At 46.7% G+C, this 72,089-nt stretch overlaps 1 long non-coding RNA gene across 1 annotated transcript; it reads left to right on the top strand.

The window, feature by feature from the left end:
* The first annotated feature begins 40,260 nt into the window (after positions 1-40,260).
* Positions 40,261-65,629, top strand: LOC115460683. Its single transcript, XR_003940539.1, has 3 exons — positions 40,261-40,289; positions 65,361-65,367; positions 65,533-65,629. It is a non-coding gene; the product is annotated as an uncharacterized LOC115460683 (long non-coding RNA).
* Positions 65,630-72,089: the final 6,460 nt, after the last annotated feature.

Below are 72,089 nucleotides of genomic sequence, written 5' to 3'. Positions count from 1 at the left end.
CTAGAAAGCTTAATAATATATACAGAGCCACAGAATGACATACATATTAAGATTGTTGGTCAATGATACAATATATATAAGCATATATAATCTAATGTCAACGATATAAAAAAGGAGTAAATAAACCAAGGGATATGTGGAAGCCATGGATGGAAAAGATGTTGCTATGCAGTGGGATGCAAAACTGACAAGTAAAAGTTATATGTAAAAAATGGCAAATTGAGATCTGCAGGACGAGGATAATGTCAGACAGTAAAAGCCAAAATAAAAAATACAATCAAAACAAGGAACTTCAATATTGTGTGTAAGGATAACACTAACCTGCTTTACACAGTGCTGTGGAGCAAAAATAATGACAAACCTTTGAAGATCCTACAGCAAGTTCCACCCCACTGCTTTGAATGCAAACATAACAGAAAAAAAATCCAGAAGCGTCCGCCCAAATCACGTAGCTTTATATTCCATTCATTGTCCTTCTCTGGGTGGCGCTTCACTTTTGGTAACCCCACAGGGAGCCCCCGTTTCGCGAATACTGCGTCAGGGGTAATTTCCAAATTTTGGTTCAAAGAATGCATCCACTGTCACTTCTCGCCGTTAGCTACCAACTTATCTTGCTAAACGGACCGTTTGGTAGCTAAATATATATTTTCTCATATATTTCCACTATTCATGATGTATTGTAAGCCTGCAAAGAGGTGGGAAAATGTGGGATACAAATGCAACAAACAAATAAATAAATAAATAAATAAATAAATAAATAAATAAATAAATATATGCCTATGAAAATTATTCAGTTATATTAAAAGGTGTCTCAATAGGCAGCATCCTATACCTTAATTTAAATTTAAAGAGATGCATTTCTAGTATAAGGGCATCAATAGAAATCAAACAAAATAAAACATGGAAAAGAAAATAAGATGATACCTTTTTTATTGGACATAACTTAATACATTTCTTGATTAGCTTTCGAAGGTTGCCCTTCTTCGTCAGATCGGAAATAAGCAAATGTGCTAGCTGACAGTGTATATAAGTGAAAACATTCAAGCATTACTATGACAGTCTGACAGGGTGGGAGGATGGGGGTGGGTCGGAGGTATCCTAAAGAATGACAAGATTCCATGCAGAATCTCAGAGTAGCAACATTCCATGTAGAACCCCAAAGAACAGCAAGATTCTGGAATCCTAAAGTTATCAATAGAAATCAAACAAAATAAAACATGGAAAAGAAAATAAGATGATACCTTTTTTATTGGACATAACTTAATACATTTCTTGATTAGCTTTCGAAGGTTGCCCTTCTTCGTCAGATCGGAAATAAGCAAATGTGCTAGCTGACAGTGTATATAAGTGAAAACATTCAAGCATTACTATGACAGTAAAATAGATACCATTGGAGATTCTACATGGAATGTTGCTACTATTGGAGATTCTACATGGAATGTTGCTATTCCACTAGCAACATTCCATGTAGAAGGCTGCGCAGGCTTCTGTTTCTGTGAGTCTGACGTCCTGCACGTACGTGCAGGATGTCAGACTCACAGAAGCAGAAGCCTGCGCGGCCACATTGGTGATCCGCAAGGGCCGACTTCTACATGGAATGTTGCTAGTGGAATAGCAACATTCCATGTAGAATCTATAGAAATCAAACAAAATAAAACATGGAAAAGAAAATAAGATGATCCCTTTTTTATTGGACATAACTTAATACATTTCTTGATTACCACACTCCTCTACTTTAGTATAAGGGCAAAACATGAACACACATCAGATTATCTGCAGCGTTCTAAATCACCACCTGATGCTACAGCAAAATAATGACGTTCTTTAATGTGTTGCATATCCTTTGTCTTTGTTTTATGATGAATAGCTTATTGGTTTGTATTAATAAACAAGTAAATGCCTCAATTCTTTTTTATTTTTATATCTATTGCAGCGCTATAGATATGATAAGTAAACGCTCTGAAGTAACACGAATCCCTGCAAAAAAATAAAAAAAGACATTCAGATCTTTACCGTACCATAACAGCACTAACTTCCAAAACTCCTAGGAAAAGGCAGCATTGTAAAAATGCCGCAGAACACCAACATCCGTAATTGGAAATAAGAGGACTGCTACAGATCCTCACACAGAAACTATATACTCGTAGAAGAAAATCATAAGTAATGCCACACTGGGAAAAGACCAAGGGTCCATCGAGCCCAGCATCCTGTCCACCACAGCGGCCAATCCAGGCCAAGGGCACCTGGCGAGCTTCCCAAACGTACAAACATTCTATACAATCAAGCCATTGTGACATCACTAATGAGGTTGGCTCTTATTGGTGGAATGAGCCACTATGACATCACAATAGGTTAAATCACTGCTCTATGTAATAAAAGTGAGCCAAGTAGAGGACATAAGTACATAAGTAATGCCACACTGGGAAAAGACCAAGGGTCCATCGAGCCCAGCATCCTGTCCACGACAGCGGCCAATCCAGGCCAAGGGCATCTGGCAAGCTTCCCAAACGTACAAACATTCTATACATGTTATTCCTGGAATTGTGGATTTTTCCCAATTCCATTTAGTAGCGGTTTGTGGACTTGTTCTTTAGGAAACCGTCTAACCCCTTTTTAAACTCTGCTAAGCTAACCGCCTTCACCACGTTCTCCGGCAACGAATTCCAGAGTTTAATTACGCGTTGGGTAAAGAAAAATTTCTCCGATTTGTTTTAAATTTACTACACTGTAGTTTCATCGCATGCCCCCTAGTCCTAGTATTTTTGGAAAGCGTGAACAGACGCTTCACATCCACCTGTTCCACTCCACTCATTATTTTATTTACCTCTATCATGTCTCCCCTCAGCCGTCTCTTCTCCAAGCTGAAAATCCTTAGCCTCCTTAGTCAGACTTTCACCAAATACAGAATAAAGCACTACATATTAGAAACAGAAGCACACATTCAAAAACTGAAGTGAAAGGCAGTCTTTTGGCTGTGGAACATGAATGAAAGAGAAAGCGAAATGCATATCATCCTGTACTCAGCAAAATAGTAAGATATCAGAAATCACATTCCCAAGGCTGATAAAACTTGAAATAAAATGCTTTTTGGGACTTTTGTTGTCCGATATTTTCATTTTCTGTTCCTTTCCCCTCCGTCTTATTTCCTTCCTCCCCACTATTTCAGTCTGATAATGATCTTTCATCTTTTCCTCCATTTATTGAGGGGCCCTTTTATTAAAAGGTTGGAACTACCACCGGCCCAACATGGACGCCGGCAGTAGTTCTGCTTCGAGTATGCACCGTTTCCAATGCTACCGAATTTTTTTCTGGAATTATTAGTGTGGCGCTAACCTGGAAGGAATGGTGCTGCCTGGTTACCGCTGGGTTAACATGGGAGCCCTTACTGCTACTTCAGTGGATGGCAGTAAGTGTTCCCTCCACATGGCAGGGGCGTAGCTACAGGGGGGCCATGGGGGCCTGGGCACCCACAAATTATGTCCGGGCCCCTGGTTTGGCTGGCGGGGTCCCCAACCCCCGCTAGCCGAAGCCTTCTTGAGAGCCGTCTCCGGCGCAGCCGCGTTCCTGCCCTGCTCTTCTTGCTCCTCCTGTCCTGGCGGAGCAGGTGGGGGGAAGAGGGGTTGGTGGTTGGGAGGCTAGGATAGGGGAGGGCAGACTTATACGGGGTCTGTGCCGGAGCCGGTGATGGGAGGCGGGACTGGTGGTTGGGAGGCGGGAAATACTGCTGGACAGACTTATACGGTCTGTGCCCTGAAAAAGACAGGTACAAATCAAGGTAAGGTATACACATATGAGTTTATCGTGGGCAGACTAGATGGACCATGCAGGTCTTTTTCTGCCGTCATCTACTATGTTACTATGTCCTGTGCACGCTGACGCTCCTTTACGTGAAACTGAGAAGGAGCTTCAGTATGCACAGGACAGGAGGAGCAAGAAGAGCAGGGCAGGAACGCGGCTGCGCCAGAGACGGCGCTGAAAGAAGGCTCTGGTTGGGGACCCCCGCCAGCAAAGGTATTTGTGAGGCGATGGGAGGTGCAAAAAGGCACGAGGTGGCGGAAGTGGGGGGAGGTGAGGCGAAGCAAAGCGAGGCATGGCGGTGGGGGGGGGGGGTGGCAGTGGGGTGGCACTCAAAATGTACCCCCAACCTTGAGCTCTGGCCCCCTCCCAGTGTAAGGTCTGGCTATGCCCCTGCCGCACGGCCAAACGATAAATGCAATTTTACTGCATGGCCAGGTTGATTTTTGTCCTTTTTTATCCGCTGTGGTGAAAAGGACCCCGGCACGTGGCAAAAACATCCTTCCGCCACTACTGCAGGGCCCTTTTTTCTGCAGCTTGGTAAAAGGACCCCTCAGTCTCTTCTCTATTCACCCAAAGCTAGATTTTACTCCTCTTTCCCCCCTTCCGTTTACCCTGCAGTCTTCAGTCTCCCTTATTTTACTTCTACCATTTATTTCACCTCTTTTCCCAGTCTTCAATTTCACCCATTTTTCATCCCTCTTGTCCATCATTTTCTTGTCAAGAAAAATGTCAGGAAGTATTTTTTCAGGGAGAGACTAGTGGATGCTTGGAATGCCCTCCCGCGGGAGGTGGTGGAAATGAAAACGGTAACGGAATTCAAACATGCGTGGGATAAGCATAAAGGAATCCTGTGCCGAAGGAATGGATCCTCAGGAGCTTAGTCAAGATCGGGAGGCGGGGCTGGTGGTTGGGAGGCGGGGATAGTGCTGGGCAGACTTGTACGGTCTGTGCCAGAGCCGGTGGTTGGGAGGCAGGGCTGGTGGTGGGGAGGTGAGGATAGTGCTGGGCAGACTTATACGGTCTGTGCCAGAGCCGGTGGTTGGGAGGCGGGGCTGGTGGTTGGGAGGCGGGGATAGTGCTGGGCAGACTTTTACGGTCTGTGCCCTGAAGAACACAGGTACAAATCAAAGTGGGGTATACACAAGAAGTAGCACATATGAGTTATCTTGTTGGGCAGACTGAATGGACCGTGCAGGTCTTTTTCTGCCATCATCTACTATGTTACTATGTTACTATCCAGCTTATAATCGAATGAGAAAAACGCCCAAGTTCCGACCTAAATCGGGAGATGGGCGTTTATCTCACAAAAACGAATAAAGCGGTATAATCGAAAGCCGATTTTGGACGTTTTCAACTGCACTCCGTCGCGGATGCGGACAAAGTTGATGGGGGCGTGTCAGAGGTGTGGCGAAGGCGGAACTGGGGCGTGGTTATCTGCCGAACAGAGATGGGCGCATTTCACAGATAATGGGACAAAAGTATGCGTTTTAAGCTAGAATTTAGGGCACTTTTCCTGGACCCTGTTTTTTCACGAATAAGGCCCCAAAAAGTGCCCTAAATGACCAGATGACCACTGGAGGGAATCGGGGATGACCTCCCCTGACTCCCCCAGTGGTCATAAACCCCCTCCCACCACAAAAAATGATGTTTCACAACTTTTTATTTTGACCCTCAAATGTCATACCCACCTCCCTGGCAGCAGTATGCAGGTCCCTGGAGCAGTTGTTAGGGGGTGCAGTGGACTTCAGGCAGGTGGACCCAGGCCCATCCCCCCCCTACCTGTTACAATTGTGCTGCTTAATGCTTAGTCGTCCAACCCCCCCCGAACCCACTGTACCCACATGTAGGTGCCCCCCTTCACTCCTTAGGGCTATAGTAATGGTGTAGACTTGTGGGCAGTGGGTTTTGAGGGGGATTTGGGGGGCTCTACACACAAGGGAAGGGTGCTATGCACCTGGGAGCTCTTTTACCTTTTGTTCTGTTTTTGTAAAAGTGCCCCCTAGGGTGCCTGGTTGGTGTCCTGGCATGTTAGGGGGACCAGTGCACTACGACTCCTGGCCCCTCCCATGAACAAATGCCTTGGATTTATTCGTTTTTGAGCTGGGCGATTTCATTGTCCATTATCGCTGAAAAGCAAAAACGCCCAGCTCACAACTTGGCGAATAAAACATGGACGTCTAATTTTTTCGAAAATACGCTTGGGTCCGCCCCTTCACGGACCCGTTCTCGGAGATAAACGCCCATGGAGATAGGCGTTTCTGTTCGATTATGCCCCTCCACGTCTTTAGCAGCAAACTGGCTAACAGACTGAAAAGGGGTTTAAACTAGAATCGTTGGGGCTGAGCGATCAAGGCTCCCAGTTAAGTACAAGATCTCAGGACACTTAATCTTCGCTTGCTGAATTTTCTGGTGTATCTCGCTATGGCACCCTCCGATGTGTTTATTAAGAATCTTTTGAAAGTATTGAAGTTTTCCTCAACAGTCTGTTCCACCAGTGAATAAGTTGTATTATTTAACTGTTTCTTCAAAACCTTCCCAAGGAGAGGGGGGTAGAGCAAGGAACTCAGAATATGCAGGTGGATTTAAATAATACTTCTGAAATATTGGAAGAATTAGTGACTGATACATCTCAAAGAGCCGAGCTTTGTATTTGAACAAGATCTCAATGCAGTAATGAGACTCTAGTTTTGCAATGCACAAGCTGTATTTTTTGGCCAGAAGCTGTGGATATATCCTGATGCTACTAAAACAATGTAGGAAAGGAGGAAGGACTTCCTACCAAGAGACTAAAAACCTTTGGAGCTACTTTTCTTCTGGCTTATCCTTGTAAGTGTTTGGTTAGACTTGGTGGAACTAAATATATATATATTTGTTACATTTGTACCCTGCGCTTTCCTACTCATGGCAGGCTCAATGTGGCTTACATGGGGCAATGGAGGGTTAAGTGACTTGCCCAGAGTCACAAGGAGCTGCCTGTGCCTGAAGTGGGAATCAAACTCTGTTCCTCAGTTCCCCAGGACCAAAGTCCACCACCCTAACCACTAGGCCACTCCTCCACTGTTGCTACTATTTGAGATTCTACATGGAATGTTGCTGTTCCACTAGCAACATTCCATGTAGAAGTCAGCCCTTGCAGATCACCAATGTGGCCACGCAGGCTTCTGCGAGTCTGAAGTCCTGCACATACGTGCAGGACGTCAGACTCACAGAAACAGAAGCCTGCGCAGCCTTCTACATGGAATGTTGCTAGTGGAATAGCAACATTCCATGTAGAATCTCCCATAGTAGCAACATTCCATGTAGAATCTCCAATAGTATCTATTTTATTTTTGTTACATTTGTACCCTGTGCTTTCCCACTCATGGCAGGCTCAATGTGGCTTACATGGGGCAATGGAGGGTTAAGTGACTTGCCCAGAGTCACAAGGAGCTGCCTGTGCCTGAAGTGGGAATCAAACTCAGTTCCTCAGGACCAAAGTCCACCACCCTAACCACTAGGCCACTCCTCCTTCTTTGGTCCTGAACAAGGCTTTCATTGAGATGAAGACGATCATTAAGATTGGGTATTAAGGTTAAAACTCAACGCAGAAGAAACCCAATGTCTAGTTCCCACTTCCCAATATAACACAAACAACTACCTCACTATAACCACACCCTACCACACACTTCAGAAAATCTGAAAATTCTTGGAGTTACTATTGACCGAAACCTCACACTTGATACCCACGTGAAGAATACAACGAAAAAAATGTTCCAATCGATGTGGAAACTCAAAAGAATAAAACCTTTTTCCCCAAGAAACATCTTCCGCACCCTAGTACAGTCACTAGTGATAAGCTACCTGGACTATTGTAACGCTCTGTACGCAGGCTGCAAAGAACAGACCATTAAAAAACTCCAAACAGCCCAGAACACCGCAGCCAGACTCATTTTTGGAACACCTAAATATGAAAGTGCAAAGCCCCTAAGAGAGCAACTGCACTGGCTTCCGCTCAAGGAACGAATTGAGTTCAAGATCTGCACGACTGTACACAAAATCATCCACGCAGATGCCCCACTCTATATGTTAAACCTAGTGGACTTACCGCCCAAAAACGCCAAAAGATCGGCCCGCAAATTCCTCAATCTGAACTTCCCCAGCTGTAAAGGAATGAAATACAAACAGGCTTATGCTACTACCTTTGCATATAAAAGCACACAGTTTTGGAACGCTTTACCCATGGCCTTGAAAACCATGAATAATCTAACCAGCTTTCGCAAAGCTTTGAAGACACATCTCTTCAACAAAGCCTATAAAAGACATCCTTAATGAAACAAATCATTCCTTAAACCACCCAAAGTACATTAAAAAACACCTCTCACAAGACATTACCTAACACCTTCCATCTAAACCCTCCTTACCTTCAGCTTACTATCGACTGTATTTAAAATCATGTAACGACTATATCATTACAACACTCTGTAAGCCACATTGAGCCTGCAAATAGGTGGGATAATGTGGGGTACAAATGCAATAAATAAAATAAAATAAAATAAGGGAACTTTGTGGGGTTAAACACATTAGGCTGTATAGTTTATTTATTCCTTTCAGCTTTCCTTATCCTGTTGTAGGATTCACTTCTAAGACAGTGGTAAAAGCACCAATCTTGATATCCAGAGGTGGCTGGTTTGAATCCCCTTGATGCACCTTGTGATCTTAGACAAGTTACTTAACCCTTCATTTATTTATTATTACATTTGTATCCCACATTTTCCCACCTATTTGCGGGTTCAGTGTGGCTTACAATACATTGTGAATGATGGAAATACAATTTGTTACAACTCGATTATGGATTACATTGTGAGGAGTTATGCGAAGACAAAGTCAAAGTATCGTTAAGGGAATAGAACAATGGAGAAGAACAATGGAACAATGGAAAGAAACAACGGGAAACTGATAGGGCAACAAAACAGTAGTAGGAGAACATTCGGTATAACATTTTTCTGTGAGTAAAGGTATAAATGTGGTAAAATTACGGGGGATAAGAATTCAGAAGAGAGTGTATTGATGCATTACTAGCAGTGTGTATGGACTTCATGTGTTTTGATCCTTTCAATAAATTTTATCAAAGAGATGCGTCTTCAATAATTTGCGGAAGTTGGTTAGTTCATAGATCATTTTCATTACCTTTAGGTACAAAATTAGATTGTGAACCCTCCAGGGACAGAAAAATATCCACTATACCTGAACGTAACTTACCTTGAGCTACTACTGAGAAAGGTGTGAGCAAAATGTAAAACAAATATGATTATTCCTTGTGATTTATTTTCTTTTTCTTTAATGCTTTTTTGTTTGTTTTTTGCTAATTCTGTGTTACTAAAGCAAGTGGATACTTGTGATATGCACATTAAAATTTGCTAAATAAAAAATGTATGTATTTATTTATTTATTAGGATTTATTTACCGCCTTTTTGAAGGAGTTCACTCAAGGTGGTGTACAGTAGGAATAGATCAAACATGAAAAAGCTGTGGAATCTGTTACTAGAGGATGAGGTCAAGGCAAACTCAAAAGAGTGTTGGACAAGTTACTGGAGGAAAACCTATAAAAGAAAATTTTAGCCAGATAGACTTGAGAAAACCATCGCTCATCCCTACTACTACTACTTATCATTTCTATAGCGCTACAAGGCATATGCAGCGCTGTACAACATACACAAAAAGATATTCCCTGTTCAAAAAGCTTACAATCTAGATAAGACAGGCAGACAGTCAGAACAATTAAGGGTAAAGGAATAAAGAGGTGAGGATAATAGGACAGGGCAAGTGAGGGTTAGGAGTCAAAAGCAGTGGTAAAAAGAGGTGGGCTTTAAGATTGGACTTGAAAATGGCCAAAGAGGGGCCTAGATGTACAGGCTCGGGAAGTCTATTCCAGGCGTGAGGTGCAGCAAGATAAAAGGAACGGAGTCTGGAATTAGCAGTAGAGGAGATAAGAGAGATTTCTCAACAGAACGGAGTACCCGAGGGGGGGCGTAGGGAAAGACAAGAGTGGAGAGGTACTGGGGAGCGGCAGAGTGAATGCACTTGTAGGTCAATAAGAGAAGTTTGAATTGAATGCGGAAACGGATAGGGAGCCAGTGAAGTGACTTAAGGAGAGGGCTTCTCACAGAAACATCCACACCCCGGACGTCCCCAACCGCCGCCACAGGGAAGGACGTCCCCAACTGCTGTCGAAGGGATGAAGGCATAGCAAAGGACATACTCTAAAAAAAAAAAGACAAAAGTTTTTGAAGTTGTTTTTTTTGGGAGTGGGAGGTGGTTAGTGACCACTGGAGAAGTCAGGGGAGGTCATCCCCGATTCCCTCCGGTGGTCATCTGGTCAGTTCGGGCACCTTTTTGATGCTTGGTCGTGAAAAAAAAAATGGACCAAGTAAAGTCGGCCAAATGCTCGTGAGGGACGCCTTTCTTTTTTCCATTATCGACCAAGGACGTCCAATTGTTAACCACGCCCCATCCCGCCTTCAGTACACTGCCGACACGCCCCCTTGAACTTTGGTTGTCCCCGCAATGGAAAGCAGTTGAGGACACCCAAAATCGGCTTTCGATTATGCCGATTTGGGCGACCTTAGGACAAGGACACCCATCTCCCGATTGGTGTCGGAAGATGGGCGCCCTTCTCCTTCGAAAATAAGGATAGGCGCCTATGCGCGCTCAACGTGCATCAATTTTGAGTTACCGCACAGCTACCATGTGGCCCTTGTGGTAATTTCATTTTTGACGTGTGTCCACTATGCAAACCGGAAAATATATTTTTTTCCGGTGCATGGGCGGTAATTGGCATTTTACATGCTTAGACCATTACTGCCCAGTCACTGCGCGAGACCCTACTGCTAGGTCAATGGCTGGCGGTAAGGTCTCAGACCCTAAATGGACTTGAATGATGAGAAATAGATCATCATTTGGAAGCCTACATGTGATCTGGATGGCCACTGTCGGAGACAGGATGGTCTGCTCAATGATCCTTGGCCAAAGACAGCATAGCTTTTCTTATGTTCATAAAGGTCAACCAACCAGTAGTAGAAGAAACCTTTATTGGACTAAATCAGCTGATTTGTAACTAGCTTCCTTTAGCATTTCAGTACAGATTGACCTGATGAAGGGAGAATAACTCGCAGAACCTGGTCACAAATGTATTTCAATAGTCCAACAGAAAGGTATCATCTACAACTTGCACGTTGCCCTTTGTGCCATTATTTAAAAAGATGAATTGACAAAATGGTCTACTCTAATACCCTTTCTGCAACAGCTCCACCAAATAAATAACATGCTATTGATTTTCTGCAGCATTTGCTTTTGTAGTGACACCATCATTCTGCACAAGTACATGAGCAACTTACCACCGTGATTAAACTGCAGTGATTTATGACATGTTCCAGGGAGAAACTGCAAATGACATTCCGAGAAAATCTAACTCCCTTCAAAATTGGGGGATATAAAATCTGCATACTCTGAAATCGAAGTATGTGTTCTAGGATGGTGGACTTTTTGAGGGTATAGATTATATCTGCTTCATTGAGTCTGTTGCTTCAAGAGAAGACTCATATTGACACTGTGGGGTAGATTCAAGGAAGAGCTCCAAAATTTAGGTATCAGGTTGATGAGCTCTAAATGCAAGTTCTATAATTTATTTATTTATTTGTTACATTTGTATCCCACATTTTCCCACCCATTTGTAGGCTCAATGTGGCTTACATAGTACTGGAGAGGCCTTTGCAGGCTCCGGTGTGAACAAATACAGGGTGATGTTGTGGTTAGATAAAGTTCATGTGGCACAGCCACACTAGGGCATCGTACAGCGGAAGAGTTGTGTTTTGTCCATTACGTTCTTTAGTTTTGTTGTGTTGCAGAGATCAGGCATTTATGTTGGATCGGTAGGGTATGCCTTTTTAAACAGGTTAGTTTTTAGTGTTTTCCGGAAGTTTAGGTGATTGTACGTAGTTTTCAAGGCTTTTGGTAATGCGTTCCACAGTTGTGTGCTAATGTAGGAAAAACTGGATGCGTAGGTTGATTTGTACTTGAGTCCTTTGCAGCTTGGGTAGTGCAGATTTAGGTACGTTCGTGTTGATTGGGATGTGTTTCTAGTTGGTAGGTCGATCAAGTCTGTCATGCATCCCAGGGCTTCACTGTAGATAATTTTGTGAACCAGAGTGCAGATTTTGAAAGCAATGCGTTCTTTGATTGGGAGTCAGTGTAGTTTTTCGTGGAGGGGATTTTGCGCTTTCAAATCGCGTTTTTCCGAAGATAAGCCTAGCTGCTGTGTTTTGAGCGGTCTGAAGTTTCTTTAAGGTTTGTTCTTTACATCCTGCATAGATCCCATTGCAGTAGTATACATGGCTTTGTACCATCGATTGTACTAGGTTGCGAAATGTTTCCCTCGGGAAGAATTGCTTCAGGCCTTTGAGCTTCCACATTGAGTGGAACATTTTCTTTGTCGTGGATGTCACTTGGCTCTCTATCGTTAAGTAGCAGTCCATTGTAACACCGAGGATTTTCAGGCTGTCTGAGATAGGGAGGGTGTAATAATGCAGATCCTGCACAGAATTGCCATTACAGAATACTAGCATGAGTCCGCAACTTCACGCCTAATTTAAGGCGCAAGCACTTATGTTATGTCAAATGCTGGTGTAAGCGTTCACACTTAACTGTTGACAGTTAGACTTGTAATTCCTAGTACAGTAGATTCTGGATAATTGAGACACCGGTTAATTGGGGTAGCTGTTTATTTGGTCCAAACTTGGGAGAACAAAAACAAATTATAAGGGGGAAAGTTTAGCTTATTTAGCACACTGCACTGTTTAATTGGGCAAGTAGCGTCCGCAGAATGTCATTGATGTATTATATATAAATGGGCAGCTGCATTTGCGTACAAGTGCTACTGCGGGGTGTGTTACGTTTCATCTGTGGTGTGTGCATTTGAAGGTAAGGATCCAGATGTTGAAGAGGCCCTCAAACAATGGTTCCCAATTGTAACTGATGAGGTCTTCTTGTGGGTGGACCAGTGTTAAAAAGCAAGTCAGAGGAATTAGCAAGAAAACTCAGTCACATGTTAAAGCAACGACTGGTTGTCACAGTGGAAATACAGGTTTGAAATAAAATTCATGAAAGCGCACGGTAAGAAAGACTACTAATGATGTAAGTGCCAATCAATGGGAAGTCACAAAACTTCCAAGTTTGCTTTGTAATTTTTGCGCAGATGACACCTACAATGCCGATGAAACGGTTATTCTACCCTGCCACACTGGATGGTTCCCTGACCTATAAACATACAATACTGTCAAGGTCCAAGAAATTGATGGATCGTGTCAGAGTGCTATGCTGTTCCAACACGTCAGTAACTGATAAAAGTAAGCTACGGACCTGTGCCGATTTTGTTCAGCTGCAGGCAATGAAGAGAGCTCGTCAAGGTACGCTCAATTGATACCTCCAATATTAATACTGTTTTCAAGGAGTATTTATCAGTGCTTTGCAACTTTTGTTTTTTTTAATCGTTTGGGTTGTGTTCAACTTTTGTGTTTGCTGGGTTGTGTTCCAGAATGAATGACATTTTACTTTTATCTTGTGTTTGTACCGTACTGATTTTTTCACAATACCATGATGAATTCATTTATTTGGGGCAAAGTGTAGGAGTCCCAATGTGTCCTAATTAACTGTAATCTACTGTATTTTGTAAGCTGCACACCTAACTCCTTGGCCCACTCATGCCCCTGCCACATCCACATCCCTTAGAAGTTGCATGTGATGGAATTAGTGCGTACAACTTCTAGAATGATGTCCGAGGGCAGTTGCATGCTGAAATGCTAATTAGTGCTAAGTAGCACTAATTAATACCAATTTAAGCCAATAATTTTCTGTTATCCCCATTTAACAGCCAGCTATTATATTGGGGATAGTGCTGGGCAGACTTATACGGTCTGTGCCCTGAAGAGCACAGGTACAAATCAAAGTAGGGTATACACAAAAAGTAGCACATATGAGTTATCTTGTTGGGCAGACTGGATGGACCGTGCAGGTCTTTTTCTGCCGTCATCTACTATGTTACTATGTTATGTTACTTGGCACACAACTGCCCTTATTTTATAACTTGCACGTGCAAATTCGCGCACTGCGCATACATTTGGGTGTGCAAATTTATAGAATTCAGGGTTATGGACTTTACTCAAAAATGACTCTCCCCTATCCTGAGTTTATTCACTGAATAAGGATCCAGTCAGGGTTGTGGAAGGAGCTGGCAGCAGAGGGAGAGGTGGAGAGAAAGATGGAGGTAGTTTTCAGTAGCAGGTAGGATGTTGGAAGGACATGGGGGTCTGTTGGGTACAGCAGAGAGAAGAAGCATCCTGGAACTCAATGGAGAGAAAGAAGAGGGACACTTGGAAGGGTGAAAAGGAGGCTGTTGGCTGGATTGTAAGCTCTTTGAGCAGGGACTGTCTTTCTTCTATGTTTGTGCAGCGCTGCGTATGCTTTGTAGCGCTATATAAATGCTAAATAGTAGTCGTAGTAGTAGTAGGATGGTAGGCATTAGGAGAGAGAGGAAGAGGATGGCAGGTGGCTAGGAGGTGAGGCAAGTGTAAGGTAAGTGTAGGGTACAGAAACAGCTTGGGTGTAAAGACCGGTGGAAGGAAGAGAGAGACTGAGAAAGATGGGGTGGACGACAGAAAGAAGTGAGGAAAGAATGGAAACCCTGGAGAAGGAGGACAGGAAAGACTGGAGGGTAGGTAGAATCAAATGTGGAACCTAAGGAATCAGAAAAGCAGGTCACAGTGAGAGAGAGAGAGAGAGTGGGGTAAGAGTAAAAAGTAAAGCAAAAGAAAGAAAATAAATAGAGGAAGGAGAAAATTATTCTGACATTTAACAAAGGTTAGAAAACGATTTAATTTCAAAAAATATGTAGGATACATTTTTAAAGGCTTCATTGTGATCTTTGCATGTGTCATAAAGAGTAACATGGGTACATCGGCTGAGTCTGCATAAATGGATATTTACCAGCCTGAAAATGAGTGCGTAACTTTTAGTCATATTATGAATGAAAGAAGTATTCTGACAGGGGGAGGGGGAGGAGACGTTTCAGGAGAAGGTTGTAACCTTGGAATGTAGACTTGTGATTTAAAAAAAATGGGTGACTGAGACCCTTCCCACTGCAGAAGCCATTTACCTTGCTGCTGATCACTGCTTATGCATGCACGTATTTTCAGCTGCTTGAGGCAGGGTATTCAGCCAGGGTATGAAGACACTTTCAGGACAATTTTTAATGGGCTGATGCAGTTAAGTCTGTCTTGCACACATAAGTGGTGTCTTAATTGGGCTAAGGGATAGTGTGGTTTAGAAATGTTTCAAATACATAAAGGGTGCTTTTACTAAGGTGCACCAAAAAATGGCCTTCACTAGTGTAGGCGTGTGTTTTGGATGCGCATAGGTCCATTTTTCAGTGCGCTTGTAAAAAAAGGCCTTTTTTTGGCGGAAAATGGACATGCGGCAAAATAAAAATTGGTACCTGTCCATTTTGGACCTGAGACCTTCCTGCCACCCATTGACTTAGCGGTAAGGTCTCACGCGTTAACCGGGCGGTAATCATCAGTGCGTGTACTACTACTACTTATGATTTCTATAGCGCTACTAGACGTACGCAGCGCTGTACACTGCTGATTACTCTCCAGTTAGCGCTGTACGGTAGAAAATAAAAAAATATTTTCAGATGCGCGTATCGGACACACATAAAAAATGGAATTACCACCTGGGGCATGTGGTAGCCGGGCGGTAGTTCCAAATCGAAGCATGTTAGATGCGGATAGGCGCCTACACATCTTTGTAAAAAGGGCCCCTAAAAGCTTTATGCAATATTCTAGAAGGTGGCACATAGAGGGCCATAATCGAACGGGGCCAGCCATCTATAAGGACGGCCATCTCTAATGACGGCCCCGTATACCGACGTACCCGACCGTATTATTGAAACAAGATGGCCGGCCATCTTTCGTTTCGATAATACGGTCGGGGCTGGCCAAATCTCAACATTTGGGCCGGCCTTAGAGATTGCCGGTGTTAGAGATGGCTGCCATTGGTTTTCGCCGATAATGGAAACTAATAGCGGCCATCTCAAACCCGGCCAAATCCAAGCCCTTTGGTCTTGGGAGGAGTCAGCATTTGTAGTGCACTGATCCCCCTCACATGCCAGGACACCAACCGGGCACCCTAGGGGGCACTGCAGTGGACTTCACAAATTGATTTTTGGCGTGCATCCGATACGCGCGTCCGAAAATTAATTTTGATTTTCAGACGTGCCTATTGGGCACGTGTTAAGTGGCATTTGACACGCATAAGTCATTACTGCCCGGTTACCGCGTGAGACTTTACCGCTAGGCCAATGGCTGGCAGTAAGGTCTCAGACCCAAAATGGATGTGTGGCAATTTTTATTTTGCCGCATGTCCATTTCCAGCAAAACATTTTTAAAGGCATTTTTTTACAGGTGCGCTGAAAAATGATTCTGTGTGCTCCCAAAACACGCGTCTACACTACCGCAGGCCAAAATCCACAATTCCAGGAATAACATGTATAGAATGTTTGTAAGTTTGGGAAGCTTGCCAGGTGCCCTTTGCCTGGATTGGCCGCTGTCGTGGATAGGATGCTGGGCTCGATGGACCCTTGGTCTTTTCCCAGTGTGGCATTACTTATGTACTTATGTACTTTGTAAAAGGTCCCCTCTGATTCTTGAGAGCCTCAAAGAAATCAGGTTGCATAGCCTGAAAGCTAGACCCAGCCTGTGGTTCTTGAGGATAGAGGTTGTCTATTCTTTGCTATACATCAGTGATTGTCAAACTGGTGGTCAGAACCCACCTGGGAAGTCTGGTTTTCATGATATCCTTAACAAATGTGTATCAACTGTGCTGATGTATGCAAAATAAATATATATATATAAAAGAAAGAAACTAGTTCATTTGCATATTTTTGTTACGCTGAAAATTTGCGCTGTTTTTGTCACTTTCAAGGAGTAGAGGTGTGCACCCTTGATTTCACCTAGAAAAAAACTCTGTTCTGTTGAATTTGTGCTTCACATTACATCAAGAAAAGACTCCCCTCCCCCACCTGAAAAAACCCCGTTCCTCTAGAAAATACCAATATCAAAAAGCTTTATCATTGCTGACACAATAGAATCGGCAGAAGATACCCAACAGAATAATGTGTGAGGATTCTGAGATTTATGTACCGATTCTTTACAAGATTTATTTTGATGGATTATTCTGTAACCACATGCACAGAGGAAATCTAATAAATAAAATTCTTTAAAATGTAGCTTTCTCCAGTATTAGTGTTTCCAAGGCAAGATTTGGCAGAAAGTCAGAACGTGCATTAAAAACGCACTTTAAAAAAAAAAAAATAAATCTAATAAATAAAACTCTGAAATATGATTTCCTAGTGAGAGAAGGTTTTAAATCATTTTGAAACAGAACCTAAATTTGTTCTTCAGAAAGAACACCTTTCTTTGATTTTTATTTATAGGTATCTTTTAATAAAAAATGCTGAAAATTCTCTGTATCGTTTTCAAGCAATCACAGGTGTCTGTGAAAAAGGAGGAAAACGTAGCTCTGAATCTAGCTTATATCTGAAATATCACTTGTACTACAATTAAGCAATAGCACATAGTAGGGTATGACTGAGGTCCATGATGAGACATAAGCAAAGCCAAATATCCACTGACATAACATATGGATAGGCTGGAGTGTAAATTTTAAGGGGCTTCGACGTTAGCTTCAGAACTTAGTACAAGAACAGTGCTGGGCAGACTTCTACAGTCTGTGCCCTGAGAATGGCAAGGACAAATCAAACTCGGGTATAAAGTATCACATACCATGTAAAATGAGTTTATCTTGTTGGGCAGACTGGATGGACCGTTCAGGTCTTTATCTGCCGTCATTTACTAGGTTAATCATTGGGGTTCTACATGGAATGTTGCTACTAATTGGGATTCCAGAATTTTGTAACTCTTTAGGATTCCAGAATCTTCAGAACATTTAGTACAGGAACAGTGCTGGGCAGATGTCTACGGTCTGTGGCCAGAGAAAGGCAAGGACAAATCAAACTCGGGTATAAAGTATCACATACCATGTAAAATGAGTTTATCTTGTTGGGCAGACTGGATGGACCGTTCAGGTCTTTATCTGCCGTCATTTACTATGTTAAATGGTGGCAGATACAGACCTGCATGGTCCATCCAGTCTGTCCATCAAGGTCATCAGAGCCACACTTACCACTCCGTGCAGGTTATAGTCATTCATGCATAAACACTGGTTGGTAAGTTGCTATCATGCCAACCACATATGAAGTCTTGGTTATAACCATATATTATCCTCAAGTATTGCCAACAGTATTTAACTTGTTAATTAAGACGCCTTCCCCTTCTCCCTTGACTTGCACAGCACCCTCACTCATTGCATATAACAATAAAGTGATTATATAACGCTGGGGTTGCCGAATCTTCACCTGTCTTTTGCCATTTGCAGGGCACAGACTGTAGAAGTCTGTCCAGAATTGGTCTAAGTTCCTCCAGTGCTGGAGTTGCCTAATCTTTACCTGCCTTTTGCCATTTGTGAGACACAGGCCGTAGAGGTCTGTCTGGCATTGGCCTTAGTTCCCACTACTTTTGCCCAACAGCCATGTTGAGTTTCCATCCTCTTTCTATTTAGGCATCCCCTGTGTTTATCCCACGCATGTTTTAATTCTCTCACCATTTTTGACTCCACCAGCTCTCCTGGAAGGGTGTTCCACTATCCTCTCTGTGGAAAAGTATTTCCTGATGTTACTTCTAAGTCTACCTCCCTTCCAACCTCAATTCATGTCCTCTAGTTCTACCACCCCCACGTCTCTGAAAGAGGTTTGTTTGTATATTCACACCTTTCAAGTACAGTATGACTCCGACTATCCGGACTATCCTCTGAAGGGGGTGGTCTGGATAATCATAAATCTGGACTTTGAGAATTACATGTTGAGTTTCAATTATAAATGGGAAAAATATCAAGCTATTTGTGATGTTATAACATTTTTTGTACTAAATATTAGGCATAATGTCATAACATTTTAAAAAATGGAAAAGGTAAGGAACAGACGCAATCCAGATAACTGGACATCTAGATAATCGGAGTTTGGATAATTGCCGTCCTGTTGTACCTAAATGTCTGTGTCATATCACCTCTCTCTTCTTTTCTCTGTTACTATGTAAGTCTTCCAGTCTCTTCTTACATGTCTTATGGCGCAAACCCTAAACAATTATTGTCACCTTCTTCTGAACTGCGTCAAATCTTTCTATGTCCTTGAAGAGATATGGTCTCCAAAACTAGACACAAATACTCCAAGTAGGGCCGCCCAGTGGCGTTCCTAGAGGGGCTGACACCCGGGGCGGATCGCCGATGCGCCCCGCCCCCCGGGTGCAGCGATCCCCCCCCCCCCGGTGCAGCGCGACCCCCCCGGCGAAAGGACACCCCCCACCCCAGCGAAAGAACCCCCTCGGGTGCATGCCGCTGGGGGGGGGGGGTGCCACGCGCCGGTCAGCGTCGTTCATTTCCATGCTCCCTCTGCCCCGGAACAGGTTACTTCCTGTTCCAGGGCAGTGGGAGCATGGAAACGAACGATGCTGACCGGCGCACAGCACCCCCCCCAGCGGCGTGCACCTGGGGCGGACCGCCCCCCACTGCCCCCCTCCCTTGGTACGCCACTGGGGCTGCCTCACCAAATTTGTACAGGGGCATCAACACCGCCTTTCTTCTGTTGATTACGCCTCTTTCCATGCAGCCTAGTATTCTTCTGGCAACAGCCGCTACCTTGTCACATCATTTTTGCCACCTTCAGATACTCAGATACTATCACCCCAAGGTCTCTCTCCTGATTCGTGCATGTTATTTGTTTTTAATCCACTCTAAGAGTCTGTTGTTTATTTTAGAAGCACCATTTGGATTTTAGATGTGCATAAACTTTTAGACATTTATATTGTATAAATGTCTAAATCCTGATTTTACATGAATAAAATTTGAGAAGAGGGTTATTATTATTTTGGAATTGGTATTTCAGAACATACATGGTTATATGCTGGCACCTAAATATTTATATTGCTGTGTCTAAATCCTTGGTATTATAGATATTTATGGTTCTATTGGTCTTTTCATTTTCTTTTTGGTGAACTGGAACTAAGAGTTGTGGGGGTGGAGGACAGGACCGTTAGGTCAAGGTGGAGTATTGTCCTGACCAAGGGGTGTCTGTCCAGCTGAGTTCCTGCTTCCCAGTGACATAGGCCCAGTATCTGTGTTTTGCTACTTGGAAAATAAGTTTGGAAGGGAGATTTACCCCCTGCGGATTTGATTAGAGAGGAGACTGAGAGAAGGCTAATTTGCATGAGGTCTGGAAGAATGGAGACTAATTTGCATATTCCCCAGGCTTTCCAATCAAGTTTGTTTCTTGTTGAAGCAGAGGAGCCTGAAGGCTTTAGAAGCAGGAAATGCTTGCTCTAGATCCACAGAAAGAGAGTGCTTGATGGAAGGAGATCCAGCTCAGGAAATGTGGGAAGTCACCCTGAGTTACCAGGGGAATGGCAAAGAGAGGCCTACTGCCATAAAACCAGATAGTAGATGTTGGCAGCTTCTGGGTTTTCTTAAAGGCAAAGACATTTTCTGGTTCTCTAAAGGACTGCTGGTTGGGGCCTTGTTACAGTTTGGTGGCACTGGTCTCTGTTTGCTAATGGGCTTCATCACAATACACATGGAGGGGCATAATCGACCAGAAACGCCTATCTCCATGGGCGTTAATCTCCGAGAACGGGTCCGTGAAGGGGCGGAGTGAACCGTATTTTTTAAAAAAAATAGACGCCCATGCTTTATTCGCCAAGGTGTGAGCTGGGCGTTTTTGCTTTTCACCGATAATGGAAAATGAAATCGCCCAGCTCAAAAACGAATAAATGCAAGGCATTTGTTCGTGGGAGGGGCCAGGATTCATAGTGCACTGGTCCCCCTCACATGCCAGGACACCAACCGGGCACCCTAGGGGGCACTTTTACAAAAACAAAAAAAAAGGTAAAAGAGCTCCCAGGTGCATAGCACCCTTCCCTTGGGTGTTGAGCCCCCCAAATCCCCCTCAAAACCCACTGCCCACAAGTCTACACCAGTACTATAGCCCTAAGCGGTGAAGGGGGGCACCTACATGTGGGTACAGGGGGTTTGGGGGGGGGTTGGACGACTAGTAGCATTAAGCAGCACAATTGTAACAGGTAGGGGGGGGATGGGCCTGGGTCCACCTGCCTGACGTCCACTGCACCCCCTAACAACTGTTCCAGGGACCTGCATACTGCTGCTTGGGAGGAGGGTATGACATTTGAGGGTGAAAGTAAAAAGTTGTGAAACATCATTTGTTGTGGTGGGAGGGGGTTAGTGACCACTGGGGGAGTCAGGGGAGGTCATCCCCGACTCCCTCTGGGGGTCATCTGGTCATTTAGGGCACTTTTTGGGGCCTTATTCGTCAAAAAACAGGGTCCAGGAAAAGTGCCCTAAATTCTAGCTACAAACGCATCCATTATCGGCGAAGGGCGCCCATCTCTGTTCGGGTGATAACCACGCCCCAGTTCCGCCTTCACCACGCCTCCGACACTCCCCCGTCAACTTTGTCCGCATCCGCGACGGAGTGCAGTTGAAAGCGTCCAAAGTTCGGCTTTCGATTATGCCGCTTTATTTGTTTTTGTGAGAAGAACGCCCATCTCCCGATTTAGGTCGGAACTTGGGCGTTATTCTCGTTCGATTATAAGCAGGATAGAGGGGCATAATCGAACGCGAACGCCCATCTCCATGGGTGTCTATCTCCGAGAACTGGTACATGAAGGGGTGGGACAAACCATATTTTCAAAAAAAATGGGTGTCCATCTTTTTTCCGATAATACAGTTTGTGCTAGCCAAATGCATCGGAATTGTGCGGATTTGAGCTGGGTGGTTTCATTTTTCAGCGATAATGGAAACTGAAGGCGCCCAGCTCAAAAACGAACAAATCCAAGGCATTGGGTGGTGGGAGGGGCCAGGATTCGTAGTGCACTGGTCCCCCTCACATGCCAGGACACCAACCGGGCACCCTAGGGGGCACTTGTAACAATTAAAAAAAAACATTAACTACCTTTGAAGTCAATAGCTCCCTTCCCTTGGGTGCTGAGCCCCCCAAATCCCCCCCAAAACCCACTCCCCACAACTCTACACCATTACCATTGCACTTAGGGATGAAGGAGGCACCTACATGTGGGTACAATAGGTTTTGGGGGTGGTTTGGAGGGCTCCCATTTACCACCACAAGTGTAACAGGTAGGGGGGGGGGATGGGTCTGGGTCCACCTGCCTGAAGTCCACTGCACCCAGTAACAACTGCTCCAGGGACCTGCATACTGCTGTGATGGAGCTGGGTATGGCATTTGAGGCTGGCATACAGGCTGGAAAAAAAAGTTGTTAAAGTTGTTTTTTTTGGGTGGGAGGGGGTTAGTCACCATTAACATTTTTAATGAAAATGCAGCCCTAATTATAAGCTCTTCGAAGTGGATCAATATTGTACCTGAATACTAATATAAAGATCCCTTTGGGACCTTCTCTATCCTAGCCCCCTGGTGCGCAACTCAAAAGGGGGTATGGCTAGGGGACGAGGCAGGGGCGTTCTAAAAAAGTGTGCATGGAATTATAGAATAGCACCACTCCTGTGCCCAAATGCCAAGAGTTCGGTGCTGACATTTATACGATACCAGCATCCAAATTTGGGCATGGAAATGGGCATTAAGTGCTATTCTATAAAGGGAAATGGAAATGGGACTTGATGTACTGCCTTTCTGTAGTTTTTGTAACTACATTCAAAGCAGTTTATTATACAGGTACTTATTTGTACCTGGGGCAATGGAGGGTTAAGTGACTTGCCCAGAGTCACAAGGAGCTGCAGTGGGAATTGAACTCAGGTCCCCACTGCACTAACCACTAGGCTCCTCCTCCACTCCTTGGGATTCTGGAATCTTGCTATTCTTTGGGGTTCTACATGGAATGTTGCTACTCTTTGAGATTGTGTATGGAATCTTGGTAATGGGACTTGATACACTGCCTTTCTGTGGTTTTTTCAATCTACATTCGAAGTGGTTTACATAGTATATGTAGATACTTATTTGTACCTGGGGCAATGGAGGGTTAAGTGACTTGTCCAGAGTCACAAGGAGTTGCAGAGACCCAGAATCAAAGTCCACTGCACTAACCACTAAGCTCCTCCACTAGCAACATTCCATCTAGAATCTCAACTAGGGAAAGGGAAATGGGACTTCATATACCACCTTTCTGTGGTTTACATAGTATATACAGGTTCTTATTTGCAGGGCCGTGCCTAGGGTCTCCGGCGCCCCCCTGCAGTTGGCCCCGCCGGCGCGCCCCCCCCCAAACGATCGCTACACTACCCGCCCTCTTCTCCCCAGATCCTTTTCCTTTTTGTTTAAATTTACCTCTCCGGCGCGCGGCAGCATAGCGTTAGTGAGAAGGAGGTGGCGCTCCCCTGCCCCGACGTGTCTTCTTCCCTTCGCTCAGTGTCCCGCCTTCTTCTGACGTCATTTCTGATGTCAGAAGAAGGCGGAACCGAGCGAAGGGAAGAGACTGACACGTCGGGGTGGGGGAGCGCTGCCTCCTCACTAACGCTACGCTGCCACGCGCCGGAGAGGTAAATTTAAACAAAAAAAAAGGACAATGATCTGGGGAGAAGAGGGTGAGGTAAGCATGGTGCGGTGGGGTGCCCCCCAGAGGATGGTGCCCTCCTGCCATGCTTACCGTGTCGGCATGGCCCTGCTTATTTGTACCTTGGGCAATGGAGGGTTAAGTGACTTGCCCAGAGTCACAAGGAGCTGCAGTGGGAATTGAACCCAGTTCCCCAGGATCAAAGTCTGCTGCACTAACCACTAGGCTACTCCTCCAATCCTCAGCTCACAGTCCCTTTATATGCTAGTGCTCTGCGCTGATTTTTTTCCAGCATCCAAATTTGGGCGCCTTTTACTGAATCCGGTTCTAAGGGCCTAAACGTAAGTACCATTTGCACACTAAACTTACAAAATAGCAGCTTTACACGCAAGACTGTTACAGTTCTGGGCATACATGCTACTTGAGTGCTAAGGGCTTGATTCTATACATGGCGCCTGAAAAATCCGCTACAAATAAATTTCCACCTAAGCATATTCTGTAAGAATTGCCCCCATTATTCTGTCCCTGTGCACCAATTATAAGGTAAGCCACCCTGAACATAATTTGGAACGGCAAGATAAAAATTCCAAATCGAAATCAGGGAGTTGAGGTCCCGTCATCAATATCTTCGTCCAATGGTCAAAGCTTTACAGTCGAGTCTGAAACCAGAGTATTATGGGTCTTGCTTGATTCTTCACTCACCTTCTCTTCACATATTAACTATCTATTGAAGAAAACACTATTCAAAGTGAGACAGCTACGTCTAGTCAGATCATTCTTCGATCAAAAAGCCTTTGCACTACTAGTCCGAATGTTAGTCCTACCTCACTTGGATTTTATTTATTTATTTATTTTTATTTATTGCATTTGTACCCCACATTTTCCCACCTTTTTGCGGGTTCAGTGTGGCTTACAATACGTTATGAAAACTGGAAGTACATTTTGTTACAGCTCAGTTATGGATTACATTATGAAGCGTTATGAGAGACAAGTTTTGTAACAAGGAATATAATAATGGAAAAGATCATTGAGACATTGGAAGGAAAGAACGGGAAACTAAAAGGGGCGATACATTGGAGGGAACCAGCGGGAAACAGGAGGGGCGGTATATAATAATAGGCGAGCATTTGGTATACATTTTTTGGTATACATTAACGTTCTATTTCTTGGTATTAAGTGTCAATATCAGAGAAAACTGCAAATCATACAGAATACAGATGGTAGACTAATATACAGATTGAATAGATATAATAGTGTTTCAACTCATCAAAACAAACTGCACTGGCTTCCCATAGCAGAAAGACTCAGGTTCAAAGCTGCTTGTTTAGTTTTTCAAATCCTACAGGGTTTCACCTCTGAACTGCTGACTAAGACCACTTCGCTATATCTGGTCCAATCTAACAGACTGAAACAACAACTGATGCCAGCATCACCGTTCCAAGAGACAATTCGAAATCAGAAGATTTTCAGCTCTCTATTCCCCGTACTTGGAGTCAAAATATGGAACCCTACTACTACTACTACTTAACATTTCTAAAGCGCTACAAGGGTTATGCAGCGCTGTACAGTTTAAACATAGAGGGATGGTCCCTGCTCAAAGAGCTTACAATCTAAGAGACAAGTGAACGGTCAGTCCGATAGGGGCGGTGAAATTGGGGCAGTCTGGATTTACTGAATGGTAAGAGTTAGGTGCCGAACGCAGCATTGAAGAGGTGGGCTTTAAGCAAAGAAGACGGGCAGGGAGGGGGCTTGGCGTAAGGGCTCAGGAAGGTTGTTCCAAGCATAGGGTGAGGCGAGGCAGAATGAGCGGAGCCTGGAGTTGGCGGTGGTGGAGAAGGGTACAGAGAGGCGGGATTTGTCCTGTGAACGGAGGTTACGGGCGGGAACGTAAGGGGAGATGAGGGTAGAAAGGTAGTGAGGGGCAGCAGACTGAGTGCATTACTTATTCCCATCAGAACAGAAAACAGCTACCTCAGCTTCAGGAAGAGGCTAAAAACCTTTCTCTTCCCCAAGACTGCTTCATAATAATCCATTGACTTCTACCTCCTAGTATCATCCATTATCCTTTCCTATAAGGTTTTGGTCTCATGCATTACACCAATGGTTTCTAATTGTTCTCATACCTCACACTAACATCATCGGCTTTTGTCTCTCCAAGAACGTAAACCGCACTGAACCCTGGAAAGGGGAAATTAGAGGTATACAAGAATTGATTTGATAGAGAATATAGGCTGAGAAATCAGGAACTGAAACTGTGTAGATTTGTCCTTTTGCTCCATTCCTAAAGGATCAATCTTTTTCAACAACAAGAACAACAACAAGAAAAAAACAAAGATACTTTTTGTTCACAAAAATGTTGACAAGTGTCACTGTTAGTCAAACGCAAGCGTAGCTCTCTCTGCACCCAACAGTCAGGAGAACACCAAGGATGACAATTTCTCCATCCTTTTCAACATTAATATTCACACAGATGCCCAGGCTGTCACCTTCCATATTAAGATAATCCACATGCGAAAGGTCTGTAAAACAGCCTGAAAACACTTGCTTTTGAAAAGTATTTTATGCCGGAAGGTATTATTGCCCTAAGTATTAGAATGGCGACCCTGCTCAGACTTCTGGTCTGAACTGGAGATCAGTAAGATCCAGTTTCAGTATTTCAGAAACACTTAAAGGAGCCTGCAGAATTCAAATCACAAACAACGTTTGTAGATTAAATTAAACCAGGGCTTTTTTTGAGGGGGTACTTGGGGGAACTGAGTACCGGCACCTTTTCCATTCTCTGCTAAAATTGACCCACGGTCCCCAAGTTTTAATGAAAGAGCTCAGGCTCTACACACCAATTCTGTCTTGTCATAGATTCTATGACTGGTTGCAGGGGGCCTGGCTATTGTGGGGTGGGTCCATCAGTGATCACCTCACCCCTGAAGGGTGGCCTTAGCGTTTGAGTACCGGCACCTTTTTTTGCTACTAAAAACACACTGAATTAAACTCATCTCTTCTAGAGTCTCCAGATAGTCCAGAAACTGTTTGAGGTCTTGGTTATTCAAAGAGATGATAAATCAGATTTTTTTCCTATCTTAGCAGAATGCTGCAAAGTCCTCATTTCGTTGTTTTATTGATGTTTTGTTTATTGTTGAGCTGTTTTTATGATTATATTTGTATTTTTTGTAGTCAGCATAGTTTTTATGTGGAGTATAAATAAAACCAAACTAAAGTAAAGTAAAAATGTGCTCATTTAGAGACTCTGTGAACTCTTCACGGTGGAGGAAGGGGTTTGCTTTGCTCAGATACAGTTCTGTATGTCACGATTGTGACTGTATTCCATGCCTGCACTCACCTTGCCCCCGAGTGATCGGGTCCTGTGGTTGCTGTGGACTGTTTTTTCCATGTTTCTCAGACATCTTCCAGGTTACATTCCGGTCCTGATGTTCCAGCTTTTGGTTCCAGTCCGGCCAAGCCAAGTCTGTTCCAGCATCTGGTTCCAGCTCAGCCAAGCCAAGTCCGTTCCAGCTTTTGGTTCCAGTCCGGCCAAGCCAAGTCTGTTCCAGCATCTGGTCCCAGCTCAGCCAAGCCAAGTCCGTTCCAGCTTTTGGCTTCCAGTCCGGCCAAGCCAAGTCTGTTCCAGCATCTGGTTCCAGCTCAGCTAAGCCAAGTCCGTTACAGTTTTTGCTTCCAGTCCGGCCAAGCCAAGTCTGTTCCAGCATCTGGTCCCAGCTCAGCCAAGCCAAGTCCGTTCCAGCATTTGGTTCCAGTCCGGCCAAGCCAAGTCTGTTCCAGCATCTGGTTCCAGCTCAGTCAAGCCAAGTCCGTTCCAGCTTTTGGTTCCAGTTCGGCCAAGCCAAGTTTGTTCCCGCATCTGGTCCCAGTTCAGCCAAGTCAAGTCCGTTCCAGCTTTTGGTTCCAGTCTGGCCAAGCCAAGTCTGTTCTAGTATCTGGTTCCAGCTCAGTCAAGCCAAGTCCATTCCAGCTTTTGGTTCCAGTTCGGCCAAGCCAAGTCTGTCCCAGCAGTTTGGGTGGTTTTCTTGCTGTTGCCGGTCTCCGGCAGCAGCCCAAGGGCTCACCACTCCGGTTCGCCCGCAGTGGCGTGACACTATACCTGTGTTTTTCTTGTTTTCTCTTGTGATGATCTGTGATTGATGCAATTAACTGGAACAGCACTGTCTTCTGCCCCTCACCGACTATGTTTGAAGATGCTTTGGGGTTTGCATCACACCCGCTCCACGTACACAAATAAGAATAATAGCACAGAAGTACTAGTGGTACTATACCACTGAGGCATCAGTAATTTCTTCAGTGCTGTCTTTGTTTATTTTTTCCCCCCTCTCTTTTCTGGAATCTCCTGAGTTGTGTTTTAACAGGGGTTTATGCTAGGAATTATTAGGAAAGGGATGGTGAATAAGACTGAAAATACTATAATGCCTTCGTGTTGCTCCATGGTGCATCCACACCTTGAGTACTGCGTTCAGTTCTGATCACCATATCTCACAAAAGATATAGCACAGACTTAGAAAAGGTTCAGAGAAAAGCGACCAAAATGATAAAGGGGATGGAACTCCTCTCGTATGAGGAAAGGCTAAAGAGGTTAGGGCTCTTCAGCTTGGAAAAGAGACGGATGAGGGGAGATATGATTGAGGTCTACAAAATCCTGAGTGGTGTAGAACGAGTAGAAGTAAATCAATTTTTTTACTCTTTTAAAAAGTACAAAGAGTAGGGGACACTCAATAAAGTTACATGGAAATGCTTTAAAAACAAAAAGGAGGAAATATTTTTTTTCACTCAATGAATAGTTAAGCTCTGGAACTCTTTGCCGGAGGATGTTAGCATATCTGGGTTTAAAAAAGGTTTGGATAAATTCCTGGAGGAAAAGTCCATAGTCTGCTATTGAGACAGACATGGGAAGCAGCTGCTTGCCCTGGGGTTTGTAGTATGGAGTGTTGCCACTGTTTGGATTTCTGCCAGGTACTTGTGACCTGGCTTGGCCACTGTTTGGAAAACAGGATACTGGGCTAGATGGACCATTGGTCTGATCCAGGTTGGCTACTCACATGTTCTTATGGTTTGGTTTGGTTTGGTTTAATTATACTTGCTATTCAGCCTGTAACCAGTGACATCCCCAGAATGTGTACTCTATGCTGTAAACAATTTCATGAGAATTTGGGATGGGGAGGCGTCTCTAAGGTCTTCCTGCATAGAACTTCCATCTGTTCACAGTATTAATGTGCTGGAGAGGATGGTTGGTGCTCTGTGCCTCAGGGATCGGTGCTGGGGCCGATTCTGTTCAATATATTTGTAAGTGACATTGCCGAAGGGTTAGAAGGTAAAGTTTGCCTATTTGCGGATGATACTAAGATTTGTAACACAGTGGACACCCCGGAGGGAGTGGAAAACATGAAAAAGGATCTGAAAAAGCTAGAAGAATGGTCTAAGGTTTGGCAATTAAAATTCAATGCGAAGAAATGCAAAGTGATGCACTTAGGGAGTAGAAATCCACGGGAGGTGTATGTGTTAGGCGGGGAAAGTCTGCTAGGTACGGATGGGGAGAGGGATCTTGGGGTGATAGTATCTGAGGATCTGAAGGTGATGAAACAGTGTGACAAGGCGGTGGCCGTAGCTAGAAGGTTACTAGGCTGTATAGAGAGAGGTGTGACCAGCAGATGAAAGGAGGTGTTGATGCCCCTGTACAAGTCGTTGGTGAGGCCCCACCTGGAGTATTGTGTTCAGTTTTGGAGGTCGTACCTTGCAAAGGATGTAAAAAGAAAAGCTACGAGGATGGTATGGGATTTGCGTTACAAGACTATGAAAATGATCCTCCCCTCCGCCTGAGGGTCCTCGGGATCTCCCCTTCACCCTTACTGCCCAACCTCCTGGTTCACTGCAGTCCATAGGGCAGGGCTCGAAGAAATCCGCTTCAAAGCAAACTTAACAAGTTCTTTATTTTGCTTGGGATCCAACAGTCCAGCAGTGCAAAAAGACACAATACTTGGATCAACAAAAAAACCTCACAATTCCCCCTGTTGCTCCTCTCAGGGGTACAAACACAGCAAGAAAAAAAAAACTTTTAACTCCCAGGCTTCCAGCACCCAGCTGGGCTCCTTTTAGACAGTTTTATAGCCCTGGGTCTTCTTTCTCCCCCCCTCTCCCTTGGGAGGGGGCAAAACACTGCAAGCAGTTCCAAAAAAACAAACAAACACAGTTCTTGAGGCTTCCGCACACAGCTCAAACCCTTTCAGCTTCTTTTAGGCTTTTTAGCCACAGTTCACACTCCACCTTCTTCCTGCTGGGCTCAGCCCACTCCGGGAAAAATCTCTCATCCCTCTTCAACCAGAACTCTTTAAACTCAAAGTTCATTCACAGCCTGAGCTCTGGAAAATGAAAATGCCCCACCCATCTGGGTCACTCTCTCTAAGCACTGACCCATCCTCCCACATGGCCTTTCCTCTTTCCTCTCTTAGCCCAGTTACCATACCATGAAGTTACCTGGTCCCTTATTTTGTTACCTAAGGAGTGAGCCCAGGCTGAGAGGTCCATAGGCTCTTCCTCGCCTCCGTCTCTTTCTCTCTGCCCAGCTTCTTGATACTCCATGGGCTCCCCGTCCCACCCACTTTGCAGCTGTTCCTCTTTCCCTTGATTACCCTGCAGGGGCACCACCCTTTCCTTGTTAGAGTTCTCCCCCTGTTCCTGCTGGGGAAGGTAATCTCTGTACCAGGCTTTGCCCCGAGGTTGCTGGGAAATGTAGTCTCTTCCTCTCCTCCATTTTACAGGGGTCACAAACCTTTCTCTGCTCTCTCTCAGGGGATGCTGGGTAATGTAGTCCTTTTCTCTCCACCCTTTTCTAGGGGGCATTACTACTTCTCTCGCTCTCTGGGGATGGAATGGAGGCAAGGCTCTGTTCTGCCTATGTCTGCTCGTGAGCCGCCTCCCTTCTTCGTCTTCCCCTTCCATCTTATCTACCCCCAGGTCCTCTCCTTCACAAGACGTATGAGGAGAGACTTGAGGACCTTAACATGTATACCCTGGAGGAAAGAAGAAACAGGGGTGATATGATACAGACGTTCAAATATTTGAAAGGTATTAATCTGCAAACGAACCTTTTCCGGAGATGGGAAGACGGTAGAACGAGAGGGCATGAAATGAGATTGAAGGGGGGCAGACTCAAGAAGAATGTCAGGAAGTATTTTTTCACAAAGAGGGTGGTGGATGCTTGGAATGTCCTCTCGCGGGAGGTGGTGTAGATGAAAACGGTAACGGAATTCAAACATGCATGGGATAAACATAAAGGAATCCTGTGCAGAAGGAAGGGATCCTCAGGAGCTTAGCCTAGAATGGGTGGCAGAGCTGGTGGTTGGGAGGCGGGGCTAGTGCTGGGCAGACTTATACGGTCTGTGCTAGGGCTGGTGGTTGGGAGGCTTGACTAGTGCTGGGCAGACTTATACGGTCTGTGCCAGGGCTGGTGGTTGGGCGGCGGGGATAGTGCTGGGCAGAGTTATACGGCCTGTGCCAGAGCCGGTGGTGGGAGGCAGGGATAGTGCTGGGCAGACTTATACGGTCTGTGCCAGAGCTGGTGGTGGGAGGCGGGACTGGTAGTTGGGAGGCGGGGATAGGGCTGGCCAGACTTATACGATCTGTGCACTGAAGAGGACAGTACAAATAAAAAAAGTAGCACATATGAATTTATCTTCTTGGGCAGACTGGATGGACCGTGCAGGTCTTTTTCTGCCGTCATCTACTATGTTTACTGTGTAGTGGTTAGTACAGCAGGCTTTGATCCTGCGTACTTGGGTTCAAGTCCCAGTGCAGCTCCTTGTGACTTTGGGCAAGTCACTTAACACTCCATTGCCCCAGGTACAAAAAAAGCTTAAGATTATGAGCCCCTAGGGACAGAGAAGGTACCTGTCTATAATGTGTACAGTGCTGTGTATATCTAGAAACACTATAGAAATGATTAGTATTTTAAGTTTTATTGTTATGTTAATCTTGTCTTTCTGGTATTAGTGGAGGAGTGGCCTAGAGGGGCATAATCGAACGCGAACACCCATCTCCATGGGCGTCTATGTCTGAGAACAGGTACGTGAAGGGGTGGGACAGACAGTATTTTTGAAAAAAAATGGGCGTCCATCTTTCATTTCGAATATACAGTTTGTATGGACCAAAATGTCATGGATTTAGTCGTTTGTGAGCTGGGCGTTTGTTTTTTTAGCGATAATGGAAAATAAAAACGCCCAGCTCAGAAACGTCCTAATCCAAGCCATTTGGTTGTGGGAGGGGCCAGGATTCGTAGTACACTCGCCCCCCTGACATGCCAGGACACCAACTGGACACCCTAGAGGTCAGTGCGGTGGACTTCAGAAAACACTCCCACATGCATAGCTCCCTTACCAAGGGTGCTGAGCCCCCAACCCCCCTCCCCCAAAACCCACTACCCACAAATGTACAACACTACCATAGCTCTTAGGGGTGAATGGGGCACCTACATGTGGGTACAGTGGGTTTTGGAGGCCTCCCATTTACCAGCACAAGTGTTACAGGTGGGGGGGGGATGGGCCTGGGTCCCGCCTGCCTTAAGTGCACTGTGGTACCCACTAAAAGTGCTCCAGGGACCTGCATACACGCAGGCCTCTAGGACTTATTGCTGCTGTATAACATTGGCACACCAGTTGACACCTGAAGACTAATCTCTTTGAAAAAGTCCTTTATTGGAATAACCGCGTTTACTCACAGTTAACTGCAGATCAGAGGTTGTGCCCCACTGGCAGAGTCTTCCTGGTACTGAGATTAGCAGTAGGTCAGAGCTTGCAGAATGGTGTACAATGCCCTCTTTCAGCAACATTCAAGGGAAGAACTAAGTTCTGTAACGTGGCTAACACATGAAAGGGATCTAAAACTGGCTTACAAAAATGGCCACTACCTCATGGACTACCGGAAACAAAACAGGGCACACTCTGACCCAGTAAGCAGGGGGAAAAGCACCATGGGAGTACAGCCTACCAACTACCAACATTGTGAGCATTTGCCACAAGCTAGTGGAATCATGGAGCCCAATACACTACACCCACCACAATGCATTGCTGATGTGACTCTGCAGTGCGCATAACAGAAAAGGTGTCACAGTCACCCGAGACCCACATCAGAACTGCTGTCATGGAGGTGGGTACGGCATTTGAGGATGGCATACAGGCTGGAAAAAAGTTTTTAAAGTGGGTTTTTTTTTTTGGTGGGAGGGGGTTAGTGACCACTGGGGGAGTCAGGGGAGGTGATCCCCGATTCCCTCCGGCGGTCATCTGGTCAGTTGGGGCAGTTTTTTGGGACTTGAACCTGAAAAAAAAGGGTCCAAATAAAGCGGACCAAATTCTCATCCAAAACGCCCTTCTTGTTTCGATTGTCAGCTAAAGGTGCCCAACGCGCCTCGGCCGATAACCACGCCCCAGTCCCGCCTTCGCCACGCTTCCGACACGCCCCGTCAACTTTGTTCTTTCCTGCGACGGAATGCAGTTGAAGACGACCAAAATCGGCTTTCGATTATACCGATTTGGTCGCACACGGGAGAAAGACGCCCATCTCCCGAGTTGGGTCGAAATATGGGCGTCTTTCTCTTTCGAAAATAAGCTGGCTAGTGGTTAGAGCGCCAGTCTTAATGTCCAGAAGTGGCTGGTTAAAATCCCACTGCTGCTCCTTGTGATCTTGGGCAAGTCACTTAACCCTCCATTTCCTCATGTACGAACAGATTGTGAGCCCTCTAGGGACAGAAATACCCAGTATACCTGAACGTAACTCCCCTTGAGCTACTACAGGGAGCAAAATCTAAAAATAAAATTAGCTGTGTTGCCCTTATGATAGCAGAGAGTATTTTCATGATTTTCCTGAGACCACTGAAAAATCTCTTTGCATCACCTCCCTTGTACTGATTAATTCTGCATACCTTCTTTTGTCGAACTATTTAGCATACCTGTTGATCAAAGCTCTTGTCCTCAGCTGGATCATTCCCATTTAAATACGTCTTTTCTCTACCAAATTTGTTATTCATTTATGTTTTTCATATTGTTTTTTTATACTCTTTCGAGAATGACGCCTTTACTTCACACTACAACTCATTTGGTCTTTTTTTTTTTTTTTTTTTTTTTTACTTCTGGAATGCTAATACTGTCTGAGACCAGTTGTAAATTTCCACTCTGTAATTGTTACCCATCCTTTCTGGGATAATCCTGTCTTTGTATTTGGCACTTTTTCTAGTTGGAGGTGAACCCTGGCCATCAGAAACTGATAGGTAGAGAAATGTGATGAACAAAGACCGACAGAGATGGATACTGCAATGAATTTGTTTGGACATGAACCCAGAATAACGTGTGATGCTAGACGATGCCCGTGTGTATAGCTATTCTCTTGTCAGGGGCAATTTTGATGCATGCAGGTTGAAACATTATCAAATAAGTTTTCATGATAAAGTAAAAATCTCTAATATGCCAGGCCATTATTTTAAAAATATATATGAAGTGTTAGGGTCTTTTCATTTTTCACACCTTGTTGCAACATTTTTCCAAACATGCTACTACTACTACTATTTAACATTTCTAGAGTGCTACCAGGGTTACACAGCACTGTACAAAAAACAAAGAAGGACAGTCCCTGCTCAAAGGAGCTTACAATTTAAAGGACAAAAAGGACAAAAACTGCAGTCAATCAAAAAATGGGACAGTCTAGATTTCTTGGGTAGAGGTACAATGGTTAGGTGCCAAAAGCGACATTGAAGAGGTGGGCTTTGAGTAAGGATTTGAAGATGGATAGGGAAGGGGCTTGGCTTATGGGCTCAGGGAGTTTATTCCAGGCATAGGGTGAGGCGAGGCAGAAAGGGCGGAGCCTGGAGTTGGCGGTGGTGGAGAAGGGTACTGAGAGGAGGGATTTGTCCTGTGAGCGGAGGTTACGGGTAGGAGCGTAAGGGGAGATGAGGGTAGAGAGGTAAGGAGGGGCTGCATATTGAGTGCATTTGTAGGTTAGTAGGAGAAGCTTATAGAGAGAGGTGTGACCAGCAGAAGAAAAGAGGTGTTGATGCCCCTGTACAAGTCGTTGGTGAGGCCCCACCTGGAGTATTGTGTTCAGTTTTGGAGGCCGTTTCTTGCTAAGGATGTAAAAAGAATTGAAGCGGTGCAAAGAAAAGCTACGAGGATGGTATGGGATTTGCGTTCCAAGACGTATGAGGAGAGACTTGCGGACCTGAACATGAATACCCTGGAGGAAAGGAGGAACAGGGGTGATATGATACAGACGTTCAAATATTTGAAAGGTATTGATCCTCAAACGAACCTTTTCCGGAGATGGGAAGGCGGTAGAACGAGAGGACATGATATGAGAGTGAAGGGGGGCAGACTCAAGAAAAATGTCAGGAAGTATTTTTTCACGGAGAGGGTGGTGGATGCTTGGAATGCCCTCCCGCGGGAGGTGGTGGAGATGAAAATGGTAACGGAATTCAAACATGCGTGGGATAAACATAAAGGAAACCTGTTCAGAAAGAATGGATCCTCAGAAGCTTAGCAGAGATTGGGTGGCAGCACCGGTGGTTGAGAGGCGGGGCAAGTACTGGGCAGACTTCTACGGTCTGTGCCCTGAAAATGGTAGATACAAATCAAGGTCAGGTATACATATAAAGTCCTCGGCCGATAATGGAAAAAAGAAGGGCGTCCCTGACAAGAATTTGGCCGACTGTTCTTGGCCCCTTTTTATTCACGACCAAGCCTTGAAAAGGTGCCCGAACTGACCAGATGACCACCGGAGGGAATCAGGGATCACCTCCCCTTACTCCCCCAGTGGTCACCAACCCCCTCCCACCCAAAAAACTAATTAAAAAACATTTTTTCCAGCCTCTATGCCAGCTTCAAATGTCATACTCAGCTCCATCACAGCACTATGCAGGTCCCTGGAGCAGTTTTTATTGGGTATTGCAGTGCACTTCAGGCAGGCGGACCCAGGCTCATCCTCTCCTACCTGTTACTCTTGTGGTGGTAAATGGGAGCCCTCCAAATCCCACCCGAAACCCACTGTACCCACATCTAGGTGCCCCCTGTTACCCTTTAAGGGCTATGGTAGTGTTGTACAGTTCTGGGTAGTGGGTTTTGGGGGGCTCAGCACCCAAGGTAAGGGAGCTATGCACCTGGGAGCAATTTGTGAAGTCCACTGCAGTGCCCCCTAGGGTGCTCGGTTGGTGTCCTGGCAAGTGAGGGGGACCAGTGCACTACAAATGCTGGCTCCTCCCATGAGCAAATGGCTTGGATTTGGCCGGTTTTGAGATGGCCGTCCTTAGTTTCCATTATCGGCAAAAACCAATGTCGGCGATCTCTAAGGGTGGCCGTCTCTAAGGTCGACCCATATGTTGAGATTTGGCCGTCCCCGGCCGTATTATCAAAATGAAAGATGGACGCCCATCTTGTTTCGATAATACGGTTGGGGACACCACTTTATGGGGCCGTCCTTATAGATGGGCGCCCTTATAGATGGGCGCCCCCGTTCGATTATGCCCCTCTATGTTACTATGACATTTATACCTCCCATTTTCCCATACAATTTTGAGTTCAATGTGGCTAACAAGCTAAAAAGAAGTCATTGCATTGATTGCAAAATATGAAACAAAATACATAAACCCACACATCAATAAAGAATCATAAATATATTTTAAAAATTCAATAATAAAGCATAATGGGGAGAATGAAAGGGGGAAATGAGGCACCAGGATCAACTGACAGAAATGATTTGAAATGTAAAGATTTCAAAAACTTACGAAAAACCTAATAAACATTTTGGGATCTTATATTTTTCTGCAAGGAATTCCACCATATAGTACCTTGGTAAGATAAAGTAACTGAATATATAGATTTATAAACTATTCCCCCCGTTTTCTATTTCTGTTGATGGCTCTCTCATTCTCCCTGTCTCCTCAGCTCGAAACCTTGGGGTCATCTTTGACTCTTCTCTCTCCTTCTCTGCTCATATCCAGCAGATTGCCAAGACCTGTCGTTTCTTTCTTTACAACATCCGTAAAATCCACCCCTTTCTTTCCGAGCACTCTACCAAAACTCTCATCCACACCCTTGTCACCTCTCGCTTAGACTACTGCAATCTGCTTCTTGCTGGCCTCCCACTTAGTCACCTCTCCCCTCTCCAATCGGTTCAAAACTCTGCTGCCCGTCTCATCTTCCGCCAGGGTCGCTTTACTCATACTACCCCTCTCCTCAAGACCCTTCACTGGCTCCCTATCCGTTTTCGTATCCTGTTCAAACTTCTTCTACTAACCTATAAATGTACTCACTCTGCTGCTCCCCAGTATCTCTCCACACTCGTCCTTCCCTACACCCCTTCCCGTGCACTCCGCTCCATGGATAAATCCTTCTTATCTGTCCCCTTCTCTACTACTGCCAACTCCAGACTTCGCGCCTTCTGTCTCGCTGCACCCTACGCCTAGAATAAACTTCCTGAGCCCCTATGTCTTGCCCCATCCTTGGCCACCTTTAAATCTAGACTGAAAGCCCACCTCTTTAACATTGCTTTTGACTCGTAACCACTCGCCTCCACCTACCCTCCTCTCCTCCTTCATGTACACATTAATTGATTTGATTTGCTTACTTTATTTTTTGTCTATTAGATTGTAAGCTCTTTGAGCAGGGACTGTCTTTCTTCTATGTTTGTGCAGCGCTGCGTATGCCTTGTAGCGCTATAGAAGTGATAAGTAGTAGTAGTAGTCTCTTGTAACCAGAGCTAATATTGTGATGTCATAATGCCTCAGTCCACCAATAAGAGCCAACCTCATCAGTGATGTCACAATGGCTTGATTGTCCTATACTTGGCTCACTTTTATTACATAGCTCTTTGAGCAGGGACTGTCTTTCTTCTATGTTTGTGTAGCGCTGCGTACGCCTTGTAGCGCTATAGAAATGCTAAATAGTAGTAGTAGTAGTAGTAGTAGTAGTAGGAAAGATGCAGGTAGTCTCTAGCACCAAAGATTGAATTGTGAGAAGACAAAGTAACAAGGGGTAACATGTAGAGGGGCATAATCGAACAGCGCCGGCCATCTCCATGGCCGGCCATCTCCGGGGCCGGCTCCACAAGTGGCTGGAGCCAACCGTATTTTCAAAAAAGATGGCTGGCCATCTTTGTTTTTGATAATACGGTTGGGGCCGGCCAAATGTCAGAGATAGCTGGGTTTGCGATGGCCGGCATCGGTTTTTGCCCATAATGGAAACCAAAGCCGGCGATCTCAAATCTGGCCAAATTCAAGGCATTGGGTCGTGGGAGGGGCCAGGATTCCTCGTCTTCACTGGCAGCATGGCATCTGCCCGTCTCACCATGAACTCCCCGCCCTCCCCAGTCTACATTTGAGCCATTGCCTGCAGCAATTCCTGTAGGCAACCTCTACCGTGTTCCCTCCAGTGAAGAAACAGGAAGAGACATCATCAAGGGCGGAACGGGGGGGGGGGGGGGGGGGAATGGTGGAGTAGAGGAGCAGATGCTATGCTGCAAGGGAGAAAATTGATGTGTGAGTAGTGGCAGAGGGGATGGTTGGGAAGAAAGAGGGAGAGATAGGGCAGCGGTGGAGGGAAAATCTGTATGTATGTATTGGGGTGGAGGTAGGGTGGGAAACACCCACCCAGGTTAAATTGGGGCCCACCTGAAAAGGGTTATCCTCAAGGACTGGAAATGAAACTCACTGACAATTCATTCCCAGTAGTGAGCTGTAGTTTATCGTTTCTAATTTTAGTACAATATGCACCGGGCAGATTAATTGAATCCAGTGTGGGATGGACAAGGCCATTTGTGGCAACAGTAGAGAAAAACTGGGAAGAGCAGTGACCAGGGCTGATTCAAGGGACTGTGCCAACTTGAGTCAAGTTTTGCATTGGCGTCTCACCCCACCCCCACAATCTGGTCTCTCTCTCTCTTTCCCCCTCCCCCCACCTGTGATCCTCTATCTCCCCCTCTCTCTCAAGCCTCCCCCTCCTGCTGGACCAGGTGAGGCACTATCTCAGGGCTCTGATGATAAAGGATGCCAAAATCCAAGTCCGGTGTCCATCCCTCTAGGACAGGGGTAGGCAACTCCGGTCCTCGAGAGCCGCAGGCAGGTCAGGTTTTCAGGATATCCACAATGAATATGCAGGAGATAGATTTGCAAGTACTGCCTCCATGGTATGCGAATCTATCTCCTGCATATTCATTGTGGAAATCCTGAAAACCTGACCTGCCTGCGGCTCTCGAGGACCGGAGTTGCCTATCTCTGCTCTAGGAGTTTGAAAGTAGACCGGACCGGGATTTTGCTGCTCTTTATCGCCGGGCCCTTGGCCAGAGCCTCATCTGGTCCATAGGTTGAACCAGCAGACAGATGGCACAATCCTGCTTTACAGAAATATGCACACTGTTCAATCAGGACATATCAGAGAGTTCACTCTAACACAGCATGGTAAAAGGTGGACGTCACCAATGAAATGGAAAGTAAATGGAGTTTTTTCCGTTGCACTGCCCAGAGGAGCAACCTTCGAAAGCTAATCAAGAAATGTATTAAGTTATGTCCAGTAAAAAAGGTATCATCTTATTTTCTTTTCCATGTTTTATTTTGTTTTATTTCTATTGATTAGCTCAGTGGGAGATTCCTGGGTTTGGAGCCATAAGATGGCTGACTCAGATCTCAGACTGGAAAAACGACTGGCGCTAAGGAGTGTTGCAACAAGAGTTCCCCTTAGAAGCAGTAAAATAAGCCGGTTGGAAACTTCAAGCAGGGGCACTCAAGGAGAGCTGATTATTGCTTGCCTTGGTCTTTCCGCATGTGCACTTCTGTCCAGTGGACTGGAGAGAAAAATAAAAAGCAAGTGAGCAAACAGTGTGAAAACACATCACGGCAGATCAAGAATGCATTTGTCCGCCACAGCAAAAATGCGTTAAAAGGATATATTGTACAAGACGGCTCTCTCCAGCAGCATTAAATTGTTAAGCCAACTGAAAACACAAACTGGAGTTAGATGGACTTATTTTTAGCTTTGCAAAGAACCATCCAAAGCATTTTTTGTTACTGATAGGATTATAACAAGCCACAGAATTGTTATGTCTGTCTACGTCTATGTTTCAGTCACTCGGTCGCAGCCCACTCCACATCCATAAAGGCGAAGCCTAAAATTTCAGCTAGGGGCCAGGGCCTGTCATTTCCCTGCAGCAAACACTGAAGTAAAGTATTACATTTCTTATAAAAAAAAAAAAGTCTGCATACCATAAAATAAATTTAAAAAAAAAAAAGAGGAAGGGGACTGTTCCAATGCTTCCCCCCCACCACCCCATGCAGTCTACTCCTTCAGTGGTTAGAGTGGTGGACTTTGGTCCTGGGGAACTGGGTTTGATTCCCACTGCAGGCACAGGCAGCTCCTTGTGACTCTGGGCAAGTCACTTAACCCTCCATTGCCCCAGGTACAAATAAGTACCTAAGCCGCATTGAGCCTGCCATGAGTGGGAAAGCGCAGGGTACAAATGTAACAAAAATAAAATAGATACTATTGGAGATTCTACATGGAATGTTGCTACTATTGGAGATTCTACATGGAATGTTGCTATTCCACTAGCAACATTCCATGTAGAAGGCTGCGTAGGCTTCTGTTTCTATGAGTCTGACGTCCTGCAGGACGTCAGACTCACAGAAGCAGAAGCCTGCACGGCCACACTGGTGATCTGCAAATGCCAACTTCTACATGGAATGTTGCTAGTGGAATAGCAACATTCCATGTAGAATCTCATATAGTAGCAACAGTGGAGGAGTGGCCTAGTGGTTAGGTGGTGGACTTTGGTCCTGAGGAACTGAGTTCGATTCCCACTTCAGACACAGGCAGCTCCTTGTGACTCTGGGCAAGTCACTTAACCCTCCATTGCCTCAGGTACAAATAAGTAATTGAGCCTGCCATGAGTGGGAAAGCGCGGGGTACAAATAAAAAAAAAAAAAACCTGGAAGTAGGGCTGTTGGTTGCATGGTAAACAGGAGGAATAGGGGTGGGAATTAAAGAAAAAGACCAGAGAAGAAGGTGCCTCCCCAAGGAAGTAGAGAAGGAGAAGGAGACTTGACTGTACAAAGCAGTGGCGTAGCCAAGGGTGGGCCCAGGCCCACCCACTTTGGGCTCAGGGCCACCCAGTAGCAGCACACCTATGATGTGGCTGGCAGGAAGCCCCACCAGCCGAAAACTCCCAACAACTGTCCCTCCTGCATACCAGCCAGGGCCGTGCCTAGGGTCTCCGGCGCCCCCCTGCAGTTGGCCCCGCCAGCGCCCCCCCACCCCTGAAAATGATCGCTGCACTACCCGTCCTCTTCTCCCCAGATCCTTTTTTTTTTTTGTTTAAATTTACCTCTCCGGCGCGTGGCAGCGTAGCGTTAGTGAGGAGGAGGCGGCGCTCCCCCCCCCCGACGTGTCTTCTTCCCTTTGCTCAGTGTCCCGCCTTCTTCTGACGTCAGAAGAAGGCGGAACCGAGCGAAGGGAAGAGACTGGACACGTCGGGGCGGGGGAGCGCCGCCTCCTCACTAACGCTTCGCTGCCACGCGCCGGAGAGGTACATTTAAACAAAAAAAGGACAAGGATCTGGGGAGAAGAGGGCGAGGTAAGCATGGTGCGGCGGGGCGCCCCCCAGAGGATGGCGCCCTCCTGCCATGCTTACCTCGCTTACCGTGTCGGCACGGCCCTGATACCAGCCTTCCCTCTGATGTATTCCCGCCTATGCAGAAACAGGAAGTTGCATCAGAGAGAAGGCTGTGGGGCCATCATGAGCTGTGTGTATTAGTTGCTGCTCACTGCCGGAGAAAATCTGCTATTTAAAAGGTATGCAGGGGAGGGGGATATCTGAGAGACCATATGGCATGCAGGAGAGAGAGGGAGATCCTAAATCACTTGTGGGACAGGGCAGAGTTCTTCTGCTCACCCATCTTGGGCACAGCCAGGCTAGATTTGTTGCAGGAATGGATGCATGAATTTGTGATGCTTCAGGAGTCAGACAGCACACACCAGAATGAGAAAGTAATCTTCTTTATTTGCCAGCAAACAAAGCAGGACATCAGTTCTAGCTCTCTTCTCTTCTCTTAGCTCTTTTTGTGTCATGTGGCTTCTGTCTCAGCTGCTTCTCTTCTGCTGTCTCTCCTGTTGTCTTCCAGCTTTCTTCCTTTCTTCTGACGTAAACTGCTTCTGCTCTTACTTAAATACAGTTCTATCCAGCCTAGCCTAGCCCAGCCCCCTTACTCTCCAATTGGTTAAGGAATAGATTGGTCACTTTGCCTCAACCAATCATTACTTTTGAAATATCAGTTACATAGGTTCCAGACATCCTAAACTGACCTGTGACCTGGGGCCCCTTACACCAGACATTTGGGCTCCAGTCTCTTACATGTTATTATGATTGATTTCTCATATTCCTAGTACTAACTGCTAACTAAACTCTGGTATTCATTAAAGAGGTCAAAAGTCAGTCTTACTTAATAGCATACGGCTATGGTCTGTTATTACTTTCAGGAGGCCAGTCCTACACTTAGCTATAATTAATCAAGACTTTTCCTGACCTTTTTCACCTATCAGCTTATACATTGAACCAGCCAGAACTATGGCTAAGTCAAACCACATGTTGATCTCTTCACTGCAGTCTTTGCTTAGAAACATCAGACAAAGAATTGATACAGAATTTAAAAAGGTTTTCTACCTATTAACTACACAGAATACACAGAATCAGTATTTCTTATAAGACATATTCTAAATATCAGGAATATCTACATATTAAGCACTTCTAAATAGTATTTCAGCCTATTCTTAAACTACAATATGTCATATGTCTGGCTCATGCCTGCTTACAAAACTATTCAGTATGCCTAATAATATACAGATGTTCCAGCTAGCATTGGCAATTCACAAAGGACAGAGTCTCATTTCTCACTGACCTTTCCTAACCTTTGGCTCAACAGAGTTCTAGTAATTAATTCCAGCCTGCATTCCTTCACTGTACTTGCAAAACTGAGAATTTAAAATAGTATTTTGAGCACCTTTAAACAAAATTAACCCTTAATATGATTTCTTAGAATTATTCTTTGCCCACTGCCTCATTCCCCCCTTTGAGACTAAAATCAGCTTATGCAGAGATAAGTCTCACAACTCAAACTCTGGAGATTATAGTGATCCTAACTAGGAATAGACTTGTGAATCACCATTACCCTACTTGTTAAGGTCCGACGGCATACTGCCAAAGCACATGAGGCCAGGAAACAAAACAACAACCCTGCTAAAACTAAGACTATTAGGGAAATGAACAAGGGGCGTATCCAGGAGGTCAATGACCACCACCAGGAGGTAAGGTCTAATCCTCCTCGGTAATCCTCCACATTAAGGCTGGCCAACTGTAGGACTTTATCCATGGCATGCCTAACTACATGCGTCCTATTTATGACAATAGTACAGCACTCTGAAGAATTTAACACTGTGCAGAGACCACCCTGGGCTGCAAAGAGATAGTCAAGGCCCATACGATTATACCGAGAAACTATACTTAATTCATTAATTTGATCCTGCAATGCATTGACTACCACATTCAGCTCATGAACTAAAACATGGAGTAGGGACTGAAGTCTCCGAGTAGCCATACCTAGTTCAGTAATACCCGCTACCGGGCCTCCAATTGGAATCCAGGCCGTGGCAGAAAGGGCTACAAGTCTCTTTTTAGTCAGAGGATAAGTAGAATTGATATACTGGAGGGCTAATTCAATCGCCTCATCCTCTGTGGCAACGGAAGAGGGTAAGGACAAAGCCTCTCGCTTAGAGCGGTGCGGGGATGGTGGCTTGAGAGGAATAACTTTAGGAAAATAATTCAAGGTTACCAATACACAAAAATCATATGTAAGGGGAAGAATCATGTGGAGGACATTATCACAGAGCCAGTAATGACCAAGGAGAGGGTGAGGAAAATTCCCAATAAATGTTGGCTCAGGCTGGACAGGGTACTTAGGGTGCCCATAATGCGAGCCCCTATCCCAGGGGGAACGAAGACGAAATGGAGACTTTGCACACCATAGGCGCCAATCCCCAATTGTGACAGGCTGCTCATTTGTTAGTAACTCTTCATACCCCGGGGACTTATGAAAGTAGAAAATAAGCTTGGACACTATAGTCTTCTCAGTGATACGCTTAGGAGCCAGATAATCACCTGGGTCATAATCTGCAGGTATGGTAGCAGGGCACATAGGAGTACCTGGAGAAACTACCCACACAGATTCTCCTTTTTCTGGGAGAACATTAGTATAGTTACAGGGAATGGGAAGAACAGTTGAGATGCTTCTTGTTAAACAAAACACTCCAGAAGCTGGATACGGAGACGTAAAAACTGGCCTTAGAGAAGATTCAGAGGGGGAAGTAGCATTATAAAAGGACCACCAAGTATAATCCTGGCTCCAAGGACCTGAACTCGAAAAGTAGGGAGGTATAAGAGCTGGGAGTTGCACAGGGACAGGTACAGCTGGGACATCTGTAGTATAAGGAGAAAATCGGGGAACACACAATACAAGGGGAAGTAATCTTTGCCTGGCTAATTAGTTCCTGGACTGAGTGTAACCAAAGGTTGGAGCGAGTTGGGGTATTAGGAACAAGGAGGCAAGGAGTAGAAAACAACAAAAGCATCCAAACTACTAACATTTTCTTTCTTCCTAATCTAAAACAAATACAGCAAACTAATTAAGCAATAATATTTCAACAGTCTGTGCTAATCACAGATTACTCTCATATAGTGTTCTCAGTCTTTGAGTTCTTATACCAGTTGGGATAGACCCTCAACTGACAAGGATCAAGCTCTCAAATTCCAAGAAAGCCAGAATCAGGGCAAGAAAGAGTCTCAGTGTGAAGCCGAAGTTCAGCCGCTCCTGCAGTATGCAGTTGACCCTTCTTTTCAGCTAGTAGATTCTTTGGTTCGGGTCAGGCGCAACTTCAATGGCTCCGCTGGATCTCTTTCTGCTCTCCACTGTCTAGGCTCCGTCTGATCCGTGCTGGGCTCAGTCTGGTCAGCAGACTTAATTCGAGACCAATGGACCCATGGAGTAATCCCTGCGACCTTCACAGCTGCAGGGGTAGAAAGCAAAACAGTAAAAGGTCCTTTCCACCGGGGCCCCAAAGGCTGGAGCTTCCAATCTTTCACCCAAACTCTATCCCCTGGCAGGAAGGAATGTACCTGAGCCTGGAAGGGGACAGGGTTTATTTCTCTCACATAAGACTGAAACTCAGAAATTATCTTACCCAGGAGGGCTACCTGCTCCTGCACCTGGGCAGACCCTAAAATCCCTATGTCTCCCTTAATTCCCTGTAAAATGGCTGGGGGCTTCCCATACACAATTTCAAAGGGAGAGAGGGCTGTTCCTTTAGTTGGGGTGCATCGAAGGCGAAAGAGGGCTAGTGGCAATGCCTGTGGCCATTTCAATTGGGTTTCCTGACAAATCTTTGCTAGGCTATTTTTCAAGGTTCTGTTTGCTCGCTCAACCTGCCCTGAACTCTGGGGACGGTAGGCACAATGCAATTTCCAGGTAATGCGCAATGCGCGGGACAGGGCCTGAAGTGTAGCTTCAACAAAGGCGGGACCATTATCTGAACCTATGGCAAGGGGCAGTCCATACCTGGGGATGACATCCCTAAGGAGGGCTCGAGCTACTTCTGTGGCTTTCTCAGTGACTGTAGGATATGCTTCCACCCACCCAGAAAAGGTACAGACCATGACCAAGAGATATCGGAGCCTACCGCTCCTGGGCATTTCTGTGAAGTCTATAACTAGGGACTCAAAGGGTGTTAGTCCTCTAGACTGAACTCCTGGTGGAATACGGGGTCCCTGACGAGCATTATTCTGGGCACAGAGAGTACATCGGGCAGAGGCAGTGGCAACCAGACTATCCAATCCTTCCAGCACCACTACTCGACTGAGTAGACGGGCTAGTGCTGTTTTCCCTAAGTGTGATAGGTCATGAGCTTGAGACACTACAGGCCAAGCTAGGTGGCGTGGCACCAGAACTCTGGTATCAGGGAGATGTAACCAGCCATCAGGTCTCCTTACTGCACCTTCCTCTTGAGCCCATTTCTCTTCCATTTGGGTATACATAGGCGTCCATTCTTGCAATCGGATTTGGAACAGGGGAGTCACAGTACTTGCTGGGGGTCCTCGAGCAGCTTCTTTGGCCACCCGATCAGCATGGCGATTCCCTCGGGCCACTGGAGTATCTACCCTTTGGTGTCCCCTGCAATGAATGACAGCTACCTTCTTAGGGGCCCACACAGCCTCTAGCAGCTGAAGTATTTCAGGTCCATACTTAACAGGTTGGCCTGCAGCATTTATGAGTCCCTTTTCCTTATACAAGCTCCATGAGCATGTAGGGTTGTGAAGGCATACTTTGAATCAGTATAAATGTTGGTTACCAGTCCTGCTGCTAGCTCCAGAGCTCGTATGAGGGCCACAAGTTCTGCTTTCTGGGCTGAAGTTCCTTGGGGCAGGGCTCTTGCTTCTATCACCTTGTCCTCTGTCACCACAGCATAGCCTGCCAATCGCTTGGAGTTCTCCACATAACTGCTTCCATCTGTAAAATAAATTACATCTGGGTCCCTCCACGGAACATCTTTAAGATCTGGTCGACTGGAGTACACTTCATCCATGGTTTGGATACAGTCATGATCCGGTGGTCCCTCAGATGCTGGCAAAAGAGTGGCGGGATTAAATGTAGCCACTGTTTCCAGGTGTATCCGTGGATTCTCACACAAGCTGGCTTGGTACTTAACCATACGGTTATTTGTAAACCAGTGGTTGCCCTTATACTCCATGAGGGTGAGAACTGCGTGGGGGACTTTAACAACCAGTTCTTGCCCCAAGGTCAACTTATCAGCTTCCTGGACCAGTAAGGCTGTTGCTGCAATGGCCCTCATGCAGGCTGGCCATCCTTTAGCCACTCCATCCAGCTGTTTAGACAGGTATGCAACAGGCCTCTGCCAGGATCCCATCATCTGGGTCAGCACACCCAGAGCAACCCCCTGTCGCTCGTGGACATACAATGAGAAAGGTTTCTCCACATCAGGAAGGCCTAACGCAGGGGCTTGGAGTAGGGCTTTCTTTATGGCAATGAAGGATTGTTGAGCAGTAGGTCCCCATTCAAATGGTTCCTTTTCACCCCCCTTTGTGGCTTGGTAAAGGGGTTTCGCCATCAATGCAAAATTTGGAATCCAAATTCTGCAAAATCCGGCTGCTCCCAGAAATTCCCTAACTTCTCTTCTGGACTTGGGTTGGGGAATTGCAGCAACTGCTTGCTTCCTACTAACATCCAGTCTCCTACTTCCCTGGGAAATGCAAAAGCCCAGATACTTCACTTCTGACTGACAAAGTTGGGCCTTTGAGCGTGAGACCTTATAGCCTGCATCCAAGAGTAGCTCCAGCAATTCTCTAGTAGCCTCAAAACACTCTTCCTGGGTCACTGCTGCAATCAGGAGGTCATCTACATACTGGAGTAAAACTCGCCTGGAAGGCTCAGATTTAAAAGTCTTAAGATCTTGTCCTAGGGCAGTCCCAAAAATGGTGGGGGAATTCTTGAACCCCTGTGGCAGACGGGTCCATGTATACTGAAGCTTCCTTCCTGTTACTGGGTTTTCCCATTGAAAGGCAAAAAGCAATTGACTGGCTGGGGCCACCCGAATACAAAAGAAGGCATCTTTTAGGTCTAGTGTCGTGAAATGGGTAGCTCCAGAAGGTATCAATCCTAACAGGACATATGGATTAGGCACTACAGGGTGTAATGAGATAGTAGATTTGTTAACCACTCGTAAGTCTTGGACTGGCCGGTAGTCCTCAGTCCCTGGCTTCTGAACTGGCAATAGTGGCGTATTCCATGGAGACTGGCAAGGACGAATAATTCCATAGGATAACAGACGATTCAAATGTGCTTGGATCCCTTCCAGAGCCTTTCTGGGAATTGGGTATTGGCGAAGATGGATTGGCCGGGCACTTGGAAGTAAATCTACATGTACAGGAGGAATATTTCGGGCCAACCCTGGGGGATTATCTTCTGCCCATACCCCACTGACCTGAAAGCTGTCTGCCAGGGGTAGGTCAACTTGGCCCTGCGACTGATGCAGCCGCCATTCTTCTTCAAGAGGGCAGCAGAAACTCAATATACCCTTAGGGCTGGATGTTGGGGGCCGAAAGGAGACTGAAGTCTGGCCATCAGAGTCAAAGGAAATTTGGGCCCTAAGCTTGGACAGCAGGTCTCGGCCTAACAAAGGGATTGGACAGTCTGGCATATAAAGGAATTCATGAGTGACTATGTGTGAGCCTAATTGGCATCTACGGGTTGTCAGGAAGGGCCTCCGGTTCTGCACCCCCGTGGCTCCCACCACTCGGACAGTTTTTCCAGACACAGGCGCTAATCGCTCCGTCACAACAGAATGTTCAGCTCCTGTATCAATCATGAATGGAATTGAGCGGCTCCCTATAGTTAACTTGACCATAGGTTCCTGGGAGCCCAGTTTGTAGGAACCCGGTCTGTCCTATTCGTCCCATTCTGCCATCTCGGCTATCCCGATGATGTCAGATTCAGGAGGCTCATATCTTCCCTCTCGAACTCGGCCTCGGCTTCCTCGATCTCCTGGTCCCCTTCTCAGTCCCTGGCGCCTCTGGGGGCATTCATCTTTCCAGTACCCTCTTTCCTTACAATAGGCACACTGATCCCTCTCCAATCTTGGTCTGGGATTCTCCCCCCTTGGCCGGGATTGATTGAAGGAATCTCGGGGCCTGGCTGGTGGTCCGGGGTCCCACTTTGGCTTCCCATTAGCTAGAGGTCGACCTCGGTTAAGGGTGGAATTAGTAATGGCTGCCGCTAAAGGTCGGCCTTCTTCTGCATCTTCCGGTCAGCCTCTCGGCGCACCTCCTGATCTCTATTAATGAAAACCTTGGTTGCGATCTCAATTAGCTGGGTGGTATTCATCCCTGCGAATCCCTCCTGACGCTGCAACTTCTTCCGGATATCTGGCATACTCTGGGCCACCAATGCACTATTCACCATTCTCTGGTTTTCTTGGGCTTCAGGGTCAAATGGGGTGTATGTTCTGTAGGCTTCAATTAGTCGCTCTAGAAAGGCCCCAGGGGATTCAGTTGCCCCTTGGAGAATTTCAGAGACCTTTGCCAGATTAATGGGCCTCTTTATGCCTTTCCTCATACCTTCCAGTAAGTCCCGGCAATAGCCAGACAACAGTTCATAGTGCTGCCCATCATTTGGATCCCAATCTGGAGCTGCGCGAGGAAACCGAGCTCTAACCCATCCCTCTGGGTCCTGTGTCCCCCCGGGGACACGCTCTCGCGTGATGGCCTCAGCATTTTGCAAAATCTTCCGCCTCTCCTCAGTTGTGAAGAGGGTCAGGAGAAGTTGTTGACAATCAGTCCAGGTTGGGTTATGGGTGGCCATAATGCTAGCCACTAGGTCCACCACTGCCTGAGGCTTTTCAGTATAAGAGGGGTAATGCGTCTTCCAATTCAGGAGATCGGTGGTTGTGAAGGGTACATACTGATAGGCCTGTGCCTGTATAACCTGACCCTGATTATTAGGATCTGGTCGAGTGGTAGTTACCTGACGGAGGGGCAGAACTCTCGAGGAGGTGGGAATGGAACCTGAGGTAGAGCTAGGAGCTACCCTCCTATCATGCTCAAAGGTGATTGCAGCAGGTCTAACCCATTCAGTGGAGGTATGTTGAACCCCTGAGGGATGGGGAGGGGTACTCATAGACTGAGAGGTGGTCACAGGTGATTCAGTCTATTGAAAGGGATGCCGGGCCCCTGATGAGTGGGTAGGGGTATTAGAGGGAGAGGCTGGGCTGTCAGGAGTTGAGGAGTCAGGGAGTGGAACCCAAAACGGGTCTTCAGAGGTTAACAGGAGAGGATGTGGCACAGAAGGGTAGAGGCCGGGTGAAAAGTCCAACCTAGGGTGTGGCAGGTTTTGCACAGGAGGGGAAGAACTATCCGGAGAAGCCTGTGCTGGAGAGGCTTGAGCTGGGCGGCGTGGATCTCTGGGGGTGGCACGGAACCCCAACAATGGGCCATAAGGTGGTGGCTCAAGGTCTGAGGGGTCATCAGAGAGTATGGGTTTCTCGGACAGGGTAGGGGCGGAAGCCACCGATTGGGTGGTAGGCTTCCTAGGGCTCTTTCCCTCTTCTAGTTTAGATTTTCTAATCTTTCTTTGAACACGACCTAACATGAATTTTACTGGGGATCCCATATAAGTTTTCAACCACGAGGGAGGGTCAGTCACAAGGCTGTCCCAGGAATCTATATAAGGGAGTTGTTCAGAATATTCTGGTTCTCCTACAACTATGCTGTAGACCTTCCGGATTACTTCAATATCTAAGCTGCCACTAGGGGGCCACCCCACTCCCATAGATGGCCACTCAACTTCACACAAGGTTCTTAAAGTACTTGAGCTTAAAGTCTGTCCATAGTCATTAATTAAAAATCCTTTTTTAAAGTTCTTAAGCATACAATCTAGGGGAGTATCAATTTGTCTAGATGATGTCCCACCCATAATGCTTACAGTTACAACACACAAAAAGGGAGGGAATTTTTGAAAGTGCAGTAAGGGGTCTGCACTCTCGAGACACTAGGTAGACAGACAGCAATCGCTTCCTTCCGTTGCTGACCAATTGAACTCGCGTTAATTGGAAATGCAGCTATAAGAAGTCCGCACTCAGTTAATCATTCACGCATCACACATTCCATACAGAAAATCCCACCCAACAATTTCAGATTTCTCAGATACAGATAAGCTCAAGCGTTTTCGCTTCTAATCTCCGCGACTAAAAGGTACTAGGGCCTTCGCTGAGAGTTGATCAGGCTCTCCTTCCTCAATTTGTTTGAGGGGCTGATTTACAATTTTCTAGCTAGAATTACAATACAGAATACAGAATACATACCCGGCGAATGTTCTCCAGTCAGTTGGGTGCTGGGATTAATGCAGGATTCATCCCACCGCTGCCACCAAGAATTGTTGCAGGAATGGATGCATGAATTTGTGATGCTTCAGGAGTCAGACAGCACACACCAGAATGAGAAAGTAATCTTCTTTATTTGCCAGCAAACAAAGCAGGACATCAGTTCTAGCTCTCTTCTCTTCTCTTAGCTCTTTTTGTGTCATGTGGCTTCTGTCTCAGCTGCTTCTCTTCTGCTGTCTCTCCTGTTGTCTTCCAGCTTTCTTCCTTTCTTCTGACGTAAACTGCTTCTGCTCTTACTTAAATACAGTTCTATCCAGCCTAGCCTAGCCCAGCCCCCTTACTCTCCAATTGGTTAAGGAATAGATTGGTCACTTTGCCTCAACCAATCATTACTTTTGAAATATCAGTTACATAGGTTCCAGACATCCTAAACTGACCTGTGACCTGGGGCCCCTTACACCAGACATTTGGGCTCCAGTCTCTTACATGTTATTATGATTGATTTCTCATATTCCTAGTACTAACTGCTAACTAAACTCTGGTATTCATTAAAGAGGTCAAAAGTCAGTCTTACTTAATAGCATACGGCTATGGTCTGTTATTACTTTCAGGAGGCCAGTCCTACACTTAGCTATAATTAATCAAGACTTTTCCTGACCTTTTTCACCTATCAGCTTATACATTGAACCAGCCAGAACTATGGCTAAGTCAAACCACATGTTGATCTCTTCACTGCAGTCTTTGCTTAGAAACATCAGACAAAGAATTGATACAGAATTTAAAAAGGTTTTCTACCTATTAACTACACAGAATACACAGAATCAGTATTTCTTATAAGACATATTCTAAATATCAGGAATATCTACATATTAAGCACTTCTAAATAGTATTTCAGCCTATTCTTAAACTACAATATGTCATATGTCTGGCTCATGCCTGCTTACAAAACTATTCAGTATGCCTAATAATATACAGATGTTCCAGCTAGCATTGGCAATTCACAAAGGACAGAGTCTCATTTCTCACTGACCTTTCCTAACCTTTGGCTCAACAGAGTTCTAGTAATTAATTCCAGCCTGCATTCCTTCACTGTACTTGCAAAACTGAGAATTTAAAATAGTATTTTGAGCACCTTTAAACAAAATTAACCCTTAATATGATTTCTTAGAATTATTCTTTGCCCACTGCCTCAGATTTACCATATGTCCAGATTTACCCGGACATGTCCTCTTTTTGCCAATCTGCCCGTTTGTCCGGATTTCTGGGCAAATGGGCAGATTGCTAGCCTCCCCTCCCCTTACTTACTACTATCCTGGTGGTCTAGTGACATCTTCCGCCTTCAAGGTAGGAAAGAGCCCCCTCTTTCCTGCCCAGAGCGCTGCCCCGCATGCATCCTTCCTGTTCCTGATCTCGGCGCAAATTCAAAATGTTCGCCGAGAGTGACTCCGCGAGACTTTAACTCTCTGCAGCCATTTTGAATCGGCGCCGAGATCAGCAACAGGAAGGATGCATGCGGGGCAGCGGTCCGGGCAGGAAAGAGGGGGCTCTTTCCTGCCCCGAAGAGGTCACTAGACCACTAGGGCAGTAGTAAGGTAAGGGGAGGAGGGTGACGGGGAGCAGGAGTGACGGGGTGTGTGACGGGGGAGGGGAAAATGTGACAGGGGCGGAGCGAGGATGTGAAAAGGGGGTGGGGTGGGATGTGTGGTGGGGCGGGGCCAGTGGCGTACCAAGGTGGGGGCGGTCTGCCCCGGGTGTCAGCGGGTGGGGGGTGCTCTGCGAAAGCCGACAGTTTTTTTTTAATCCATGCAGCGATCGCCGATGCAGGCAGCGCCTCGCGTCTGCCCTGCATGAACTGAAAAGAGGAAATCGCTTTGCTGACGTCGGGCCTTCCCTCGCTTGTTGTCCCGCCCTCTTTTGAGGTAACTTCCTATTTCCTCGAGGGCGGGACAACAAGCGAGGGAAGGCCCGACGTCAGCAAAGCGATTTCCTTTTTTCAGTTCATGCAGGGCAGACGCGAGGCGCTGCCTGCATCGCTGCACGGATTAAAAAAAAAAAGCAGGGTGGTGGCTTTAGGGTAAAGAGGGCTCAGGCCTCTCGACAGAGGGGGGGCTCAGAGGGGAGAAAGGGATTGGTGAGGGTGCTCATAGGGGAGAAGGGGATTGGGGAGGGTGCTCAGAGGGGAGAAGGGGATTGGAGAGGGTGGGGGTGCTCATACCGTAGGGGAGAAGGGGATTGGGGAGGATGCTCATAGGGGAGAAGGGGATTGGAGAGGGTGGGGGTGCTCATAGGGGAGAAGGGGATTGGGGAGAAGGGGATTGGGGAGGGTGGGGGTGCTCATAGGGGAGAAGGGGATTGGGGAGGGTGCTTAGAGGGGAGAAGGGGATTGGGGAGCTCAGAGGGGAGAAGGGGATTGGGGAGGGTGAGGGTGCTCAGAGGGAAGAAGGGGATTGGGGAGGGTGGGGGTGGTCATAGGGGAGAAGGGGATTGGGGAGGGGATTGGGGAGGGGATTGGGGAGGGGAGTGCTCAGATGGGAGAAGGGGTCTGGGGGTCTGACAAGGGGGCAGGAGGGAAAATGGGTCCATGCCTGGGGCAGGTGGGAGAATGGGTCTGGGGCTGAAAAGGGGGGATGCAAGGCATGTGGTGGATGAAGGGGGCTGGAACTGGGGGCTGAAAAGGAGGGTATTTGGGATAAGGGGGCTAGTACTGGAACTGGGGGCTGAAACGGGGCAGGGGCTGAAACTGGGGGCTTTAAAGGGGACAAGGAGAACTGGCTGGGGCTGAAGCTCGGGACTGATGGGAGAAAAGGGCTGGGGACTGGTGAGATAGTGGGGCTGAAAAGGGGGGCAGGTGGGAGATGTGGGCTGGGGCTGGAACTAGGGGCAGGTGGAATAAGGGGGCTGAAAGGAGGGGGCAGAGAGAGAGGGGACAGACCCTGGATGGAAGTGGGGAGCGTGAGGGAGGGCAGACCTTGGATGGATAGGAGAGGGAGGGCAGACGGATTGAAAGGGCAGAGAGAAAGGGCAGATGGTGGGTGGAAGGGGGCGAGAGAAAGAGGGCAGACTGGGGTAAATGGTGGATGGAGGGGAGGAAAGTCAGGAAGGAAATGCACATGGATGGAAGAGAGGAGAAATGTTGGACAAGGATAGAGGGAAGGAAAGACAAAGGAAGGAGATGCACATGGAGAGAGGGCAGATCCTAGATGGAAGGGGCAGGGAGAGAGGGCAGACATTGGATGGAGGGGACAGGAGAGAGAGGGCAGACACTGGATAGCAGGGAGAGAGAGAGAAGGCAGATGCTGGATGGAAGGAAGACAGTGAAAAGAAGATGAGGAAAGCAGAAACCAGAGACGACAAACTGTAAATATATATTTTAATTATTTTGCTTTAGGATATAGTATTGTAGCTGTGTTAATAAATGTTTATAAGTAGAACATGTAAATAAGGTCATCTTTTTATTGGATTAATTTTAATACATTTTGACTTAACTTTCAGAGAACAAAACCCCCTTCCTCAGGTCAGCATAGGATAATGTAACAGCACTATACTGTATTGACCTGAGGAAGGAGATTTTGGTCTCTGAAAGCTAAATGTATTAGTCCAATAAAATGATATTATTTGTTTTATTTCTATTTGTTAATTTGTAAAGTGGTGATTGGTATTTGTTAGTTTTTTCAAATTTACATCTGCTGTCTTTATATTTTGCACAGTACTAGGAGACATTTTCTGTTTCTGTGGTGTTGCATTGTATGCAGAGTCTGGCATTGGGGGTTCAGTTTAATTTTTGCCTAAATAGAAAGTTTATGATTACTTGTTCTATAGTGGATTAGGGTGTATCTGTGTTTGTGAAAAAGACATGACTTTCAGTTGGCATTGACTGTGCAGGATTGACGATCTGTACTATCTGTCTGGTTTCGTTTTACAATAGGTGAATTGATGTTCTAGTGCTCACTGTAGTGTTTAAGATTTCTTTTTCCATGTGTGACTCATAGAAATGACTGCTTATGGTATGGTAGAATCGCTCTATAGGTCCTGATGTTTTGTATTCTCGGTATGCCTAGTACTGGATTTGGGGGGGGGGGGGGGTTAAAAAATGACCGGCCCCGGGTGTCAACTACCCTAGGTACGCCACTGGGCGGGGCATGTGTCCTCCCTTAGCCAGGCCCACCCGAGATTGGATGTCTGGCTACACTCCTGGTCCAAAGAAGGAAAAACAAAGAAGAAATGAAACCCCTTCATGGGTTTGGGGAAATATAGAATTATTTTTCTGCAGTAAATTGCTTTGGAGAAATAAATGAAAAGGCTGTTACTGAAAAATGGAATAAATTGCCTGCACAGGAGAGCAGAAGTGGATAACTAGTGTAGGGGACCTGCAATCTTGAGGTTTGGATGCCTGCAGAGATTTCCAGAGCCCAGTGGCGTACCAAGGGGGGGGGGCGGTGGGGGCGGTCCGCCCCGGGTGCCCGCCGGTGGGGGGGGGGGGGGGGGGTGCCGCGCACCTGCCGGCTCTTCGTTTTCATGCTCCCTCTGCCTGGAACAGGTTACTTCCTGTTCCGGGGCAAAGGGAGCATGAAAACGAAGAGCCGGCAGGCCCGCGGCACCCCCCCCCCCCCAGCGGCGTGCACCCGGGGGGGGGTTCTTTCACCGGGGGATCGCGCTGCACAAGGGGGGGTTCTTTTGCCAGGGGGGGGTGCCGCGCTGTTCCGGGGGGGGGCGCTGCACCCGGGGGTCGGGGCGCATCGGCGATCCGCCCCGGGTGTCAGCCCCCCCAGGAACGCCACTGCCAGAGCCTCTACTTGAAGCATGATTTTTACTTGTCTGACATTAGCAGTTGCTAGGCAGAGCATTAGTCCTTAGACTTTCCAGCCTGCTCAAGAAAGAGGGAGGATCTAATGCCCAATATTACCAACAGAGGGAGGGAAGCCTGTACCACATTTGCATAACTTGCATTATCGCATATGCCTTCCCAACCATTGAACATATCCTCAAGAGAAGAGTCCTTCTAGCTTAAAGCCCTACTCATATCGACCAGAAACTGTATAAGATAGTATAAGATAGCGCTGCGTACGTCTAGTAGCGCTATGGAAATGATAAGTAGTAGTAGTAGTAAATGATGGCAGATAAAGACCTGAACGGTCCATCCAGTCCTCCCAACAAGATAAACTGTGGTACTTTATATGTATACCGGAGTTTGATTTGTCCTTGCCATTCGTAGGGCGCAGACCGTAGAAGTCTGTCCAGCACTGGTTTTGCTTCCCAATTACCGGTGTCGCCACCTAATCTTCGCTCAGATTCCTTGGATCCATTCCTTCTAAACAGGATTCCTTTGTGTTTATCCCACGCATGTTTGAATTCCGTTACCGTTTTCGTCTCCACCATCTCCCGCGGGAGGGCATTCCACATATCCACCACCCTTTCCATGAAAAAATACTTCTTGACATTACTCCTGAGTCTGCCCCCCTTCAAGCTCAATTCATGTCCTCTAGTTCCTGCTCTTCTCCAGAAAAGGAGTACAAGGAGTGTTTCAGGAGTACACAGAAGACGGAAACCGCTTCATCATCTGTCCTGTTGGGTACCTGAGGGAACAGGGAACCCTTTATATCCATTAAAGAAGTCAAGGACCTTTCTTCCCACGGACCATCTTTCGCAACCTGGTACAATCAATAGTTCTTAGTCACTTAGATTACTGCAAAGCAATATACGCTGGTTGTAAAGAACAAATCATCAAGAGACTACAAACCGCTCAGAACACCGCAGCTAGACTCATATACGGAAAAACAAAATATGAAAGTGCTAAGCCCCTAAGGGAGAAATTACATTGGCTTCCACTTAAAGAACACATAACGTTCAAGGTATGTTCTCTAGTTCACAAAATCATTCCCGGAAATGCCCCAGCCTACATGACAGACCTGGTAGACCTACCACCCAGGAACGCTAAAAGATCATCCCGTACATTCCTTAATCTTCACTTCCCCAGTTGTAAAGGCCTAAAATACAAACTAATGCATGCGTCTAATTTCTCTTACTTAAGCACACAATTATGGAACGCATTGCCGTGCAGCTTAAAAACTATCTACGAACTAACTAACTTTCTCAAATCCCTGAAAACCCACCTATTCAACATGGCATACCAATAAGAGCAACAACCAGAAATGTAATCCTCCGCAATCTACCTGCTATCAATAATGTTTATTGCTTATACCTGCTTCTTCGAATTTCGACCACGCTATTCTCTATGACTTCTCCACCTTACCTGCCATCAATACTGTTTTCCATAAGGAGAGACCAGGCTACATGTGTATTATGTTCTTGCTCTGTGTACGGATGCCCTATGTTGGATAACGGGCTGTTCTCCGTGATCTTGTGCAGACTTGACTATTTGCTAAGAGCGATTTCCAGCTTGCTCTGCGTTGGCTTGGAGCTATGTCACGTGACTGCTAGAGTAAGCAACCACCTGAGCTTTCATACCATTTAAACAATTTACCTGAACGAATGCACCCAAGGAGCAGGTTATGCTCTTTGGGCGAGCTCCTTGGGGCGAACTCCTGGGGCGGATGCTGGTTAGTCTTAATCTTTGTTTTATTCACTCAGGGGCCATTTTACTAAGGCACGTAGGTGCCCCTACGTGCATCAGTTTGGAACCTACCACCCGGCTACTGCGTTGCCCGGGCGGTAATTCCATTTTATTTACGTGCGGCAGAAAATATGTTTTATTTTCTACTATGTGGTGCTAGCCGGGCAGTAATCAGCAGGGCTCAGGCACTAAATAGCCGCACGCTACTTTTAATTTTAGCGCACGGCCTTTTACCGCCCCCATTAAAAAAGCCTTTTTTTTCTCAGCCGTGATAAAAAATGGACAGCGCGTGCCAAAAACGTGCAGCACACTACCGCAGCTTAGTAAAAGGACCCCTTAATTGTTGAATTAGCTGCTAATTGGCACTAACATTCAGTTACACACATAACTCACCTTAGTCAGGCATCTACAAATTGAACGGTCAGAATTCATAATGCGCAACTGCGAGGCGCGCGTGGGCCTGGGAGGGGCCTGGGCAGATCAGGTCATCAACTTAGCGCTTAACTTTAGGTGACCTGTAGAAAATTTCCCCCACTGTATATAGATGTAGAGCTTTGAGAGACATCTTTCCCCTGCCCAGGGGCGCATTGACCATTGAGGCAACTGGGCAGTGTCCAGGGGCCCAGAGGCTCTGCCCGGATGCCCTCCGCATACTACAGCCCTCCCCAGTCCTTCCCTTAAAGGTGTGCCACTGGTGATCTAGTGGCTTCTGCGCGGTGGGGGGAAGGGGAAGATGTTCTTTCCTTCCCATTGTGCTGCCGCTATTCCCCCTGCCCAGCAGTGCCGTACTTTAAAAATGGCGGCCTGCAGAAGTCTTGCGAGACTGTCGAGACCCGCGAGACTACCGTGGGAAGTCTCGGCCACCATTTTGAAAACACAACGATGCCGGCAGGAGGGGGAATAGCGGCAATGCAGCAGGCAGGAAATAACATGCTTCCCCCCCCCCCCCCCACCCAGCAGAGATGACTAGACAACTAGGGTCCTTCAGGTAGGACCGGGGCAGTGGGGGCGTCAGTTGTGGTGGTAGGCGGGTATCGGGCAGCAGCTGGGAGGGGGGCCCGGACCACTCTCAGTCCGCCCCTGCCCCTCGTGACCCAAACCACAAAGATTCTTTTTCCTTCTGTAGTCCTTGGAGCTGCCCAAACCCTCAGCCCCACTTGAAGAACCTTCTAGAAATATTAAATACTACACAGCTTGAAAATGTATTAGTAGCTGAACATTATGGTGCACCCAGGGTTTGCTTTCTGAGGTGTTTATAAATTAGCTAATTAGGATTGTGTGTTTGTTGGTGTTTTTTGTGAAACAGGTACTGTTTCTGGATATCTTTTCTGGATGAAACAAATATAGGGCTTCTTCGGCATCTCAGCTAGAATAAGACTCTACCAAGTACTTTATTTTATTTATTTATTTTATTTGTATCCCACCTTTACCTAATGCGGGTACCATAAAAACATACACAATATCAATAAAAACATAAAACATAACAAAACAGCAAAAATCACAGCAATTAATACATCAACCCAGTAGAGAAGATGAGGAGAATCTACCATTCTGAAACAGGCTTCCCCCCCCCCCCCTTGGGAGGTTGCTGCAGTGGTTGTGCCCTAGATCCATATTAGCACCGTGGACATCTAGGGGCCTTTTACTTAGCTGCTTAGGCGCCTACACGCGCCCAACGTGCACCAATTTGGAATTACCAGAGTTTAAGGCGGTTAGCTTGGCAGAGTTTAAAAAGGGGTTGGACGGTTTCCTAAAGGACAAGTCCATAGACCGCTACTAAATGGACTTGGGAAAAATTCACAATTTTGGGAATAACTTTTATAAAATGTTTGTACGTTTGGGAAGCTTGCCAGGTGCCCTTGGCCTGGATTGGCCGCTGTCGGGGACAGGATGCTGGGCTCGATGGACCTTTGGTCTTTTCCCAGTATGGCATTACTTATGTACTTATGTACCACCCGGCTACCATGTGGCACGGGCAGTAATTTCATTTTTTACACGTGTCCATTACGTGCTGACAAATTTCTGGCATGCGGTGCTAACTGGGTGGTAATCGGCACTGTACGTGCACTGACAATTACCGCCTGGTTAACGCGTGAGACCTTACCGCTAAGTCAGCGGGTGGCGGTAAGGTCTGAGGCCCACAACGGGCACGGGCCAATTTTCATTTTGCCGCATGTCCATTTTCGACCCCCCCAAAAAGGCCTATTTTGCGGGTGAGCTGAAAAATGAGCCTGCGCGTGTCCAATACATGCGTCTACACCAGCGCAGGACACTTTTTGGCGCACCTTAGTAAAAGGACCCCCTGGCTGTTTTCTTTTAAAGTACAGGGACTTTTGATTTCAGCTTATTTCAGTGAATTCAGGGTTAAAGTGATGTCAGAATCAGAGTAATTCATGAGAACAGTTGACCTCCTTTCCGGTTCAATTTTGGAAAGAAGTTTTTCAGAGCTGAGTTTCAGGCAGGAGACTTTTTGGCCCAGTTCTGGTTTTGAATTTACATAGTAACATAGTAGATGACGGCAGAAAAAGACCTGCATGGTCCATCCAGTCTGCCCAAGACAAACTCATATGTGTATACCTTACCTTGAATTTGTACCTGTCCTTTTCAGGGCACAGACCGTATAAGTCTGCCCAGCAGTATTTCCCGCCTCCCAACCACCAGTCCCGTCTCCCATCACCGGCTCTGGTACAGACCGTATAAGTCTGCCCTCCCCTATCCTCGCCTCCCAACCACCACCCCCTCTTCCCCCCACCTGCTCCGCCACCCAATTTCAGCTAAGCTTCTGAGGATCCATTCCTTCTGCACAGGATTCCTCTATGCGTATCCTAAAGCAGCACGGGATTTGCAGTCCCTGTTTCTACCCACTGAAATTAGTGTTTCCAAATCCCATACAGCAACCTCCTGGAACTGGGTAACTTTGGCAACTCCGAGACACAGATATATTTTTTCAGTTTCTGCTTGCTAGAATGGATATAACCAGAAAGAACCCACAGCCAACGTTATTCATCTATTGTGTTTAATTAAATTTATTAATTGCCTGTAACTATGCTTGAGGCAACGTAAAGACCAAACACAATCTGTCAGATTTGCATTATATATTCAATAAAAAAGAAGAAAACAGATCAAATATAAAGCAATAAAGTAAAAAAAAAAATCAAATACAATTTGTAACATCTATGCAACTCCCCAACTCCATAGACGAAATAACTTCTAAAATGATTATTTATTTATTTATTTATTAGGATTTATTTACCGGCTTTTTGAAGGAATTCACTCAAGGCAGTGTACAGCAAGAATAAGTCAAACATAACCAATAAATTGTACAGCGCTGCGTAATCCTAGTAGTGCTCTAGAAATGTTAAGTAGTAGTAGTAGTAGTAGACAATTTATAAATAAAACTAGCCATTAAGCCCGTAGCAACGGGCGAGTATTTTGTTTTCCTATGGCCTCCCCCCCGTCCTCCAACCCTGCTCTCTCCTCTGCCCTCCCCCCCATGTCCAGCAACCCTCCTCTCCCCCCTCCCGTCCGCTCCATCCACCTGTGTCCATCAACTGTTCTCTCCCCTACCCTCCATCCTCGGGCTCCCATCCATGTCCACCCATCTCCTAAGTGTACCGCGATTGTGATCTCCTCTGCACTGCCTTCCCCTCTGCCGCCACCTTTGACCCCCGCCGGCGTCACCCCCCCTCTTTCCGCCGTCGTCGTGTTCTCCTTCAGCTGCATTCGTTACCTCCCATGATTCCTCCTGTCGTGTTGTTAGTTCTCCTCCATTGCTGCGTCCGTTTCCCTCAGTTCCGCCCCCTCCTTCCCTCCCTGCTCCCTCCTCCTCCGATTTCCACGCCCATGTCCAAGCCCTCCTCCCTACTGGGCTGTACTGCGGGGCTGGAGGCGGGGCTTGGACTTCTGTACTCTCAACGTTCGGTCTTTACTGCTCATTTGCGGGTGAGTCGGTCACTTGTCATTTATATGTTTGATTATTCAAATAACAATACAAAGTATGGCACAGAATACTACTTACAATGTCAACACAACGCCTAATAAAACATTTTTTTAATAGACAGCATAGGGTGGAAAAAACACGGAACATATAAGGCTTCTTTTACAAAGCCTTGCTGCCGTTTCTCGGTGAAGCAAATGAGAGAAGCCCATTCAATTCCTATGGACTTCCTCTCATTTGTCGCACAGGAATCGCTAGCACTGCTTTGTAAAAGAAGCCCATAGATAGGTAAAGTAGAGTAACAGGGGTAAGAAAATAAGGGGACTAATTTAAGGAAGTTGCCCATGAGGTCAGAAAGGTGCTTGAATATTATCTTAGCTAGAGTAGGAGTGGATAAACCAGGGGCGTAGCCAGACCTTGCCGGGAGGGGGGTCCAGAGCCCGAGGTGGGGGGACACAGTTTAGCTCACCTCCCCCAGCCGCCGACCCCCCGCCACTTTCGACCCCCTCTGCCGCTGCCACCCCCCACCACTTTTGACCCCTCCCCTGCCACCACCGACCCTCCCCTGTCATCACCGCCGCCAGGTACCTTTTTCTGGTGGGGTCCCCAACCCCTGCCAGCCGAAGTCTTCTTCAGCACTGGTCTCCGGCACCTTCGCTGATCAATTTCTGTCAGTCCTGACATCCTGCGTGCACGTCCTGCACAGGACCCCCGCCAGCAAAGGTACCTGGCTGCAGCAGGAGAGGGTTGGTGGCTGGGGGTAGGGGGGATCAAAAGTGGTGGGGAAGGGTCAGTGGTGGCAGGAGGGGGGATCGAAAGTGGCGGGGGAGGGTCAGCGGTGGCAGGAGGGGGGATCGAAAGTGGCGGGGGAGGGTCGGCGGCAGGGGGGTCAAAAGTAGAGGGGGCCAGGGCTAAATCTGTGGTGGCCCATGCCCCTGTGGCCCCACCTAGCTACACCCCTGGGATAAACATATCCTGCTGTAGTATGTGTACTGCGTTTTTTTCTAGCAAAAAAAGGTGCCGGTACTTAAATGCTAGGCCACCCTTTAGGGGTGGGATGATCTCTGAGGGACCCACCCCACAATAGCCAGGCCCCCTGCAACCAGTCACAGAATCTCTGACAAGGCAGAATTGGTGTGTAGAGCCTGAGCTCTTTCAATAAAACTTGGGGTCCATGGGGCAATTTTAGCAGACAATGGAAAAGGTGCCGGTACTCAGTACCCCCAAGTACCCCCTCAAAAAAAGCCCTGAGTATGTGCAGCTGAAGTCACTCCTTGTGTGTCACTCCTTGTGACTAGCAAGTTAGTTAGTTATTTCATTAAAAGCCTGGTTGAAGAGCCACGCTTTCAGCTCCTTCCTGAAGTAGCGATAGTCTTGTGTTAAGCAAAGCCTTTCAGAGAGTACATTCCAGAATGTGGGGGCTACTCCGGAGAAGGCTCGCTTGCGAGTATCACATTGTAGGGCTCCTTTACAAAGGTGCTACACGCGTGCAGCGTGTGCCAAAACGAGACAACCGCCAGGCTACCACTCCCCCTGGTGGTAATTTCAGATTTGGCGCCTGCCCATACCACCTGGATGATTTATTTATGCATTTCCTCCCACATGCTGTGTTTCCAGCGGTAATTGGCACTTGGCGCTCACCGACTGGTCACTGCACGCATAGCGCATGAGTCCTTACTACTAGATCAACGGGTGGCGTTAAGGGTTCGGGCCGGTTTTAGGCGCATGCTGGTTTCAGTTTTACTGCATGCCCTTTTCCCGTCCCATGAAAAAAGCGCCCTTTTTTCAGACGTGGTAAAAACTGGTCCGGAGTGTGCCCAATACACGCACCTACACTACTGCAGGCAACTTGGCATAGTAAAAGGACACCTGTGTAAAGTTCTTTGGAGAGGGTGGGATTAGGGATACTCCTTGGGAGGATCTTGGTGTCCTTGGAGGTGTGTAGAGGGCGGTCCTGTTCTTCAAGTACTCTGGGCCAGGATGATCTTTCTTTGTTCATTAGAGCGTAGGGCAGTGGGAGACTTGGTCTCACCCAGGGGTGTGGCCTTCTGTCAGGCCTGGGCCCCGTTCTGGGAATCCCTGACGACAGTGGCACGGAGCAGAATTTTAAATTCTTAAAGAATGATATGGTATGGCACAGGAAGAGGGGTAAGGGGTGGGAGGAAGGGAGGGATGGGTAGAAGTGGGCCACACAAACAGCTGATTTCTTACTGGCTGTAGTTGTTTTTCTTGGTATTAACGAGCTGTTGTTTGTGGTTTAGGAGTAGGTATGGTAAATGGGGGAGGGGGTTTTGGGGGGGAAAAAGGGGGGAAAAACTATGATGGACGGTTGTAATTATTGTGACATTGTCAACTGTTTCAGCTATTGAAAGTATTGAAATATTTTATTGTAAATGTTGCATATGTTTTGCCTCAATAAACAGATTGAAATATAAAATGTAAAAATATAAATACCTCCCACAAAATGGAACTCAGTCATAAGCACAATAGTAATAACAATACTTCCCATTTTTTCAGCAGTGCTGTACAGTGGGGATAAAAGCTTTCAGTGGGGTTGCCATGTTAGTCTGGTGTAGCAAGGTAATGGTGGCAGGTGATAAATTACAGGGGCATAGCCAGACCTTAAGGTGGGAGGGGGCCAGAGCCCGAGGTTGGGGGCACATTTTGAGTGCCGCCAAGCCGCCGCCGTCCTCACCGCCTCACCTCCATGCCCCCTTCTCAGTTTCACGTAATGGAGCGTCAGCGTGCTCAGGAGGAGCAAGAAGAAGGATGAGCAGGGCAACGAACGAGGCTGCGCCGGAGACCGGCGTTGAAGAAGGCTTCAGCTGGCGGGGTTTGGGGAACCCTGCCAGCCAAACCAGGGGCCTGGATGAAATTTGCGGGGGGCCCAGGTCCCCATAGCTACACTCCTGATATAGTAACCAAGCTATTGAGGCCTGAGCTTCAAGGACCAGAGCCCCCTTTGTCAGAAGCAGGGGCGTAGCTATGTGGGGCCACGGGGGCATGGGCCCCCACAGATTACGCCATGGCCCCCTCTACATTTGACTCCCCCGCCGCTGCCGCCCGCCCCCGCTGCCACATCAGGTACCTTGTTTGCTGGCGGGGGTCCCCAATCCCCGCTAGCTGAAGAGTCTTCTTCAGCGCCGGTCAACTCCGGCGCCTTCGTTGTGTGATCATCTGTTTCTGACACCTTATGTCCTGCACCGTGCATGTAGCTGCGTGCAGGACATAAGGCGTCAGAAACAGATGATCACACAATGAAGGCGCCAGTCGACAGGCGCTGAAGAAGACTCTTTGGCTGGCGAGGATTGGGGACCCCCGCCAGCAAACAAGGTACTTGATGCGGCGGCAGCGGGGGTTTTTTGCGGTTGCGGTGGTGGTTCAAAAAGTGGCAGGGGGGGGTGGTCAGCGGTGGGGGGAGGCAGTTAACAGTGCCCCCTCACCTCGGGCTCTGGACCCCCCTCCCGCCGAGGTCTGGCTATGCCCCTGGTCAGAAGCATGAAGTGAAGTTCATGATCTGGTTATATATGAAGACGCATGGGGTGGGGGGGGGGGGGAAGGTGGATACTGAGCATAGAGGAGGCATTTAAAAGCGCAAGGCAGGGTGTAGAAAGTATAGTTCAGCAAACTGACAACTGTGGTCATCCGTCTCTTTTCCAAGCTGAAGAGCCCTAACCTCTTTAGCCTTTCCTCATACGAGAGGAGTTCCATCCCCTTGATCATTTTGGTCGCTCTTCTTTGAACCTTTTCTCATTCCGCTATATCTTTGTTGAGATACGGAGTCGAGCAACGAAGAATCCCAGCTCTTCACCTATTTGAAATAATAACAACAAGAGCATATTTATATACTGTCCAACCCAGGAGATCTGAACAGTTAACAAAAGATTTAAAAATGACAATGAAACGATAATAATACAGAACATCAGACTATTAATTACATATACAGTAACATAGTAGATGACGGCAGAAAAAGACCTGCACGGTCCATCCAGTCTGCCCAACAAGATAAACTCATATGTGCTACTTTTTGCGTATACCTTACCTGAACTGGTGTTCAACATGTTTCTGAAATGTAAAAAAAAAAAAAAAAGTTTGGAGAAGTTTTCTGTCCTTAAATTAGTAGACAAAAAAATTCCATAAAAGGGGGGCAACTTCAGAAAACAATGGCTTGCTGGTTGCCCTTTTCCTTACAGTATTGGCAGACGGTAAGAGCAGGCAATGGAAACCTCTCTAAAGAAAGGCTTTCATATGACCTGGTTTGTGGTATTGGAGAGAGTAGGCAGTCAGTGGAGGATGGCTAGGACCAGTCAGAAAAAAAAAATACATTGCATTCTTATCCCTCAGTGTGTTGCTAGGGAGAAGGTGCAGCCATATGCAAATCCTAGCATTTACTGTGAGAAAAGGGTCACTCATTGTGAACATTTGTACATGGAAAAAGTTTATAGCAGCTAAAGGGAAAAAGATTGGTGTGCATTTAAAGAAAGACGCATAATGTGCAAGGGAAACAGAGCTATTTTTGGTGCTAAGGGAAATGGGACTTGATATACTGCCTTGCTGAGGTTCTTGCAACCTACATTCAAAGCCGTTTACATATATTCAGGTACTTCTTTTGTACCAGGGGCGACACAGGGTTAAGTGACTTGCCCAGAGTCACAAGGAGCTGCAGTGGGAATCAAACTCAGTTCCCCAGGATCAAAGTCCACTGCACTAACCACTAGTCTACTATTCCACTAGCAACATGCCATGTAGAAGCCTGCCCTTGGAAATCAGCAACGCAGCCGCGCAGGCTTCTGTTTCTGTGAGTCTGATGTCCTGCACATACGTGCAGGACGTCAGACTCACAGAAACAGAAGCCTGTGCGGCCGCATTGCTGATCTGCAAGGGCAGGCTTCTACATGGAATGTTGCTAGTGGAATAGCAACATTCCATGTAGAATCTCAATAGTAGCAACATTCCATCTAGAATCTCAAACAGGGAAAGGGAACTGGGACTTGACATGCCGCCTTTCTGTGGTTTTTGCAACCTACATTCAAAGCGGTTTACATATATTCAGGTACTTATTTTGTACCAGGGGCAATGGAGGGTTAAGTGACTTGCCCACAGTCACAAGGAGCAAATGCCTCACCCTGATACACAGAGGGGCACCTTGATATCTAGAGATTGGCTCTAGGGGAGCTATGTGGATTTCAGCGATGAGCTGGTGAATGGGGAAATGGGTCTGGGAAATGAAATAAAAAGGAAAATGAAGTAGGGATTGGACTTGACAGGATGGTGGAAGGTTTTGCTGAAATGCTGCAATTACAGGGTTTAGTCTACACAGGTCTGGGATTCCAAAGGAGCCAAAATAGAGGGAAAAATCTCTGTGTGTGTCCATATGGATTTGAGAGGAGGAGGAGGAGGGGTTTTCTTCAGTGCTGGAACAGCTGCAGCTACAGGACTTGTCCAAAAGGGGGCTGAGGTTCCAAAAGAGTTATTACTGAGTTATTATTCAAAACAGGTAGGAATTCATACCCCAGATCTTAGAATACTGTTTAATATTTCGACTAGCCTTTGAAAACCTGAACACCTTTTGGATACTACATACACAAATCATCCAACCAGCCAAGTTACATAGTAACATAGTAGATGACGGCAGAAAAAGACCTGCATGGTCTATCCAGTCTGCCCAACAAGATAACTCATATGTGCTACTTTTTGTGTATACCTTACCTTGATTTGTACCTGTCCTTTTCAGGGCACAGACCATATAAGTCTGCCCAGCACTATCCCCGCCCCGCCTCCCACCACCGGCTCTGGCACAGACCGTATAAGTCTGCCCAGCACTATCCCCGCCCCGCCTCCCACCACCGGTTCTGGCACAGACCGTATAAGTCTGCCCAGCACTATCCCCACCTCCCAACCAGCATTCCTGCCTCCCACCACCGGCTCTGGCACAGACTGTATAAGTCTGCCCAGCACTATCCCCGCCTCCCAACCACCAGTCCCACCTCCCACCACCGGCTCTGGCACAGACCGTATAAGTCTGCCCAGCACTATCCCCGCCTCCCAACCACCAGTCCCGCCTCCCACCACTGGCTCTGGCACAGACCGTATAAGTCTGCCCAGCACTATCCCCGCCTCCCAACCACCAGTCCCGCCTCCCACCACCGGCTCTGGCACAGACCGTATAAGTCTGCCCAGCACTATCCCCACCTCCCAACCACCAGCCCCACCTCCCAACCACCATTCCTGCCTCCCACCACCGGCTCTGGCACAGACTGTATAAGTCTGCCCAGCACTATCCCCGCCTCCCAACCACCAGTCCCACCTCCCACCACCGGCTCTGGCACAGACCGTATAAGTCTGCCCAGCACTATCCCCGCCTCCCAACCACCAGCCCCGCCTCCCACCACCGGCTCTGGCACAGACCGTATAAGTCTGCCCAGCACTATCCCCGCCTCCCAACCACCAGTCCCGCCTCCCACCACCGGCTCTGGCACAGACCGTATAAGTCTGCCCAGCACTATCCCCACCTCCCAACCACCAGCCCCACCTCCCAACCACCATTCCTGCCTCCCACCACCGGCTCTGGCACAGACTGTATAAGTCTGCCCAGCACTATCCCCGCCTCCCAACCACCAGTCCCACCTCCCACCACCGGCTCTGGCACAGACCGTATAAGTCTGCCCAGCACTATCCCGCCTCCCAACCACCAGCCCCGCCTCCCACCACCGGCTCTGGCACAGACCGTATAAGTCTGCCCAGCACTATCCCCGCCTCCCAACCACCAGTCCCGCCTCCCACCACCGGCTCTGGCACAGACCGTATAAGTCTGCCCAGCACCATCTCCACCTCCCGCCACCGGTTCTGCCACCCAATCTCGGCTAAGCTCCTTAGGATCCATTCCTTCTGAACAGGATTTCAGAAGATGTGTATTTTTTTCAAACCAAAATAAGCGAGTTATGCTCGTTGATTTATTTAGGCTACTTGAATTTTGCTGAACTTATTACCTTGTAACTTTGATCAACATTTTCTACCTCCTGACTGAATCTGAGTTAAATTTGCTGAAGTCAATTTCAGATATTAATATTCTCCTGAAATGTTTTTTATGGTCTCAATGTGCTCTGGACATCTGTCTTTCTTATCTATTTACATCTGTTCCTCCAGAGCTTGTGACTTGGCTACATTCTTCATTACCTGAATTGTTTCAAGAGGGGAAATACCCGATTTCTTTAGGCAGTATAATCTCGTTAGGCAGAATACTATGGAGCCATTTAATTATAGACCTGTTGCAGGTATTACTTTGATTGCTAAAATTACAGAGCGCATTGCAGCTCAAAAACTTTCTGCTTATTTGCAAAATCACTGTATACTCTTTCCCACGCAGTCAGCTTTTCAGAGGGATTTTAGCACCAAAATACTGCTGGGGTCGTTGAAAGCTGAAACATAGAAACATGATGGCAGATAAAGGCCAAATGGCCCATCCGGTCTGTCCATCCTCCGTAACCCCTAACTCCTCCTTTTCCTAAGAGATCCCATGTGCCTGACCCACACGTGCAGAATGTTCAGAGGGCTGTAACGCAGGAAACAATGTACGCACCAAAGATGGTCACAAATCGTACTTAAATGTACTCAAACGTAATGAGATCGCTTGGTATTCGCTCTCAGAGGACAGCGCAGAAACCGGGGGCGTAGCCATACCTTGGCGGGAGGGGGGGGGCCAGAGCCTGAGATGGAGGGCACTGTTTAGCCACCTCCCCCCTCTGCCGACCCCCCTCACTGCCGCCGACCCCCCCGCTGCCACTTTGGACCCTCCCATCGCCGCAACCGCAAACCCAAGCCCCCCGCCGCCGCCACTTTGGACCGCTGCTGCAACCGCAAAACCCCCCTGCCCTGCCGCCGCATCAGGTGCCTTGTTTGCTGGCGGGGGTCCCCAATCCCTGCCAGCCGAAGAGTCTTCTTCAGCGCCGGTCGACTCCGGCGCCTTCATTGTGGGATCATCTGTTTCTGACGCCTTACGTCCTGCACGGGGCTACATGCACGGTGCAGGACGTAAGGCAGCAGAAACAGATGATCCCACAATGAAGGCGCCGGAGTCGACCGGCACTGAAGAAAACTCTTCGGCTGGGGGGTTTGGGGACCCCCGCCAGCAAACAAGGTACCTGATGCGGCGGCGGGGCGGGGGGCGGCGCCGGGGGGGGGGGTCAAATGTAGAGGGGGCCAGGGCGTAATCTGTGGTGGCCTATGCCCCCGTGGCCCCACATAGCTACGCCCCTGGCAGAAACAAATGCCGCCCTTAAGGCTGGAAACTTATTGCCAGCATGGGGGGTGGCACTGAAGGTTTTGAAGAGAGGATTTTGTCATCTTTTTGAAGTGGAAGCCTGTGCAGGCTGTAAGAGCTGATAGTGAGAAACTGCAAGGACACATCGGTGTCATTCTTCTGTGCTTAAATATGAGCCTTTCAAGTGAAAACAATTTGCTTATATTTAAAGACACAGAGGAACAGTGTTGATGTGTGCTTGCAGTTCTGGTCTTGCCTGGGCGTTGACCCGCGCTTACCATGAAACTGTTCTGTATACAATTCAAGCTCCTTTTATTGACCTATAAGTGCATTCACTCTGCAGCTCCTCACTACCTCTCCACCCTCATCTCTCCCTACCATAGGAGCCAACATTTCAAAATTATTGGGGGTGCTAAGCCCAATGGAAATAACCCCTCCCTGGACACATACAAGGAATTTTCTCAATATTGGGGGTGCTCAAGCACCCACAGCACCCACAGAGTCGGCTCCAATGCTCCCTACACTCCTTCCCTAGAACTCCGTTCACTAGGCAAATCTCTCCTAGTTGCACCCTTCTCCTCCATCCCTAACTCCAGACTCCGCTCCTTCTATCTCGCCGCACTTTATGCCTGGAATGGGCTCCCTGAGCCGTTACGTCTAGCTCCATCCCTGGCTGCCTTCAAATCCGGGCTAAAGGCCTACCTGTTTGATGCTGCTTTCGACTCCTGACTTGTAACTTTTATCTTATCCTTATGTGTCCTTCTGTCTGTCCTTCCCTTCTCCTTTTTGGTCCTGTCTGTTTGTCCTGATTTAGATTGTGAGCTCTTTTGAGCAGGGACTGTCTTTCTTCTTCATGTTCAATTGTAAAGCGCTGCGTACGACTGGTAGCGCTATAGAAATGATTTATAGTAGTAGTAGTAGAAGCCTGCCCTTGCAGATCAGCAACGCGGCCGCGCAGGCTTCTGTTTCTGTGAGTCTGACGTCCTGCACGTACGTGCAGGACGTCAGACTCACAGAAACAGAAGCCTGCGCGGCCGCATTGCTGATCTGCAAGGGCAGGCTTCTACATGGAATGTTGCTAGCGGATTAGCAACATTAACATTCCATGAAGTATCTCCAATAGTAGCAACGTTCCATTTAGAATCATTCCTATGTGTCCTATCTGTCTGTCCTACCCTTATCCCTTATTGTTCCTGTCTGTCTGTCCTGATTTAGATTGTAAGCTCTTTTGAGCAGGGACTGTCTTTCTTCGTGTTCAATTGTAAAGCGCTGCGTACAACTGGTAGCGCTATAGAAGTGATTTATAGTAGTAGTAGTAGTAATATATGCCAGGCAAGTTCCTCCTCCTTGCTTTTGATTTCATAGTGCACGTATAATTTTGTTTATTTTATTTATTGCATTTGCATCCCACATTTCCCTACCGTATGGCAGGTTCAAGATGGCTTACAAATTGCTAAAAAGGCGGTTACAAAATTTAGATTTGTAGAAGTCTAGTACATGATTCAGAAGTAGAATAAGCGCTTAGGTTGATATATTAGCATATTGTGAACCTGAATACAATTTTCTTTCAGCATTGGAGAGGTACGTTTTTGCGCTGATCTTGCACTATGGGCTAATTTAGAGTACTGTGTGCAATTCTGGAGACCGCACCTATGGAAAGATATAAACAGGACGGAGTCGGTCCAGAGGGCGGCTACAAAATTGGTAAGTGGTCTTGGACATAAAACATAAAGGCTTATGAACCTCAACATATATATGCTGGATGAGAGGAGGGAAAGAGGAGATACAATAGAAACATTTAAATATCTCAGGGGCATTAATGTACAGGAAGTGAGCCTTTTCCAAATGAAGTTAAGAGGAAATAGGCTTAGGAGGAATCTAAGAAAGTATTCGTTCATGGAAAGGGTGGTGGAAACCTCTCCCGGTGGAGGTTGTGGAGATGAGGACTGTGTCATGGGACAAGCGTGTGGGATCCCTTAGGAAAAGGATGAGTTAAGGGTAATTAGATTGTAAGCTCTGTCGAGCAGGGACTGTCTCTTCATGTTCAGCGCTATAGAAATGATAAGTGGTAGTAGCAGTAGTCTTTGGGATTCCGGAATCTTGCTACTCTTTGGGATTCTACACAGAATGTTGCTACTCTTTCGGATTCCGGAATCTTGCTACTCTTTCTCCTTATCTCTTATTTGTCCTGTTTGTCTGTCCTAATTAGATTGTAAGCTCTGTTGAGCAGGGACTATCTCTTCATGTTCAAGTGTACAGCACTGCCTACATCTAGTAGCGCTATAGAAATGATAAGTAGTAGTAGTAGTAGTAGTAGTAGTTACGGAGGATGGGCAGACTGAATGGGCCATTTGGCCTTTACCTGCCATCATATTTCTATGTTTCTAGTGCCGGACCTTTGAGCATCAGCCCCCTAGTATATAAATGTTTGGAGTATTTACAGGGGAACAGCGTGGGTGGAGTTTGTGTGCAACCCAACATGTACACATGCAACTTAGAGAATCCTATAAGTTATGCACTAACCCCCAAATTCTATATATGGAGACTAAAGTTGCGCACACAAATTTGGCAGTGCATCCAAACTGCGCACACAGCTTAATTGTGTAACAAGCCAATTGGTGTCCATAATTGGCCAATAGCGAGCAATTATTGACTCTTATGCACACAATTTTATAAGCATATTCTGTAAAGTGCTGCGCGTAAATTCTAAAGCGTGGATCTCAGAGGGGGTGTGGCCATGGGAGGGGCATGGGTGGGATGTGGGCATTCCTATAAACTGTATGCACTGTTATAGAATATGCCCGATCTGCGCCAGTTAGGTGCT

This window comes from Microcaecilia unicolor, chromosome 1 (genome assembly GCF_901765095.1).
Source record: "Microcaecilia unicolor chromosome 1, aMicUni1.1, whole genome shotgun sequence".
In the NCBI taxonomy this organism is placed as follows: Eukaryota; Metazoa; Chordata; class Amphibia; order Gymnophiona; family Siphonopidae; genus Microcaecilia; species Microcaecilia unicolor.
Note: the sequence above shows the minus strand (reverse complement) of the source record. Positions and strands in the feature narration are given on the sequence as shown.